Source organism: Megalops cyprinoides, chromosome 21 (genome assembly GCF_013368585.1).
Source record: "Megalops cyprinoides isolate fMegCyp1 chromosome 21, fMegCyp1.pri, whole genome shotgun sequence".
NCBI classification, from domain to species: domain Eukaryota; kingdom Metazoa; phylum Chordata; class Actinopteri; order Elopiformes; family Megalopidae; genus Megalops; species Megalops cyprinoides.
In genome coordinates, this window is record NC_050603.1 from 27,986,702 (window position 1) to 28,058,790 (window position 72,089).

General features: G+C 40.6%; 1 protein-coding gene across 1 annotated transcript; it reads left to right on the top strand.

Annotated features, from left to right (window-relative positions):
• Positions 1-9,712: 9,712 nt before the first annotated feature.
• Positions 9,713-57,758, top strand: LOC118796427 (teashirt homolog 1-like). Its single transcript, XM_036555285.1, has 3 exons — positions 9,713-9,786; positions 50,539-50,576; positions 54,475-57,758. Exons 1-3 carry the CDS (start codon positions 9,713-9,715, stop codon positions 57,756-57,758), a joined length of 3,396 nt encoding a protein of 1,131 aa, XP_036411178.1.
• The last annotated feature ends 14,331 nt before the right edge of the window (positions 57,759-72,089 follow it).

Genomic DNA, 72,089 nt, shown 5'->3' on the forward strand with positions numbered 1-72,089 from the left:
TCCTAAATATTTAAACTCCTCTACCTTTTCTACAGGCTGATCATGAATCATAACAGGTGAATCCTGGCAGGCATTGTGCAATCTCGTAATCACCAGTTCCTTGGTCTTTTTTCCATTGATGAAAAGAGCACTGTCATGACACCATTTTGTAAGCTCCCCAATACAGTGGAAATATGTGGATTGATTGACTGTATTCCCTGCCTGCATAAGGCCAACCAGCACCATATCATCAGCATATTTATATAAATGACAGGTAGAGTTCATAATTTGCATTTTTTTAGTGTATAGAGAGAACAAAACAGGTGATAACACGCAGCCTTGAGGCGCCCCTGTTTTTAGTATTACAGTATCAGAGGAGAAGCCACTGCACCTCACTCTCTGTGGGTGGTCTGTCAGGAATTCCTTACTCCACTGTACAATGTAGCTGTTAGTATTAATATCACAGAGTCTTTTAATCAGAATATGTTTCTGCATACAATTGAACGCTGAGCTAAAATCGATAAATAAGATTCTGGCATAACTCTTAGACTGTTGCAGATGTTTACTGACAGTGTTCATCAGTGTCAGTGTTGCGTCACCAGTACCCCAGCCTTCTTATACGCAAACTGGAGTGGGTCAAAATATTCACTAAGCGATGTTGAAAGATGGTTAGCTATGACCCTCTTCATACATTTGCACAGTATACTGGTCAGCGCAACAGGTCACTAAAGTCATTAAGCTCTGTAGCTTTTGGCTTCTTAGGGACAGGGATGATATTGGATATTTTCCATAGTCTTGGAACAGCATGATTATTCAGTAAGAGTTGAAATAATTTTGTAAAAACTGCTGTTAGCTCAAATCTGCATGTCTTGATCACCCTGCCCCTGAGTCCGTCCGGACCAGGTGCTTTACATGGTTTAACTCTGGCCAAGCTGACTGCTACCTCTGTCTCTGTCAATACAATTGGCGAGTGTGCTGTTGTGTTAATAAAAGCATCAAAATTGAATTCATCAATATCAGTGCATAAGGGATTATCAAATCTTGAATAAAATTGATTCAGGTCATTGACAAATGATACACCTTTGTTTTCTAAGAGCCCCTGTTTTTTTCCCTCCCTGCCCATCTTTACATTGAGTCCATTCCAGGCCTCTCTGGCGCTCCCAGAGCAGAGCTGACTCTCCACCTTCTCTTTATATTTTAGCCTATTCTTCCTTAAGATTGACCTCAGTTCCCCCTTCTTTCACTTCACAAGGTCCTGATCCCCATTAATAAAAGCAGTTCTCCTCTCCATAATACATTTTTGCATTTCTGCTGAGGCCTCCAAATTGTTATTTGGAAAGACTGTAATGGATTTCCTGATAGTAACATCCTCACAGAATTTCATACATTCAGTTATAGTCTCTATTAATTCGTCAACATCACTACAGCAGTCAAAAAACATTTGCCAGTCTGTGATTCCAAAACAGTCCTGTAGCATCTTCTGACTCCTTTCATCCCATACCTGAATCTCTTTCACCACAGGTTGCTCTCATTTAACTTTGGCTCTATATTTCGGAAGCAGGTGGATAACATTGTGATCCGACTTCCCTAGTGGCGCACGACATAGCGCTCCTCTCTAGGTGCTCCTCTCTGTCAGCCCTTATAGTTGTATATCCAGCAATGGAAACCGTTGTTTCTGGCTTTAGTCATGTCTCTGTTAGGCAGATGAGGTTGCATAGTTTAAAGTCTGTTTCAAGGCTCAATCTCGCTGTTAACTCATCAACTCAACTCATTGTTGAGAGATCGCACATTTGATAAGATGATAGTGGGGAGAGGAAACCTGGAGCCGCGTCGCCTCAATTTCGTGCATACACCTCCTCTAGATCCCCTTTTCTTGATCTTTGTTTTCCTTCTGGATGCTTTCCACCGCCCGCTGTGTCTCAGGATCTCTGTACAGTCCATCGGAATGGGATATTTAAAATTGCTGGCGTGGGCCTGGAGCATCAGCAGCTGATCTCTGCCATAGGTGAGAAGCAGCAGCACGATATAACTCACTATCCAAGCATTTAATAGTTCCATATTTTTAAAACCGCTTGTTCAGTTATCGTTACAAGGTTAGTGCATACGTTCTCGACAAAGTTCAAACAAACAAACAAACCACCGACGTGAAGCACTGGGTCAGCGGCCATACCGCGCCCCGGAATTCAAGAGCTTATTAAAATTATTTAGGCACTGTCGTTTCCAGTATAGCCATTATTCAAGAATTAGCCCTCTGCCAAGTTTGATGTGTGGCTGTATCTACCTTTTGAAGAAATAAAACAAAAATGGCCAGATGGGTTCAAGAAAGATCCCTAAAAGAATTCAAAAGAGATACAGTTGCTGGATTTAAAGTTATATCCACTGATGAATGAATGACCTGGCTCACTTAACGCTAGCTATTTCGCTAACTAACGTTAAATTGCTAGTTAGCTAGCAACAGTAGTCAAGATCAGAAGTCAATACCTTGGCTTGCAGTATGAATGTTAAAATTAACTATTTGTTCATAAGAGACATGATGAAGCTGTATTGGTTTGATAGCTAGCAAAGTGCATGAAAGCCAAATTAGCTAGCTAGCTAGCTACTTGCAAATTCAGCTGAAAAGTACAATTGCCACCTTACAAAGACAAATCTAGCTAGCTAGCTAGCTACAATACAAACAAAACAACAAACATAACTAGGTAGCTACTATCACATTCCGCTGACAAATACAAATATCACCTTGCGAACAAACATGGCTAGCTAATTTGGCTTTTATGCACTTTGTTCAGCTGTCATATTACTAAGAGCTAGCTAGCTATCAAACTAATAAAGCCTCATCACATCTCTTCTGACCAAATAGTTCATTTTACACAGACACTGCAAGAAACCTGTTCTGGCAACTTCGTACTGTTTGCTAGCTAGCTACCAAATTAACATTGTAGTTAACATTGGTATCGGCATCGGCTATCGGCCAAATTGTTATTTTAAACGTCGGTATCGGCCCAGAATTTCACAATCGGTGCATCCCTACATTATACTGTAGCTTCTATTGAACCTGAATGTAATGTGAATGTCACATTAGAAAAGGATTATGTCACAGCCACTATGGATAGGAGATATGATTACAACCACCATTAACCCTCAATATACATATTGCCTAGTGTGTGGTGCATCAAGACAGACTTAAAAAATGCAAACCTATTCAAGTGTGAAGGGAGTAATGATGAGCATACAGTTTATGACTTGTAACCTTGCTGCTGGAACTCTCCTCATAATTGGATTGTTTGTATTTGTATTTTGCAGCAGGAAGAGGAGCCAGATATCACTGACACTCCAGTTGCTCTCCTCACTACTGGTGCAGACATCTTCAGCCCCAAGAGCATCTTTGCTGTAGTTGAGGGGGATATTATTGTGAGTGATCTTCCCAGGTTGCCTGATGCATTCATGTTGTTGTTTGGCCTGATCTATGCATTCAATTTACAATATCCAAAGAAACTCATCCACACATTCACCTTTATCCAGAAAATACTGATGTGTCTGGATGATACTAAACTACTGAAACCATGCCTACTGAATTTGAAAAATGATTTGTTGAAAGACTGAACCAAGCAGCAAGCTTGAACGCACATGTGACAACATTGCCCTGATAGATACAGTTTGCAGGTGGTAGATGTTTAAAAATGCAGTTGACTGTAAACAATTACTAATTATGCTTTTTTGTTGTTTGGAGTCAAAAATTATTTGATTGTTTGGTCTGTTGTCAGGAGATGAAAAATTGTTACTGTGATTTTCTGAAACCAAAACTAGGTCTTCTGCTCGTTTCTTTGTAGTTCTTTGTTAGTGCCTTTGAAAGGGCAATGTCAGAATTGCATAAATATGTACAAATTTTAGTTTATACAGTGGATGTTTCATGTCCTGATCATGATTGTTAATGCCTTAATATAACTTAATAAATAACTTGAATTGTAACAATGGAGTTTATCCATATTTTTGAGAATTACTTGCTTAAAATTTGGTATCTTAAATTTAAAATCCATTAGTTGTAATTATATTTAGTAGGTTTCCATTAGTGTTTGAGTTTAACACACTTTGATCTTTTGAGTAGATTTTCCCAAAGGCAATAAGTTGTGTACTATTAAATTTATTGGGTTAAGGTTAAGTTGGTGGAACTTAGTTTCATTTAGCATAATTGAAGTAAATTTATTTAGTATGTAAAAATATTATAAAGTGTAAATATTGTATATAAGTTAAGAGGAATTTAAATTGATTAAAAGAGAAACAAAGAAATTGAGTTAACTGAAAATATATTTTTGAATTAAAGTGTAATTAAAAAAAAATTTGAACAGGTACTTAAATTTTCTTAGGTAATCGGTTACTTATTCGGTTTTACAGTGTACTTGCTGAAAGAACTACTGTATATGTTGCGCTCGCATCAGATGTCACTATAACCGTCTAAAATTGAGGCTGCAAATGTTAGGACTGTGATGGCGATGTGGTATTTTACTGCAGGGAAAAGCAGCGCGAGACCTGCAGTTGAATCCCGTCGGGGATGTCGTAGATACCGCTATTTTACCTGGCTATCATTCTCCATTCTGTGGTGAAACAGACCGCAGTTTTTGTGCTTTGTTAATGTATTTATTATCTGTTTAATTATTTTGTATATTTTGAAAAGACCACGAGAAAACATTGCCAGAAACTGCCATTCTCTCACACTTTTTTAGATGCACCGGATTTGTTTTAAATTAATTTAACTGTTTTCATTATGAACATCACGAGATGCGGCGCTTCATTAAAACACTTCATAACACATAGAGATTTTTTTTTCCTATATTGACCGACATTTTACTGGCACTCGCCTGGCAAGTCTGTTTGGGAATGCGCCAGTAAGCCACACACGAACTATACGAAATGTGCACTTTTTTCCTTAAAACATGACCAAACTACAGAAAATAAAATATTATCCTCCAATTCAATATGCTATACAGTGACACTAGAAGAAACTATCAGTTATCAGAAACTAACTGTTTCCGGTAAATACACACGTTGTAGTGCAGTATGAGGTTGCGCTCCTACTCTTAACAAAACGTAGTATTCTGAATTCGTACTGACAATTTTGGAAACTACACTCGGTTCTCTCACAAACGGAAATGACATTTTCAGATATTTTAACAACATCGCTACACTAACATGAACGTAGATGGATAAGAAATAATTCTATGCATCGTAATTTCTATGTGCATTAAGCAATCCCAACAACTTTTCATATAGTTCGCAAATCTTTAAGCAACATTATTGTGCTTTTTTCTGCAGCTACTGAAAAAAAATCTTACACATAACGTCAACAAGGGATCTCCCTCTTCTAGGGCACCAGTCAAAGAAAAATGAATTCATTTCTGTATGCGACACTCAACTATTTGACCGAAGCCCTTAATGCAGAGACGGTTTCAAAAGTTCTGCTTTCAAACTGCAACTCAATATAAGTGATGCATGAAAGGTTACAACACGTGAGAGAAAACCAATAAGTCTGTTGTTCTTTTTTAGCGTAATCGCACTTAAAAAAAAAAAAAAGCACACGCGTGCATGTTTAACATTTTAAGATGCGTTTAACACGGCCTGCGAGCAGTCGCGGTGGGTGAGCTGGAAACAGGGGAAGCCTGAACACTACCTTTAAATCTATCATTACTTTCAACCTATTCCCCTTTATCCTCCTTGATTAACAATAAAACAAATAATTCACAGAATAATCGACATCAGTAGTGTAATTAGAATAAATGATTATGCTCGCGGAACACCGCAGATTGTCTGAAAGTTGTGTGCTATTGCGAAAGCTACAGTATGAGATTGTTTAATCAACAAGGATGGCAATTTGAATAATTAAGTGGCAAGTAATCCCAAAACTTCCTCTTAAATGTTTCACATTGTAGCTTTCTTGTGTTACAAAATTTATGTTAAAATTAATGTTGCTAAATTTAGTTAAATCGATTTAAATTACTGAGAATAAACTTTTAGGTTCGGTTGAGTGCAATGGACAATTACGTTTAAAACAACCGTCACAAAAGCTGTGACGTGTCATGAGCATTTAAAGTAATTTAAATCGATAAATGCCATCCTTGTTAATTAAACAATCTCACGTTGTAGCAATCAAGGAGGATAAAGGGGAACAGACTGAAAGTAATGATAGATTTAAAGGTAGTATTCAGGCTTCCCCTGTTTCCAGCCCACCCGCCGCCACTGCTTTGGGGCTATTAAAATGCATCAACACCTTTATATGGAGCTTGATATATTCGTCATAGCCCGATGAGCTTCTATGCGTGTTCAAACTGAGCTGACATGTAAAGTAGTGTTAATTGTATTAAACAGACAAAAACAGCCCTTTATTTACTGAGTTTGACTTATAAAAGAAGAAGCAACGGCACCGCATGAGACTATCATTGCACTTGCAGTAATATAACGACCAAATCTATGTAAGTATTAAATGAACGGGATTCACTGTCCATACTGGAATTGTTATAGTGATTTCTAATTGATTATTTAATGCATTGAAGAACAGAGGAGTATCGTAATGGGCCCTGTTGAATAATTGCACAATTTTCAATATCACAGTAAACACGGCAACTATAAGCATAATAGCAACCATCATCATAACCAACACAATTCAGGTACTGACAACTAAATACAATATGTTATCACTTTGGAATATATGAAAACAATGGCGTTGGGTACGTCTTCTCTGGTCTCCTGATACAGACAGATAAATGACCAGACTGATCTGACAAAAAATATCTGTATCCAATTACGTGAGGATTGTTGTCTGAAATTAGCTAAATGGTTTAATATTTCCTAACTAACTGAGGCATACAAATATCTTCCGTAATAAAATGATATGGGCATAATTACATAAAAGTAAAATTATTGAATAAAATAAATGAATATTAATATATCGATCGTTGAAGTGAAACCCAGCAAAGCGAAGCTGTCAAACATTAATAATAATAATAATAATAAATAATAATAATAAAACAAAAAATAAATAAATAAAAAGAAGTACACACACACATGCAAACTGAATTCGCTTTAACAGACATGGCTGTACATTTAAGGTTACAAAGCCCGGGGTGCGCGGCTGTCCAAATGCAGTACTGAACCATTTTCTCCGGATCTTCGCGCCAGTTTCGCTTCCTCGTGAGGTTCTGATGGCAGGATAATGACGTAAGGAAACATCAGTGGAGACAGGCGGATCGAGATAGACGCGGGCATGGATAAACAGACAGATGTTAGGGCGGATCTTGGAAATACGTCCTCATTATTAGCTCCCTCAAACAGTCATTGTGCATAAATGATCGGTTTCATTGCAACAGACAGTAACTCAGGGATGCGTTACGCCGAAAGAAGTAAGGATTTATTTCAGTGCGAGTGATAGAATGGGAAACATCTTCTCAGTGTAGTCTTCGGATAAATACAGCACATGTAAACCTATTCCGTTGATTAGAAAAGGCATGAGACTCTTACATCCGCATACTTCAATTATCAGAACTCATCGATTTCAGATGAAAAAGTCCCCATCGCCAGATATCGGGACTGGAACCGTTTGGCAGGAAACAGCGTTCCTAAAATTTGGCTAAGCCTTCCCACGAACAACTTTTACATCGAGTGTACCGGTGGAGTTTTTAAATTCCGTTTAGTGGGCAGAATACGAAAAATCAGTTACGGAGCAACGTGGAGCTGAAACTAAACGCCTTCCAAGAGTGCGCGTATTATACTACTCCTCATCCCACGCCGTGCGCCACAAACATCCTCTCGCTCACGGATAAGTAGTCATGGCAACAGAAAATTTAAGTCTAAACTTAATGGGCACTGCATTGGTTGCATATAGCCATTCTGTTACCATAATGGTTTTAAACCCGCATTTTAAATTGATACGTACTGTTCAGACACAGAATCATCATAATAATTGTATCGGTGGTATAAACCTATAATTAAATATGTGGATGATTGCAGCTGATGAATAAGTAATGTCCAAGATTCAAAACGTTACCACGACCACAGTAGGATCGCATTCGGAATCCCTCCCCTTCCCGTGAGAAGTGTTCACTTCCTCGTAAGGTGTAACGAATCAATCTGTAGTTTCCAGCACTGCCTCTCATGGAATCCACATAATGCAGGGAATGACGATTTTCAGGAAATATTAAATATACCTCAAATTCCCTTTGTTAATCAAAGTACGCATCTACACAGCCAACAAAGCTTACCACAGAACAATGAACGGCTACAAGCAAAACAAACGCATATGCGATATGGGGTTCCTCGAAACCAATCGCCATGCAATTGTGAATGAACCGACTTTGGCCGCACATTTCAAAGAGTGGCGTGCCGATAAAGTAAGTGAAACACCGATAGCAGTAAGACCTTAAGAGAACTACACAGTAGTTCGCCTTCTAGCTGATTTCATTGAGTGCCTGTTTAGGAATAACAAAATGTAATTTAAATGCCTACGGACACGTACCCGGTTAAATGAAGTTAGCTCTACTCAGACTCAGCTTTTGAACTAGTGTCTTATTTTGAGGTACAATGCAAGCATCTCAAACCTCAAATCATTATATTAATTTATTGGTTTTGATCATGATAATGCGCCGACTAACGATAGCATGCTAATTACAATATTAAACAATGATAAGGCAGTGGACATAACGTAATTGCAGGTAAAATACATTAATTCAGGCCAATTAACGCCTCATAAGCCTGCTACATCCGATATGTGCCCACTTCAGTGTTATATTAACCTAAGTCTTCATTTCTCATGTCTTTCAGTTACAAGGGAAAAACAAAACAATTAAAAAGATTGACAGGTGGGTTTTAGTGTGAGAGTGACGCTTGTAGCAAGGGGTGGAGTAAAAGTATAGCAGGCAAAGGCAACTCGATGTGTCTGTCAATCAGTTGAGACGGTCTGAAATGCTTCAGCACTCTGAATGTGTGTTACATTGTTTCACCGGAGAGACGAGATCCAGCTCCATTCCGTCGAGTTCAAAACCGAGTAATTAGTTCACGTCCATCTGTGCGCCGGAGTGTATGTGTGCGTTTTGTTTGTGTCTTTCAGTTGGACGCGGATGCGGGGTGAAGCTAATGTTTGTGAGTATGGACAGAATGTGAGCGCTCGCCTAAGGGAGGACAAAAAGTATTCACTGACGCCGAGGCTGTTTGATCTGTCTGACATTAACCTCCTAACGCCTGTCTATTTTGTATGATTTTTTTTTTGCGATTTTGAACAAAAGAGAAGCACTGAGGCGGAAACACAATTGTAAAAGGTTTTCCTTTTCTTGGAAGTTTATTTATTTTTCATTACTATTCTTCATCCATTTCTTTCCCGAAAGACGTTCGCTGCAAAGTAAGAGTGATCCCTTCCGATGGAGGGAGGGGGAGTGACTGAAGTCCGCTGCTTTATTTTTCTGCCATTGAACTGATGTGGAGGGAACATCCATTCTTTGTCAACATGATATGATTTAGCTAGTGATATTCCTTATACTTTTCATGGTTTCTTTTAGCGTATTTGTTAAGGGACAGATTGAGAACTTCAGACGAGTCGACTGAAGGGCTTAAGTAACACCTTCTGTAAAGTCATCCAACGGAATCAAAATACATCGACTAAAATATATTCAAAGAAACACTGAGGCTTTTTATCTTATCGTTTTCCTGTTTTTATTGTTTTCGGTTGTTTTGATCGCTCTAACTCGATTCCTGCATGAAAAGTCCCGTGAAAAGTGATGAAGAGCAGCATGCCGAGGAGGAAGCAGACAGCGCCGAGGCGATCCGCAGGTGAGCCCAATTTAGAAAATGATGGTCCTAATGAATTAAAATACGGTGTTTTAGGATTTTCGTCTGGCAGGAAACTGGGAAGCTCTGTACTGAACAGGAAAAGTTTAGCATTAGTCGTATTTAATATTCAAAACCAGGTAGATGACATTTTATTTTATATAGCTAAAAACTAGATAAAAAAAAAAAAAAAACAAATGTCTATAATTAGCTGTAGTGATTCTCGTTTATTGCTAGCCAGTGAAGTGATGTAGGTGAGTGTATATCAGTGTTTCTCAATCCTACTCCTGGAGGCCCACTGTCCTGCATATCTTCTATCTGTATCTATATCCTTGCTCCAGACACACCTGATTAGTGTGATTAACATGCTCTTGATTAAATCAGGTGTGCTCAGCTAATCAAAAGTGCCACTGATGAGTTCAGTCGGGTAGGTAGAGCAGCGAAAGATGGAAAACGTGCAGAGCAGGGAGCCCCCAAGGAGCAGTATTGAGAATCAGTGATGTATATGAAAGGCATCTCAGGGTATTTTAAAATAAATGTCATGTAAAAACCTCATATTCATATTTAAGTCAGGTTTTAAAATAAGCCAAGACAGCAAACCATGTAGCAACATTTAGTTCTGAGAACCAAATCTGTGAGAGACAGGTGGAATGTGGAGGTGGAAACTGAAAACAAAATTGGCAAGAGCTTTTTACTAGAGAATTTCCATCCTTGAAATGATTGTTCTGTCATGTGGCAACCTTTGGTCCATTTATCATGAGTAAATCTCTCATAATGGAAATGCATAGCTTTCATGGCTTTGGCTGCACAGAGGACCACATTTCCTGCTACTGCAGAGAAAAAGACAAAGTTTGAAAGCAGGGCTCTGTTTATGGCATCATTCCCCAGGGGAAGCATCCAGGCAAGGCCTTGGGAACAGCGGCTGGTGTGGGGGCCGGAGCATTCCCCACACAAAAAAACACAGCTTTATTCAGAGTCCCCATTTACTCCCAGTGTCATTCTAGCCATCACTGCCAGTGTACATAATCTGCATCTACTTACTGATTCCAAACACTTCGTTTATTGAATTATATAAACATGAATTTGTTCACCTTTGCTAATGGGATTTTCAGTGATGCTTCCAATCAAATGTTGCATTTCACATTTACATTTGAAAGGAAGTGTAAGTAGTTAGCATTATAAAAATATTACTACTTATATAAGAAATATATCAAAATATTTCTCAGTTTAAGCCTGAATGTTCCTTGTTAACCATAACTCTTCAGATTTCACGGCAAGTTTGGATAAACATGGTTGGGATTTGGTGTGTGTTGCACTTTGATGTTGTATGTTGATGTTGATGATGTATTTTTTTCCTTTAAAAATGAAAATGACAGGGATTTCTACTTCTGTGCTAATGAGGAGGTCCCAGATAATAACCAGATTGAACAAAAGACACTCACAGAATTTTAAATAGATTTTGAAATTTGAGTTATAAGCCGATCTAACATCAGGCCAGGAAAATACGACTTTGAACTCTTTTGCAGGTTTATCATTTCAAATACTCTGGGGTGAATAGACTATGCATTTTGTCATTTACTTATGGCATTATAATAAACTATTTGCTGTAAAAAAGAGAAAATAACCAAAATGTTGGGCAGGTTAGAAGGTTATAGTACAGCAACTTTGAACATTTATACATTACTTCTTAAAGAGCAAAGTTTATATAAGTTTCCTAGTGCATGGTAATCTTACCTAGCTGCTCATGTATGAGGACCCCCTTCAATGTTGATGCAATTGCTTGATTGTATTCAGACATGTACATCACCGGCTAACATGGTCAACTAAATGTTGAAAGGCAGTTTTTCCACCATTACCTATGCACACTATTTGGCATCTTAGCAAAACTCTTACAAAATTCTTATTCTTAAGATCTAAACAATTCAATGTTGCAAAAACAGTTTTTGGTCTTAAATAAGTGGGCAGTGGTGCAGTGTAGCTGTAGGGAGCAGGGGTCGTAACTGCTGTTGTACCCTTGAGTAATACACATAAATGTCCAACTGTATAAATGGATAAAATTGTAACCTATGTAAGTTGTTCTGGCCAAGAGCGTCTGCTAATTTACAATCATATAAAATGTAATGTAAACGTGTCATGGCAAGTTTGGGTGATTAGTTTTACCTCATTTCCAGCTGGATGCGCTTTCTAATTTTGCCTGCTGGTGCAGAAGAATATAAGCAAAGCCTGTGCTGCAGTCTTTTATTTCTGCTGAGCGTGTGCACAGACTGTGACATTATAGAGCTTCTCTCTTGTCTGAGGAAGCCAGCTAGGCTTTATGAGTCTATGGTCTTACTTGCAGCAGAATACCCATGGTGAGCTGACTGGAAGATTTTTGGTAATTCAAATTAGGCTTTGCAAGTCACTGGTGAAATCAGACTTTTGTAGTTGAAGATGATTTGTAATTATCAGGGAAAAAGGTGAAGTTGTTCCACTGGCTTCATTTAAAGGCCCCTAATTATCTGAAACCTGATGAATTCATGACAGGCCTAACCGTTAACACAACAAATTCAGTAAGGTGTCATTTGCAGCTGCTTTGATGTAATAAAGTTGGTATTATCATCTGTATAGCCCATTGTACAGTATTAACTCAATCAACTGGAGCAAGTGACAAATGGACTTTGGTCACCGGAGAGAGCTGTGCTGGGAACACAGTTAGCTACATTGTCACTTACTTCCTTTTTATTTTTTTTACAGTATTATTTTTACAATAGTATGTTTCCTTTTTATCTCTCTATTAAATAATAAAGCAGCTTTTGCTCTATAGTTGTGACCCCTGTTACACCTGGTAGCTACTAACAGGATCTTGATTCTCACACTTGATTTGCTTTATAGGTTTATTTGTTTGCTTCTTTTTTAACATTGAATGCTTTCAAATTTGATGTATATTTATAGGCCTATATTTTAGGTTGCTAATTACCAATAATTACGCATATATTGATATTTGTCAATTAAGGATGTGAATATTCAGTGTTTCTTTTCTTTAGTTGCAGAAACATATTTATGATAGACTACCCTAAATGGCTGACTCGGCAGGAGGGACGATCTGATGAGGTTGAGGTTTCAGGGTAGTGCTGGTGATCATGCTGCTGAGTGATATCCAGGCTTCTCGTGTCACGCAGTCACAGAGGCCACATGAAGGCTGCTCTTCCATTTCAGTACCCCAAAACAGGACACGCAATGCCAGGGTCCTTCTGGTGCTGTGGAGATGAATGCTGAGGCTTACCAAGAGAAATGTAGATTGGCTGGGCCACTTCAGTTTATGTTCCTCAGTCTGTGTGACCTAAGCCAGTCTCTCTTTATAAAAGCAACTGCTAAATTACAATAATGTAATGGTTGTTTATGGACAGCAGTGTGGTGTGGTGGTGACTGGTCCCTAGTTCAATTCCCCACTGGGGCACTGATGTCATACCCTTGAGCAAAGTACTTAACCTACAAGACACACCTCTGGTACTACAAAGCATGAGCACTCTGTGGCGTCAAATTTATGTCAAAAGTCACGAGCGCAGAAAACATTCTCTGATCAGAAAACATCTGATCTGAGGTTACATATAGTACAGTCACTGGGACAACAAAGTGCTGCTTTACTACCTAGGCAAAAACATGATACAAATACAACGTAAGAGATAGTGCTTCAAGTATGAGCCAACAATCTTACATTTACAAGGTCAAATGGCAAAGGTGTCAGTCGAGGTAGAGTCTGAAGGGGTGTGTCTTCAGCCCACGTCTGAAATTTCAAGCAACTGAGAAATTTCAAGCAACTGAGTCCTGACAACAATTTCAGAGTTGAAGACACAGTGGATGGAACAATGGCAGCGACACCTTAAGATTTATGTTGTGATGTTGATAGATGCCTTATCTAACAACCCAGCAATTTACTTACTCTGAAATTTGGTTGGAACATGTAAATAGTTAACGTTAGCTAATTAATGTTAGCTATGCTTCCCCTATCTTTCAGCCTATTGCATGCGTTAAGTAACATTAATGTAAGTAAATTGCTGGGTTGTTAGACAAAGCCATCTATCAGTATCACGATCCCAACACTGTCTGCCTGTCATACAGTTAACAGAAGCTGTCAATCAAGGTTCAAGGAGGTTGTGTGGGTGTTATTGCGTTGAATGTGACCAATCATAAGAGGGCTAGTGCCTCCCTTGGTTTCCGCCCCCAAATTGTCAAAGCTCAGGTCGATTTGCGCGAGCAGAACTCAACTTCGAGAACAGAGTTAACCCATGCGAGTGTGTATGCCCTCCAGTGCTCGCCAAAAAGAAACACTCTTGAGCATGGTGGCTGCTTTGTGCGCGAACTTGTTTTCTACACTCGCAAGCATCTTTTCTGCACTCACGCAAATGTTTTCTGTGCTTGCAACTTTTGACATAAATCTGACACAATAGCACTCCAGTGTGTGTCACTGCTGTTCAAGCCCAAGGAGTTTGTCATTTTTGAGTCTTTGCGATACTTGCAGTACTCATCTCTGAAACTGTGTGATGTCAGACCTGTTTGCTGATGTCAGATTTCACAGTCTGTGCCTGTATTACAGCATGTTTCTGGTGTCCTTACACCGGCACACTGGCCAGAACTATAGTTAGGCTCATTGCATGAGCATTGCCACTATTTTTACCAAGTGCAAGTTTGCAAATTATCTTAATAATGAAAATTTCTGTTGATTTATAATTTATTATTTATTATTATTATTTATTTGATTTTTCTCAGTGAAAAGTCATATCAGAATTATAAAGTGCCAGTTGTCAGTATGATTGTCTCTCCGCCCCCCTCCCTCTCCCTCCCTCCCAGAGGGGTATGTGGCGTGAGGCTCTGTCTCATTAGCAGGTGACATTGACCTGTTTTGTCAATAGTCAGGTTTCTCTTAAAACATAAAACTAATAGTTTGATTTATTCATTCTTTATTTATTCAACTATTGTGCCAGTTGCCTATAGGAAATCAAAGAACAGACATGCTGTGCAACGTCTATGCATCAGAGGCTGTTGTATGAAAGACACAAATGAAGACTGATGGCTGCTGACATGGAGAGATAGGGATGTAAATAAATATGTTTGTATTAGGTTAGTTAAATTGGGGAATAAATGCAGTGTTGCAGGGGTAAAGTTGTCTGTCTGCAATGAGGCTTTGGTCTCATAGAAGTGGTACAGTTTAGATGAAGCCCAGCTCTGAGCTGTGATACTCTCTTTCAGATTTCAAAATTCAGTTTCAAAGAAGCCTTATTGGCATGACCACACACATTTACAGTATTGCCAAAGCAGTTTTAAGATCAAATTGTGAACTAAATGATTATTAACTATTAAAAATACACACAGACACAAAATGCATATTTACAAAATTTGTATGGATACATATCATGCAGCCAAAAATACAGATATGTGTGACTCCTCTACTAGAGGAATGTGTAATTCCTCTTCATATTTTGATTTTGTAAATGTTGGGAGGTGTATTTAAAAATATTTATTTATATTTTTAAGTATTTTCCTGTTTTTTGGCTGTTTGTTTTGCTGTCTTTTGATGATATGTCCTGAATTAGATCCGATCATTCTGAATTGATTGAAAGCCTACACATTTTCCTCGTTAATGTGCATAATGTGAAATTGTCATAGTATATAGGTAAAGTATTCTACTGTATTTTAGTTTTGGTGTTGGCACCATTCTGTTCCTGAAGAGTGCTCTTGTTCTCTGTGTAGGAGCAGAATTTCTATCCTTCGATGGCTTAGAATTGGTAAAAGAAGTGGAAAAGGCCATATTCAAAATGAGAAACAAAGGATCGTTTAGGGTGCTGTCAGACCAAGGCTTGCTAGTTTCAGCTTTTAAAAAGAGATTTCTTTGTAGGTTGTAAGAACAGGTAAAATGCATGTTTCTGCATCAAGTTGCAATAAGAGGCGCTATATCATCTGTAATGTAGTTGCAGTTATTATTGAAATTGAATAATCAGACGCATATGGAATATTAAACCAACAATTAGGAATCTGTTGAATTGTTTTATTTTTTCATTATTTTTTGGCAGAATATTTGTGTGTTTATGTGCAAAACAATTTCTTAAAAGAAAAAACCCTTGGTTATGAATATTCATGATTTTATTGTGACCCAGTCAGAATGATAAGATGACAAAATAACATCTAGGGAACATTGCTGGTGAGTGGCAAAATAAATACAGCATTAAGGGCTCACCATTTCATCTCATGTTTCCCCATGTTAGCCCATCTGTATGAATAGCAGATGAGGTTTTTTATTTTTATTTTCATGAAGAAAATATTCATTGTTTTTATCTGAATGTATTTACTGCACCTAAAATAACAATGTTGGGAGTTTTTTTTTCTTCAAATTCAGCTGCATATGGTCAATAGGCTGTGGGAGGTTTATAGGCCGCCAGTTCACTTTTATGTTTGTGAATAATCTGTATCCTTGGCCTCCATACCACCTGTGTCCTTGGCCTCCACACCACTTGTGTCCTCGGCCTCCATACCGCCCCGCCTGTTTCCCCTGCATTTCCCCCTCCACTTCATCAGACAGAATGAAAGTAAAAGGAAAGCATAACAAAAATAAAATTCGGAGCTCACTAAACCCATGTTTTTTTTCCAACAAAATCTCCAAAAGTGTAGGTAGATTAGCAAAGGAAGTGATGGAAGGAGCTGACAGATGAAGAGAAGGGGTGGCACATTCTCCTGCAGCAGCCATTATCTTGACAGGTGTCAATTAAGAATTACTGCCTGCCCAGCTGTTTGTGTGTGAAGGAAATAAAACTTTACCCATGTCACTTTTTTAGTTCTTAGCTACGGCCTCAAAATGAGCAGTGGCATGCTAATCGATAATCAGTGTATTAGCAATTAATTATTCACATTAATTTATGAAAGAGAATGACTCCTACTGTGGTGTTATTAGCTACTGATTAGATGTGCCTGCACCAGCCCCAGCCCCTGGTTGCTTGGTAGATATATGTTCCCTGGAAGGCCTAGGTCTGGAACAATCTTCCACCAACCTCTGGTGCTGCTCTCAACCTCCTCATCGCCACTTGCCCTTAGCAAGACAGGCACAGTTTAACCTGAGGGTGCTTCTGATAAAAGGCAGTGTTTCCCAAACTGTGTACTGTGGCACACTGGTGTGCCGTAAGAGCTGCCCAGGTATACCGCAGGAAAATATCCATATTCCATATTCAGGTTTTTTGATGTTAATAATTTAAATGGCTGAAATTGTAGGCTATATAAATCACATTTCATGTCATTATTTCTAAACTTAACTGACTATTCTCATTTTAAAAAAACTGCATATTTTCACTTTCATCCATCTTGATACCAAAGCTGGCGCCAGCGGAAAACAAATCGGGGGCCAATTGAGAGAGGGGGCGGTGACTTAGCCCAAAAAATTATGCACGCTGCGCACAGCTATTTGTTAAACGATCGTTTAACAAGTGCATCATTACCGCCCCCCCAAAAAAAAAACCCACACACACAAACAGATCAACAAACCCCAGGAAACGCGTACCATCCACACACTATCGCATGATCGCAACCCTCTGAGCTTGATTTAAAACGAGCCAACAACGTTTACCGATTTAAAGCAAGTGAGTGCTTGAAGCAACAACCACCAGGTCAAGTCACCCATACAACGCTCTGGAGAAGCCTCTGCTAATACACACATGCAACTGGAAATTGAGAATCAGTTTCTACTGAAGAACAGAATCTAACACAGGCAGTGCAAAGTAGTAGGCACATATTGTCCTGTAGGCTGGCTATTATAAAACTAACAAAACTAATTAGTGACATAAACAATAGGCTAACACAATAGGCCTCCCCAACAAATATAAGTATCCCTCGACCAACCTAGCACTAGAAAACATGAAAAGAATATTCAATCCTACCTTATTTCAGTACAGTTGAAGCCAGGGGGCGTTTCTAGCTATTGAAAAAATCAGGGGCAAAGTCTAGTTTGCCTGGGGTCTTTTTTTGAAGGGAGATTGGCATTGGTAGGTTGGGGAGGTTATATTTACCTTTATAATAAATAAATATTATCACACCTTCGGACGCTGCAAGTCAAGTTCCGCTGTTACACAGTCTGTGTTTTTCAGGGCGAAAATATTTGGGGCTAGGCTTAAAATATTCGGGGCTATTCGGACCTAACGACGCCACTGGTTGAAGCCAAGTTCCCCTGGCTGAAAGTAGCAGGCTGAGCAGAACTATCAGTGAGCGACTGCTCTCCCAAAGTCGTTTTTTCTGGCTTGCCTATGTTGTCTTGAGCGGCTGTCAGTGCTGGTTGATACGCTAGTCCCAGGGTCCTCTATCGTGTTTTTTTTTTTTTTAATCCATTTTCAGATGTCCATTTTGTTTCTTAAAAGTTAGATAAACTAAACTAGCTACCTTCTTGAAATACCGTTGGAAAGTTGCCAACTCAGAGTCCACACACAACGCAACACAACAAGCTTACGCTACATTAGGTAACTCGCACTCACCCAGACAACCAATCAAGTGGATTTGTGTGGATTTGAAAATGTAGGCTTGAACGTGACTTTGGTTTTAGCTAATTATGGTGGGCTAAATTATGTATTAGTATTTTAAAATGAAAATAAATTTTTTTAAAAATTCAAATTAGGCCTTAATCTTCACTGAGGGGGCAGGGTAGTCCATCTGAGGGGGCAACGCCCCCTTACGCCCCCCCCAGCTTGATACCGTCTTTATTGGTCAATCCTAGGATATAACACTCGCGCACAAGTAACAAGTAATCACACCTCGCACACAGCACAACAACGTAGCTGAAAAGTAGCAAATATAGCCTACAGTTGTCCACTAATAACTGACATGCTGTATAGCCGAAAGGCATAGAAAGAAAATGGACAAATACTTAAAAAAGGACGTCTGACCCTGAACCTGACCCATCCCCCTCTTGTAGCGCTGAACAGAAAAAGGAAATTAAAGCGGTGACCAACAGACAATACAATGATCAATACTTGAGCTATGGATTCACGTTCACAGGAGATTCCTCTGCTCCAATTCCATTGTGCCTTGTTTGTGGGGAAAAACTCTCGAACCAAGCTATGGTTCCCAGTAAACTTAAAAGGCATCTCATGACAAAACACACATCACTTGCCAACAAGAATGTTGAATATTTCCTTTGTTTGAGAAGTCAAACTAACAGACAAGCACATTTCATGATAAAATGAAAAAGCTTTAGAAGCTAGCTATTGGGTTGCAGATAGATATAAATCCAAGAAGCCTCACACATCTTTAATCCTGCCTGCGTGCAAAGCTATTGTGAGTACAATGTTAGGTCCAGATGCTGCAAGAGAAATATCAAAAATTCCCTTGTCAAATAATACAATTGGCAGACACATTGAAGATATGTCAGCAGACATAGAGGATGTTGTGATAGGGAAAATTAAAGAGTGGAAAATTTGTGCTGCAGCTGGATGAAAAAACGAATGCCAGCAGGCATGCACAACTACTTGCGATCGTGAGATATGTTGATGGGGAGAGCATTAAGGAGAATTAGTTTTTGTCAAATATTGCCAGAGAAAACAACAGGCGAAGAAGTGTTTCGAGTGACATCTGAGTATCTTGAGAAATGGGGACTAAATTGGAAAGATTGTGTAGGTGTGTGCACGGAGGGGGCCGCAGCCATGGTGGGCAGCACGAAAAGATTCATCAGCAGGGTCAGAGAGAAAAATCCTGATGTCCTGACAATGCATTGCTTCTTGCATCGCGAGGCCCTCATGGCCAAGACTTTACCAAAAGAGCTGTCTGCTTTGCTGGACAATCTGGTGCACATTGTCAGGTTAATCTTGAATCTTGAATCTTGAGTTTGTTGCCAACATTTAAATTCAGTGTTTTATAAAGTGTTAAAGTGTTTTTATCTTCATATTGCCTGTTATGTTCAATAAAGTATAGTTTAATTTGGTTGTAATTGATGCAGAGAAAAATTCAATTCAATTTTATTTGTATAGCGCTTTTTACAACACAAGTTGTCACAAAGCAGCTTTACATTGTACCCAGGCCTGAGACCCCCTGAGAGCAAGCCTAAGGCAACAGTGGCAAGGAAAAACTCCCTAATTTACAGGAAGAAACCTTGAGCAGAACCCGGCTCAGAGGGGGAGCCCATCTGCTTCTGGCCAGCACTGGGCAGATAGAATTACATAGAATACTTGAAATTGTACAATGTACTTTATTTGTCCTTGAGGCAGCTTCCAGACAGGTGACCCTCAGCATCACTAAACCACCTCTCTCTCTCGTTGTCCACACAACTAATCTTTGAGAAGTTAGGACTGGATGGTTCTGCTGTATGAGGAAGAAAATAAACACTTATCATAGCTATTCTGCCAGTTAGGGATAAAGCTTTTTCAGTCGTTTAGAAGGATCAGCATGAATGCATTACACGGAAAATAAATGACTCAGATTGCTGTCTTTTGACGTGAGTGAAGAAATAAAGCATTAGATATTTTTTTGGTTCTTGTTACATTTAATTGTCTGTATTGTCATTTTCATTCCTTGTGCACTGCAAGCAGGCATTTTTAGATAATCCACACTCAAATCATCTCAAATCTGTCCCATCCCCAAGTTTAAAAACCCACTCACCATCTCCTTCTGTCCATGGTATCCTTTCTCTACCCTATTTCTTTATATCTATTCCCATATTTAATGTCCAAAATGAAGGGGGGCGGGGAGAGGGGGTCAACAACCTCTGCCCCTGGCAAGGTGTGACCCTCTCCTCAGACTCTAAGTCAAATATCTGTATTCCAATGTGTCACCATCAGCAATTCACTTTATTGTATTAAAATTCATACTACTGAAAGGGCACTATGCATGGTGCTGCACTCCAGTGTCCCACTTTCAGTCTCACTTTCACATAGATTTTTATCCTCAAGATCAGTATATCCACAGTTTATTTCTGGCTGGAAATCAGAGGAGGCTTTGATGGAATGCATGTTCATGTTTTATGCATTTGCTCAAGCTTTCTGTTGTATTTTGCTTAATCCTCCTTACCTGCAGATGGAAAGATGGACTTTACACTGGCTGCTCAGTCAGGTTAGAAAGTCCATTTCCTGAATTTCTTCAGTCTGAGCACAAATTAATGCACATATATGCTCCTGTGACATTTCCCAGCATCTAACTCACAAGTTGTCATGTAAAAATATTGCAAGCACATGGTACGGTTAAATGCGTGCAGATTGGTTTTAGTGTATGAAGCTGGTTTTGGACTATGTTTGTTGTACTGGAGTAGTGTGTGCCTGTCTGACATATTTCAAACCAGCACTTGGTTAGCATGTCCTGCTTCTTATCAGTGCTATTTGTGTGTCCAATAAAAGTCAACATCAGTGAGTCTAAAACAACAATTATCTAAATCAAGATAGAAACTTAGGATTCCAGCAGTTAAATATTAACCCCGTACATCTTCCAGTAGGCAGTGCTTTACACAAAAATTATCCTAAGCCAAGTTGATCACTGACCTTTTCTATTTGGAAATACTCATTTTGTTAGTGAATATTCTTAATATTCATATTTTCTTAAACCTGTATGAGTAAAGAGTACATATGAATACAAAACAGTTGAAGTAGTGTATGTTACCATACATTAGTTGATCCTGATGTCAGTAATATTTACCGAGAGTGTATTTTGGAGTGTTACTGTTGATGAATGCCTGATTGTTGCAGGTAGAGACCACTGCCTCAGGGGGCCATTGATCGGTCTCTCCTAGCACCTCTTAAGTGGGGTCAGCGGCAGTTCATCACATCCAGGTAGGGAATGAACACTAGCCTCAGTCTCACTAGACTCGGTCTGCAGAACCCCTCTCACCAGCAATCTGCAAAGATAACCACATGCTGGGAAGGGTGGGCTGTATCAGTGATTTACATCCTCAAACATGATTATTAAAAGTATCTCTTGTGAGAAAGAAACACATGCATTCTGGAAATCTGGAAATATGGAAATCCATCCAATTTATATTTACTCCTAAACTGCTAAAATTATTCAGTCTGATAATATTGTGTCTGTCTCTTTGGTATTCCGTGTGATTGTCTGGGTGTTTTTCAGATTACTAGCTGTATAAATAGTTTTTTGAGTGGTGCTTCTGTCAGACCATGGACATTAGCATTGTTCTTGTGTTTTACTTCCTCAGTAAGTTTGGGTTTAGTTGTCAGGTCTCAGGTGTACCTACAAAATACTTAAACTGGAGTGATGGATTATTCTCATAAATTTACCATTACTTCTATTTCAGTTGGATCCACATAGCAACATGTTTTAACTCTTAATGTGAACTCACTTCAGGGATCCATGCTGTTCTAATCAGCACAAATACACTTCCTGCATTTGCCTGCATGTGGGCGCTGGAAAGAGCCCACACATCAACATTATTGAAGATGGATGTGTCTTTGAAGCAGAGATTGATTGTGGATATCGTGGTGTGAGTTTGAGTTACGGTGCCATTTAACATAGTGAATATTATTTTGAGTGCAGATTGAACACGGCAGTGGGGCTCCACATCTTGGTTGGGGAAATCTGAAGGCGGCAAAAGTATAACAGCGAAGCGGGGGGGGGGTTTTATGGAACAATTAATGCTTCCTTCTAGGCTGAGTGATGGAGTTTGCTTTTTTGTTACTGGTTGCCAGGGATTTCATTAGGGTGCTGAATCCTGAAGGGGGGTTTACCCTGAGAAAGAGTCTCTTCTGGCTGGCCGTCGCTCTGGCTGTTCCCTCTGCCTTTCTCAGTTGGGCGGAGCAGGGCCATTGCACAAGCAGTGTTTTTTATATCTGTTGTAATGAAAGGCAGTGTAGTATAGTGATAAAGAGCAGGGTTGCTGGTTTGATTCCTTGTTGGGGCACTGCTGCTGTACCTTGGGTAAGGTACTTAACCCAGAATTGCCTTGGTAGATATCCAACTGTATAAATTGGTAAAAAATGGATAACATATGTAAGTTGCTCTGGAAAATATTTAAAAGCAATGCCATTTACCCTGGCTGTTTCCGTTTCCTAGCAGCTGAAAAGCCACATTTTTATCTGCCTGAATTATTCAGAAAGGTATGCCAAATATTGTCATTCACTAGTGTGAAAACATTAAAAAGCTCTCTTGCTCTCTCCCTCTCTCTCTCTCACACACACACACACTCACACACACACACACACACACACACACACACACACACACACACACACACAGTTTTGTGTGACTCATGAAACCCAGCTCGCCTACAACATGATTGCTCTCAGTTGGGCAATTTGCTAAAGCAAAGTATGAATTTGGCTTCTGACCAAATGATGCACTTTAATGTGACAAGGGAGTGCTTCCTTCCTTCCTTCTTAAATAGTATGTTGATGTCCAAAACACAACTTCTGGATAATGTCATTATATTCTAGGTAATACTTTCCCTTATTTAAATGAAGGTGTTAATTAATTTGTTATATAGCAGTGTTGCATTAGGAACCCAATCTGTCACTGACATTTTTCCAAAGGAAGAACAGTCTGTGAGTGGGTGGTGTGGAGGGGCCATGTCTGCCTATGTTGTCCAAGCGTGTGAGTGTGGAGTGAAGTGAGGACTGATGTCTCATTGTACTGCTCTTTCTTTTATGGCTTTGCTGCTCTCTCCTCTGTGGTGTGCTGATATCTCCTCTGTGGCTGGGCTGCTCTCTCCTCTGTGGTGTGCTGATATGGTAAATACATGTAATGTAATGTAATCCTCTATGGCTGTGCTGCTCTTTCCACTATGGCTGTGCTGCACTCTCCTCCATGGCTGTGTCACTCTCTCCACTATGACTGTGCTGCTCTCTTATCTGTGATTGTTCTACTCCCTTCTCTGTGCCTGTGCTGCTCTCCCCTGTATAGCTGTGCTGCTCTCCTGTATGGTTGTGCTGGTCTCTCTCTCTGTCTGGCTGCCCCCTCTCCATCCCCCCTTGTTTTTTTTTTTTTCTTTCTTTTTGTTGTTGGTCATTTGAGAGCCAGGACTGTGGAGATCCAGGTCGAATGTTCACTTTCACAAACTTTGCACAAGTGTGCTTTTTTTTACATTTACATTTATTTATTTAGCAGATGCTTTTATCCAAAGCGACTTACAAAAGTGCATACAGCAAGTATAGCGACAGTACGGGGACAGGATGTGTACAGTTCCACAATGAGACAGTTCTCGGCTGAGAGCAAGGTCTGTTTGAGGACACAGTACTATCAGATTTGTACAATTACAGCCTATAGGGCAACTAATGCGATACACCTTTAAACGGCAAACTTCAACAACTGCAAACGGCGCAATGAGCGTCAGGGTAAAGGCGGCAACAAGAAACAATTTAAAAAGCACAGCAATTTACGACAGCACTGATTGGGGGGGCAGCAATTGTGTGCTGGGTCAGTCCAGGTAGAGTCTGAAGAGGCACGTCTTCAGGCCCCGTCTGAAGGAATGGGGTGAAGGAGCTGTCCGTAGCGAGACAGGGAGTTTGTTCCACCACTGGGGAGCGATGTAGGTGAAACGCCGATGTCTGGCAGAACGAGCACCTCCTGCCTTGACCATGCAAGGAGCGAGGCGTCCAGTTGCTGCTGAGCGCAGGGGTCGGGCTGGTGTGTAGGGCTGTATGAGTTCTTGGAGGTAGGCAGGGGCTGTCCTGTTGATAGCAGAGAAGGCGAGGATCAGGGTCTTGAATCTGATCCTGGCAGCGACAGGAAGCCAGTGGAGGGATTTAAGCAGGGGTCATTACGCTTTTGTAAATGGCCACCGATGACAGGGTCTGCTAAATGACTGAATGTAAATCTCACCTTCAATATGCTAGTAAGCTAGTGGAACTAGTAGCAGACAGCCCATGCACACCAGCAGGTCAATCACATAACCTCAGCTGCCACTGGTGTCAGAGGTGAAACTATAAGAGTTTGTGTATTGCACTATATATGTATGATTTGCCTTGTTTTTGGTTTGACCTGCCTCTGCTCTTTGATGGAAGAGTATATGTTCAGAGGAGAACCTAAATCGGTTTCAGTCAAGAGAGCATTGACTAGACCCAGCAGGATCTGACTACAACACCACACATCCCTTAGAAAGTAGAGTGCCATGCACAGGCATGTCTGCTTGCATTTCATCTTTCTGTCTCCTCCTCTCCTTCCAGTCATCTGAATGATGGTGATTTATAGTATTTATCCATCTTTAGGGTCATCCATCAGCTCCTAGTTACTAGGTAATGGAATCAGCTGCTGTTTGTGTTGATTTCAGAGCTGCACTTGGGTGATGTTTTGGGTGAATCTAAAATGACATGTATATGCTCAGTTTGCTGTTTTCACTGTGCTACCAGACATGCATAGTGCCAACATTTGGGTGCAAGTATTGTACCCAAAAATAGCGCACCCAAGATTCAGTGTTGATGTACATCCTTTATTTGTGAACAACATTCAGTTATAGATGTTTTGGTGGTTCTTAAATCCTGAGGTGAAAGATTTTAACTGGAGTACTGCTAATAGATCTTCAAGATCGAGAATTTATTTATGGCTCATATCTCCCTCTTGCTGACAATTTGTTTCAGAATCTTTACATAATCATGCTCTACTTTGTGATCAGAAACGAAATGTGAGGAGGGATAATATTTAGGGATGTCCCGATCAAGTTTTTTGCCCTCGTTCCCGATCAAGAAATCAAGAACATATGATGACGAGAACAGGCCATTCGGCCCAACTAAGTTCGCCATTTCTTAATTAAAGAGTATCCAAAACTGCATCCAGTCTAGACTTGAACACAGCAAGGGGCTCTGCCTCAACTATATGACCTGGCAACCTATTCCATGTATTGATAACTCTTTGTGTAAAATAATATTTCCTTACATCAGTGTGGAAATTACTCTTAACTAGTTTCCATTTATGTCCTTGTTTTACAGACTGAACTCACCCTAAAGAATCTATTATAGTTAACCTTATTGATTCCTTTTATAAATTTAAATACCTCAAGCCTCCTCTCGCTTAATCTAAATAGGTTAAGTAACTTGAGTCTTTCCTCATTGCATTTATATTTCATGCCAGGAGCTAATTTAGTTGCCCTTCTTTGAACCTTTTCTAAAGCTTCGGTATCTTTTTTATAGTGCGGTGCCCAGAACTGCACACAGTATTCCAGGTGCGGTCTGACTAAGGCATTGTATAATTTCAATATAACCTCTTTAGATTTATACTCAATACTTTTGGCTATATATCCCAGCATCCTGTTGGCCTTTTTTACTGCTACAGCACACTGCCTAGATCCTGTTAAGCTTGGGTCAACCATTACTCCCAAGTCCTTTTCAAATTGAGCACATTCTAGTTTTTTTCCACCCATGAAGTAGTCTTGTTTAAGGTTCTTATTTCCTACATGCAAGATTTTACATTTATCTAAATTGAAAGTCGTCTGCCAGGTATCTGCCCACTTTTGGATGCTGTTTAGGTCTTCCTGTATTACCTTAGTTGATTCTATACTGTTGGCTAGACCCCCTAGTTTTGTGTCATCTGCAAATTTTACTATTTTACTTCTAACCTCTGCATCAAGATCATTTATGTATATAAGAAATAGCAAAGGCCCCAACACCGATCCCTGCGGGACTCCACTTCGTACAGGACCCTGCTCTGATACAATTCCTCCCACAGTTACAGTCTGCTTTCTATTAGACAGCCAACTTCGAACCCACTCGGTGATGGCTCCTGTAATTCCTGCAGATGTCATTTTCAATATGAGTCTCTCGTGCGGAACTTTGTCAAATGCCTTTTGAAAGTCCAAATAGATAATATCATAAGCCTGGTTTGAGTCCAGACATGCTGTAGCTTCCTCAAAGAAGTTCAGGAGGTTTGTTAAGCACGACCTCCCTCTGCGAAAACCGTGTTGGCTATCATTTAGAACACCATTTCGTTCCAGGAATAATTGCAAACTATCCCTAATGATGGATTCCAGTATTTTGCATGCGATACAAGTTAAGCTGACAGGCCTATAATTTCCTGGTTCAGTCTGGTCTCCTTTCTTGTAGATAGGTACTACACTGCCATGTTTCCAGTCATCTGGCATTTCTCCAGTTTTAAGGGATTGCTTAAAAATAACTGTCAGAGGCTTGTAAACCACCTCTGCTAGTTCTCTGAGAACTCTTGGATATATTCCATCAGGGCCTGCTGCCTTATTTGTTTTAAGTTTTTGAAGTTTATCTAGTACTTCTGCATCATTTAAATCAATTTCCTCTATAAGTCTCTGAGAACTGACTGCACCTGAAGGCATATGTAAAAACACTTCACTAGTGAAACTCTCCACAAAGTAACTGTTTAGTGTATCAGCAATAGCTTTATCGTAAACCATAACCCCATCCTTATTTTTTATACCTCTTATTTCATCCTTAACTATCCTTTTTTGACCATAATATTGAAAAAAACGTTTAGAGTTGCTCTTTGCCCTTTTCTCACTTGTGGAATGAATTTACGCTGTACATCCAGAATAATCGTTTTAAATATGCACCACATTTCTTGGACAGTTTTACCACCTAGAAGGGGTACCCAGTTTATATTCCTTGTATAATCACGCATCTTAATAAAGTCAGCTTGCCTAAAGTTGAATACTCTAGCATTGGAGAATGCAGACTTAACTTGCCAAAAAACTTCAAATGTAATTGAACTATGGTCACTTGTACTGAGTGGTTCCCTTACCTCAATACTGCCGATTCTATCAGGATTATTACACAGAACCAGATCTAGGATTGTGTTCTCTCTCGTGGGTTGAGTAACAGGCTGTATCAAAAAACAGTCATTTACAACATCCAAAAACTCTTCCTCACATTTACCTTGACCTGACACAGCTTCCCAATTAATTGAAGGATAATTGAAGTCCCCCATTACTATTGTCTCACCCTCCTGACATGCTAGTTTAATGTTATCAAAGAGAGTACTACTGACATTGCTATCTGAGGCTGGTGGCCTATAGCTAAAAGATATTTAGCGATGGTGTGTTCTATTTCGGCAGTCTGTCTATCCCTACCCATCTGACTGTGTTAACTCCCTGCCCCCCCAGACCCTAGTTTAAATAACCCTCTGCTACCCTAAGCATACGCTGGCCCAGTGCAGCTGTATCCCTCCGCTCACCCCTGTTCCAAAAGGAGTCCCAGTGCCCCATAAACCTGTACCCCTCTTTCCTACACCAGGTTTGTAACCACGTGTTAAACCTCCATATAAAGGCTTGCTTCCCTTTGCTTGCACGTGGTACTGGTAGAATTCCAGAGAAGACTACCATGGAGGTTCTGCTCCTAATCTTCTCCGCTAGCTCAATAAATTTTTCTTGCAGAACCCCGAACCTACCCTTTCCTATGTCATTGGTTCCAACATGGACCATGACCACCGGATCCTCACCCCACTCTGGCCAGGAGCTTGTCCGTGCTCTCCAGGAGGTCTCCAACCTGGGCACCAGGCAGGCAACAGACCATGCGAGACTCCTTGTCGCGCGAACACACTATGCTATCTACCCCTCTAATGACTGAATCCCCCACTATCACCAACTCCCTTTTTTTGGAGGATGAGGCCACCTGGGTGCCCTGGGGCTCTTCAGTCCTCCCACTCTCAGGATCGTGGGTCAACTCGTCCTGCAGTGGCGCAAAACGGTTGGTCACCGCAATCTCTGGAGATACTGCCCCTCTTGGAATTTTGTGCCCCTTTCTACGTTTACGCCCTACTGTAACCCAGCTCTCTTGCCCTATCTGGTCTGTATCTTCCCCCCTACCCGGCGTGGGTGAGCACACTATCTCTCTATAGGGCGTACTAATCAGTTCCTGGAACTCTAACAATTCAGGATTACTGTGGAGTCCAGCTAGTTGGGCCTCGAGATCAAGAATCTTGTTCTCCAAGTGCTCAACAAGTCGGCAACGGTCGCAGATGAACTCATTCTGGAGGTCTCCCTCCAGAAATCCAATCATCCGGCAACTCTCGCACAGTTTTGGCCACATTTTTTCCCCTAACTGTAAACGCTTTCCCTAAATAAGGATTTACTGCTGAGACAGAATTACCAGCTAAAAAAGTGCTAAAAGCACCGAGGTGGCTCAGAACAGTCAGAAGGCAGAAATCAAGCGCAAGAAATGCCACTTAGCCTAATACAATAAAACTACGTTTACAGTTCAGCAGACGCGCTAGTACAACCAGAATCAGAATATCCTAAAATCTGACGCTGAAAAATAGTAGAAAAAGGTACAAAAAAAGTGAACTGGCTAGTTAGCTAAACTACCTGAATAGCTAGCTAAAGTGTGCTGCTTATTTATTTAGAGATTTGCTCCTGAGAGGGCGAAAAACCACAAAAAACCTCTCGTCGGCTAGAGCCGAATTAGCTGTGACGGAGGAAAAAAAGTGGAAAATTCCCTCTCTGTCCCCTAATGGCAACAAAAGATTCAACTTTAAGAGCAGATCAGACCTACCTTATGTAATAGCTAGGTAAATAGTACCAATTTTTATTTTTATCCGATTCAATGTAATAGCACAGAAACCACTCCACAAACACAACACCAACAAACACAGCAGGAACTCGTCCAAGCTAGAGCAATCAAGCAAGAGCAATCGAGCAAGAGGAGAGATCATTTAATACTGATCATTTAATACGATCTGAGTCATTTAATACTGAGTATCTGCCGATACCAAGTCCCGATCCGATACTTGTATTTTCCTAGATAATATAGTTGCACAGTGCACACTTCAAATACATTAAAGTTGTTAAAATCAATCCAATGTATATGCTTGACAATTGAATAGCTCTGCAATGCATTAAGAAAAAAATTGCCTGCATCCAAGATGTTCCTTAATGTTTTTTTTTAATTATTATTTTATTATATTATTATATTATTTTACAAAATAACAAGGTAAACAAACTAAAAATATTTTTATATGGCTATTATCACAGTTTCACTTTGTGCAGCATTGGTTTTCATTTTTCAAACAAACTAAAAGATGTAGAGTAGAACTGTGTTGACCTGTTCATTGTGTTGTTAGAAACATTGGTCAGCCAATTTTACAGTGTTGCCTGTGCACAGGTAAATTTGGTCTTTTTGTTCCATATGTTTACACAGATTTAAAAAAGGAAAAAGAAAACACATCTGAAAACATGAATTTTCTTCCGCTTTATTAGTATCTTTCAGTTAGTATTTCGGTTTTAAATATGTATATTAATGAAATTGACATGAACAGTTGGTAAAGCTGTAGTTATTCGGAAACAGTGTTCCATATTTTGCTGACCTGTGATGTTTTTTCATTTGCTGTCCTACCTTGTGAACAAAAAATAAATTTGTCATTGTTTAACACACAGTCTCATTCATGTCAGTATTCATATATAATTTGACGTGTGTATGTGTGTATCTATCGATTGATCTGTCTGTCTGTCGTATAGATAGATAATATATGATTGATCTGTCTGTCTGTCTGTCATACAGATAGATAATATATAATGCAGTATGGTTGGAAAATATATTTGTTTCATACAACATAGAATTATATTGAATTAACTTTGTTTGCACTAATTTATCAGTCTTTTCTAGCAAGTGTTACAACTAACCCTCTGTCTGTAACAATTACTTATAACAAACACTTACCGTCATTTTCGCTGGAGTTGTACATCAACAGTAGGTGCTAGAAACAAAGTTCAAGTGTTCGTTTGTAGCAGAGATGTGTATGTTGCTTGTATAAAAACATGATTATTCCAACTTAAATATTTTTAAAATTATTTTGCAAAAACCAAAATGTGTTAAGTTGTGCCCTGCTCTCCACTATTGAACGCAGCTTTGTTACTACTGCCTCGTGAAATACTAGCATTGCAGACATTACAAGTAGCTGTTGGACTGCTTTTGTTTTCCAATTTAAAATATTTCCACACTGCAGACATTTTAGCTGCGTCCTGCCACAAATTGTGCTCTCTGTGTGACAGCTGACGTAAAACAAACGATTGGGCTTAGGTTTGTGCTCAATGAAGCTGATACCAATCAGTTAAAAAATGCCTTGATTGGCCTCGATACCGATCTTTGAGATCGGATTGGGACATTAATAATATTACAGCCCTTCAAATTAATAACAATATAATTGTTATTAACTAATAACTCATTAGAATTATGTTGGTTCTTTTTATAGTAATCTATTGTAACGTCGTAGCCCAACTTAGCTAACGCTAAGGCACTGGGGTCATCCAGCTCAGCTACAGTGACGTCATGCAATACACTCCTAGAATCGCCTTCCAACGCCGAGGCCAGCTGCACAGTCCTCTCTGCAGGTGACCACTTATTGGCTGTAGCAGTGATGTCGAATTGAGCTCAATACGTCTCCCAGGGAGTGAGGCCGTCATATCTGCCAACTTTGAGGCGCCTCTCTTTCAAACCATCTTGTGGTAGTGGTTGCTGATTAGCACCAGTGATTGCTGCAGTGAGTGTGCTCACTAGCTCAGGCTGGTTTGATGCGGGGCTAGCCCCCACAGATTTCACGCTGTAGCTACTTGAGATTTGTCTGTTACTATCACCACAGCTATTTAAAGTAGGCTGGTTATTGTCATTGGCATCACTTATAGTAACTGATGTTCTTTGTGTATTGACATAGGTGGAATGAAGCTGAACATCATGTTTAAGTGTAGAAGGCCCTGTAAATGGGGCAGCAGCACCCTCCATCTCCACCACATCAATGCCGTCACGGTATCTGGTTTTGCTGTTCCAGTCAGTCATTACAGTTTCACTTCTCATCATTTTCTCAAACGTGCGCTGCATCATTAATTCCATTCTTTTTATAAACACATCTTCAGTGTTTCTTACAAGGCTATGTCCTATATCAGCGAATGGATCAGTTTTTTCGCTCACCCCATTCATTGATTTTTCTCTCCTCTGGGCGCCGCCATCTTGTTTGTTTATCTCCAGTGTCCTGCCGCCATCGATTGGTCGCATTGCAGCCTACATCAACTCAGAACTCTGTCGACTCTCATACATCCTCTTTCTAACAATGACTTCATCTTTCCTTGGCAAGATGAGGGGTATTTCACCGTATTTTAAACCGGCGGGGTGTACTCTGTGAGGATGTCCAGGCTTTCTTTGAGTTTGTCCACCATCTCGAATTCAAGTTGTTAGGAAAAGAGCTGGCTACACGCGGGAGGCTAAGCTAGCTAGCAGTAAATTCAAAATCCCACTCCTGATCACCAATGTAACGTTGTAGCCCAACTTTTATCTCTCTTTTTACTGATGGACGACGGAACACTTGATAATGCTCCGAACTCTTTATTTAATTAATAGCTGGCTTACAAATAATCCCCGGGTTGGAAGAGGTGCCTAAAAAACAAAAACAAACGACCTAAGGGGGGAAAACTCACTCGCTCTCTCTCAATCCCCTCGTCCCGCTTTCCTCTCCCCCCGTGTTCCGCCCCCCACCTAACTACCCAACCAACTAAGGCACCTCTCCCCCCCAAAACCTAAGTGAAATGTATGAGGCGAATGCATGTGTGGGTGTACGTGTGTATGTGTATGTGAGGGTCTCTACTATATATACAGTATGTTTATAATGCATCTTGTTTTTGTTTTTATTACCATCTCTTTGATTTGGTTGACTTAGTGTAGTATAGGGAGGCTCATTGGGGTGCTGTCTGTACAATAAGGTGGTATACAAAGATTTGTAGATGTATGGAGATGTGTTTCATGGCTTTAAACAGCTTTTCAGATCTTAAGTCCTCATTTATCTGGATGTGCAAAACACACTTAAAGCTGGATTCGCAGTACTTTCTGATGGAAATTTGGAGGGAGCCATACAGTAACCCTCCCCTATTTGTTCATACCCCTGACTAAATGGGAATAATCACAAAAGTAGTACATTTTGAATAGCAAGTGTTGTGCTTTAATTTCATTAGAAATTTATAGATCGTAGTCATATTTTTCACAAAAAGTAAAACATTCTAGAAAACACAGTAGTCACATTTATTCAAACCCCTGTTTGACTTGAATTGCAATTGAGTTCAATTGCAATATACACAGGATTTTAATGGCGTTACTGTAATGCACCAGGAGCTTAATGGTGTTACTCTAATGGACAGGGATTTTAATAGCATGACTGGAATATACAGGTAGTTTAATAGCATTACTGGAATGCACAGGTAGTTTAATAGTGTTACTGTAATGCACAGGGGGTTTAATTGTGATAATGTAATGCACAGGGAGTTTAGTGGCATTACTGTAATGCACAGGGAGTTTAAAGGTGTTAATGTGATGTTCAGGGAGATTAATGGTGTTACTGTCATGCAGAGGGAGCACTTCCTATACCCAGCCTCCTATACACAGAAATGTTGAGGATAAATAAGGTCACTATTTTTCAAGTCTTGCTGTTGTTTTGTGTGTTCTAACCTGACCCTTCCAGGGAAAATCTTGGGATATGACTGAAGGTATTTTCCAATAACCATAACAATAAAAGTGTGATCACTCAGACCTCTCAAATGATTGAACATGTGATTTTTGGAAGTTGTCTTCTTTTTTCCAGTATGCCTGTCAATGCACATTTTCATAAGCAAATCGAGCACTGTGCACACACAGCCAAGCAGTGCTGGCACAACATTGTTGCTCCTTGTTTTAAATTAGCTTCAGATTAATTGCATCATGTTTGAGCTTTATAAAATCTTTCAGTGCTAGGGCAGTTTTTCCTTCATAGTTATGTCACAGGTGAATATGTGAGTATGTCAGTATACTTGGCTGTATTTCATTGGGTTTTCCTAACTCCCAGAAGAGAGTGCACTCTCTCTATAGCTAATACTGATGCAGAAACTGGTTTTACCTTCCCAGCAAAGCATTGTGGGACACACTGAGGTTCACTCTTTTTCAACAAATTTTTTATTTCATTTATCTGTTTATAATTTCTTGTTTGGACCCATTTATTGATTCCAGACTCTATTGAATATGAAAGGAATACAGTGGCACGTGACAATGGAAACTGAAGCTGTGTGTGCCCATGCTTGCCACCAGGCCTGACTCTCTGGGTGCTGTCATCGTCCCTTCCCAATCTCTGCCCCCATTGTTTGAAGTTAATGTAAAATGCAGTGTCTATATGACCCATTTTAGGAGACCATTAACATAATTTGGCTGTCACATGGCCACTGAGTTAATGTAGCTGCATATGGTGGGGAGAGAGTGTTACACGACCTTAGGTTTTTTAAAAATTAAATGACAAAGTAGGCTGTATTTTGCATACAGGCCCGTCATTGGTGCTTTCAGGAAAACAGTGGACTGAAACACAGTGGCATACCTGTGCTTACCTTAGCATGGAATTGTACAGCATGATCTCTAATTCAGAAAAAAGCATTGTGTTGTGACCTGATGTCTTCTTCTGAGCATAGAATTCTGCATGCAGTGAAGACATACAGATGCTATTCAAAGGTTTTGCTGCATGCTTGTGATATAGGCTTCCTGGTGCTGTGCCAGTATACTGAGGCTCAGAGCATGTGTCTCCAATCCAATTTTTAGGTGCAGGCTTTAATGTGAGCCATAATGTATTTAGTCATTTTTAAAATAAATCTAAATATAATCAAATTTCAAAATTGTATTTGAAGGCGCTCTGAGTAGGAAATGATTCTGCAATGTACTAGTGCTAAGCATGCTTTTCAGTGCTGCCAGATGGCAGACCCACACATTGCTTTGGCATATAAAAACATTTCAGTATTTCTGCACCAGAGGTTTGTAAACCACAGAGATGAATGTGAGTGGCAAACTGGAATGCAGCAGCAGTTATTTGGAGCCAGGAGATGTTGTGCCATTTGGACAATTATTCCACATGAAAGAGAAAGGGAGGGGTGGGGGTGGAAAGGCAAGGGGGTGGAAAGGTGGGAGTGGGAAGGGGTGGTTGTCTGTTCTGGGAGGCAGCTCAGATATTCTTTTACAGAGCACTCCATAGTATCCCAGGAAACACAGAGCTGTGTCATTCTGTGATGGACGGTAAACTGGGCTTATGGAAAACACCTCTCTGGACTTTGAGGCTGTATTTGTTTACAGTTTACATCGAATTTGCATATAAAATAGAAAATAAAACAAAGAAGACTTACAACAAAGACAGATAAGAATATTGTATGAAATAAAGTGTGCTTCGGCCTTTGGCTGGGCTCATTTTGTGTAAAATGCTGGTCAAACATTCATCACAGCAAAACTCCAAAAACCCAGAACATGCATTCATTTTCCTTTTAAAGTGACATGCATCAATAACAACCAGGGCATAAATGGGTATTGTCTATCAGTATTTGACAATACTGAGTTAGTTGAAAAAAAAGTCTTCTCAGGCTGTCCTAAAGCAAATGTCTCTGAGTCACCCTGAAATGTGTAATTTTCAGCAGGGATGTGCGCAAACTCGGACTGGCAATCTGGCAAATCTGGCAAATGCCAGGTAGGCCAGCCCACCTAGTGGGCCGCAAAGCCACCAGCAATGTGGGGGAAAAAATTGTGGAAAAGACATTCTTATGGCTTTGGACACTGACGACAGGATGGCAGAGAAGCGCACACTGATGAGACGTCTTCTAACCACCTATGACATGCTATTCTATTCTTATTCATTGCTTAAATCAGGGGTTTTCAACCTGTGGGTCAACTAATAGAGAGAATTAAGGGTGCGAAGAAATTTTCATTACAATTAGATGAATCATCAGACTTCTTTTATTTGTCCTACTGCCATGAGGGAAAAATGCATGAGGATTTTTTGTTTTGCACAGGGAGGGATATTTTTGATAAACTCAATAGCAAATTGGACGAAGAGGGTCTGTGCAGGAATAATTGCGTCGCTGTGTGCATAGACGGAGCAGGTTCCATGGTGGGGAAGAATAAAGGACAGAAGGCAATGGTTTGTGATGTAGCTCCACATGTCCGTTTTACTCACTCACTACTCATGATTCATAGGGAGGCCCTTGCTACAAAAAAGCTCCCTTCAGAGTTGAGCAGTATGCTAAAGACAGCAACACAAGTTGTAAATCTCACCAAGACCCGTCCAGTGAAGTCAAGACTGTTTGCACTGTTGTGTAAAGAAATGGGATCAGAACATGAATCGTTACTCCTACATATGGAGGTGAGATGGCTTTCGATAGGAAAAGTGCTTCGGCGGATATTTTCACTGCGAGATGAACTACGCATTTTTTTACTGGATTGTGCATCTTCCTTTGCGGAATATTTTACCAACCCGAAGTGGCTCGCACATCTTGCATACCTGTCAGACACTTTTGATAGACTTAATAACCTTAATTCATCACTTCAGGGCTCGAATTCAAATATGCTAACAATGACTGACAAGATTGAGGGGTTCATGAGGAAACTGAAGTGATGGAGAGGGCAGGTTGAGGGAGGAAATGTGGACCGGTTCCCCACCTTGGAGGAGTTTATTTCAGAAAATGAATTTAGCTTGGACAATACCAAAGATGAAATCGGTCATCATCCGCAAGCCCTTTCTGAACATTTCAGGAAATATTTTCCTGAGCAGCAGAGTTGGGACCAACATGACTGGGTTTGTGACCCCTTCATCACCAATGCAGGGTATCAGCTGTCGTCAGACCAACATGATGCTCTTCTGGGCCCTCATTTATCAACAGTGCGTAGAAAGGATTCTAAATTCTATCGTAGGAGCCAAATTTAAAATGTGCGTAAGTACAAAAAAATTGGTATTTATCAAACGTGCGCAGGCTGGCCATACGCACACTAGTAAGTAACCAGCATTAATAAATCCCACACCTTATAAATCACCATGCTCGTGCACTATCAGGTTAATTTGCATTCTGAAATGCCCCCAATTAACCATATACGGTATGAACAATCCCTTTAAAACACGTGGGTTTTGTTTATTCCCTCACCGGAATAATGGCAAAGCAAACCAAAAAGAGATACTTTTCAGAAACAGAAATTGAAGTACTTGTCGGAGAAGTGGAAGCCAACCAAAAGGTGTTGTTTAGTTCACTGAGCGCAGGTATAACTAACAAGAAAAAAAATGTAGCATGGGAGAGGGCCACAGATGCAGTTAATGGTGTCGGGTCTGAGAGGAGGACACCTTCAGAAATAAAGAAATGGTTTGACCTCAAAATAATTGGAAAAAACGTGTGGGCGCATACAAGCGAGAAATTTCGACCACCGGTGGAGGAAAAGGCACAGCCGAGCTTTCGGCTTTGGACACGAGAATTGCCAGTATCATTGGCAAAGCAGCCCTTTCTGGCATCATAGAACACGGAGATAGTGACACCGTGGTACCCACAGAGCAAGCTGGATCATCAAACATCCAAAGTGATGGTAAAAAAACAAAGCCACTGTTTGCACACATTTATTTCGACATGTCGTGCAACTTGAAATGATAAACCATGAAGTAGAAGTTTACATAAAAAAAAAAAAAATTACAATGTTACAAACAATATTACTAGCAAATGTTTTCCATATTATTCAGAAAATTTGTCTGTTCCTGTGGTGGTGACGCAGGAGGAGCCACGGCCATCCGCACAGTCTTCTGTGCATCGGGAGCCAAGGGTCTTGACAGACGCAGTCCTAAAAAATCAAGAGGATACAACCAAGCCTATAAGTTAAATAAAAGAGCAACTGAACACCATTTCCTGTGTATTAATGGAAATCAATGAGTCACTGAAACAAATAGTGTCATGTGCTGGTTACATGTCTGATTGCTAATTACTAAATTAATTTGTATAATTACAATCAACTACAATACTTGACAGATGTTCACATCACACATTTGCAATGGTTTCTACTTGCAGTTTTGCTATTCTACCACTGGGTGTTGTGTGTACGCATGGTCAGAGATGTGCGTATATGTACGCACATTCCCAAGCACAAGTACAAGTTCATAAATTCCACACTTTGCGCAGGAATGATCGTATGAAACCATTACGCACAGATCTGTGCGTACGCACTGTTGATAAATGAGGGCCCTGGACCTTTCAAGTGACCGCACATTGAAGGCCATCTTTGATTCAACCCCACTGTCAGAGTTTTGGCTGTTAACCAAGGCAGAGTACCCTGAACTGTCAAGGCTCGCAGTTGATGTACTTTTGCCTTTTGCCTCGACTTGTCTCTGCAAAACATTTTTTGTCCTTACGTACATTAAAAGCAAATACTGCTCACGTTTAATGACAGTGGAGGACGATTTACGATTAGCTGTGTCTGGAATTAAGCCACAAATCAACATGTTGTGCCCTCAGAAACAGGCTCAACCATCACACTGAATAAGGTAAGTTGTGTGTCCTTGCTTAAAAGTAAATTAATGAAAGGAGCTGAAATGCATCTGTATGTATACATAACGTTAATTATATTTGAGCACGTCAAGGGTGTTATTCGCACGGGTTGTTTGTTCAGTGGGTTTTGGGTTGGGGTGGGGGTGGTGCTGCCAACTTAATATCTATTGCTTAGCCTATGTTATAAATAGCCTGTTATTGCGGTATGTATGTTGGTGAAAAATGGGACCGGTCCACATAAAAATTGCCAGGGCCGAATTTTGTTCCCAGTCTGACCCTGGGCGTGCGGTCAGGGGAGGCAGGAGAGGCAGAGCCTCACATGTCATACTAAAATGAAAATAGCTGTTATGAAAAGTAAAAAAAAAATAATAATAAAATAAATATTTTTCCACTGATCTGTGTTATAAATGTTATTTCTGTATGATTCCAATCATTTTTATAGTCAAAATCGCCAAATTTGCGGAGCTCAGCTGAAAATACAGGGAGAGACAAGAGGTGGGGCAGCGACGAGCCCAGCCTCCCCCCTGATTGCGCAACCCCTCAGAAACTGGGTGGAGCGCGGGCAATAAGCGCGTGCCTGTTATCTCTCTGTATGTCACTAATGTAATGTTTGTAGACCCCTTCATTACATGTCCTCGCCTTCCATAGTCTAGGTCAGTTATTTCACGTATGTGTATAAAGATATTTAGGCTCACTGGTCTTGTCATAAAACTGCAATGAAAAAGCGCCACGGGAGGCAGGTATCACATCTGCCGCACTGAGAGGAGCGTGTCTTCAGCCCACATAATTGTTGATGCTCGCTCTCCCTCTACATTAGGTAGCTCTAGGAAAAAAAATTACAGCGGCTGCAACTCCCTTTAGTTTTTACTCTCGTTTCATTCATCCCGAATATCTCCACACCATATGGGCCGCAAAAATGGAAAACGTTATATCTAACCTAAACAATTTCTCAAAATTGGACTTTAAATCATTTATATACCATCTTAGCTAGCTAGCTAGCTGTCTTTTTCATAGAGGAAGGTGTTTGCATGATTTGATGGAGCAGAAGATAGCGACTAGCAGCTAGCTAAAGGTCACATGGTAGCTAGATGTATCCTTTCAGCTAGTGATCGCATAGTGATGATATGTGTGAATGTACATAGCCTTATTACGATTATGACATTTGAGATTGTAATGACACAGTGTGTTAGGATCTTAACAAAATAGAATTTCATTGCGAATTTGTATGGGGCAGGGTTTTGCCTGGTAAAACTGATAAAAACCGATAAATTAAAAACTTTGTCCGGTAATAATGCAAAACATAACTATAACGAAGGCTATTTATTTATTTAGCTATAACAATTGCTTATTTATGAGTTCAGCGAGCTGTACCCCGACTGGGCTACACTGGCTAAAATTGCCTGTGCTCTGCCTGTGTCAAGTGTGCCAGTAGAGAGGGGCTTCTCTTTGCAGAATCGAATTAAGACGGCACTGCGAAGTCACTAGGAGAGAGTGACGCGGCTTATGCGCATTGCAAGCCGCAAAGACACGTTTGATTTCAAGTCGGCAGCAGAGGACTTTGCAGCAATGAAAAAAGAAGAAAATAAAATGTTGCCTGTTAGCCTATAGGTTGCATTTGATGCCATGCATGCCTAGCCTTTTTTTAAACAGGTTAAAGATGTTAAAGGTTACAGATGTTTCATAATAGCTTACATTTTAGCATTTAGTGTTGAGGTTTTGCTTGTTCGTTTTCCTTAATGTCGTCAGAGTTGAATTTGCTCAGCAACTGTGCCGTGCTTACCCAGCACCAGACCTAAACCAATCCTGGCGTCACAAAGGAACAAACACACACCAGCATCGCTCCGACTGGAATCAACATAGAACAAAAAAACTTTAGTGACACATGCACACTTATTCACACACAGGTCACATGTTAAACTCAGCACAACTCATTGGTTGTTATCATTTGTCCATCATACAGTATCTGTATTTGCTCATTAAGTTTGTCTGTGTGATAATACAAAAATAAAGATTTACTTTTACAATTGAGAGCACACTTATTTTATATATGTTAACACTTAATCGTTACTGTTCACTAAATTGTCAAACTGATTTGAGGTTGTTGTCATTCTTTTGTCAGTCTAGGTGTACATTATATTTACATTTGTAACGTAGACTGTTATTGAAACGTGACCCGTAAGTTTCAAATTTGTCCGGTAAAATAAATTCTTTCCGGACACCGGACCGGCAAGAAAAAATCCTAGCGGAGACCCTGGTATGGGAGTGTATGTCTGTGTCGCAAAGTCACTGACATCTTTGTCCAGAGGGATAGGCAAATGGATTTCATTTACAAGTATTTAGACCATGCAATATACACTACTCACAAAAAGTTAGGGATATTTGTCTTTCGGGTGAAATTTATGGAAAATGTACAAAGTTCACGCTACAGTGATATTATATCATGAAAGTAGGGCATTTAAGTAGAAGCATGCAATGGTGATTTCCTCATCTCAAACAATTTATTGAAACAAAAGCCCACAACAGTGGTGGGTATACCACAGCAAAAATTGTCAATGTCTCAATAACTTTTCATGTGCCCTTGAGCATCAATTACAGCTTGACAACGACGTCTCATGCTGTTCACAAGTCGACTTATTGTCTGCTGAGGCATGGCATCCCACTCTTCTTGAAGGGCGGCCCTCAGGTCATTGAGGTTCTGGGGTACAGAGTTACGAGCCTCTACACGGCAACTCAGCTGATCCCATAGGTTTTCTATGGGATTCAGGTCTGGAGAAAGTGCAGGCCACTCCATCTGAGGTATCCCAGTCTCCAGCAGCCGTTCCCTAATGATGCAACCTCGATGAGCTGGAGCATTGTCGTCCATGAAGATGAAATTAGGCCTGTGTTGTTCATGCAGGGGCACAATGACTGGATTAATGATGTTATTCAGGTAGTATGGGCTTGTCACTGTACCATTCACAAAGTGTAGGGCAGTTCTGTATTGACTAGACACACCTGCCCACACTGTAACACCACCACCACCAAAGGCTCCTCTGGTGACAACAGTGGCTGATGCATAGCGCTCTCCTTGACGTCTCCAACATCGTTGGCGGCCATCATTTCTGCTCAACATGAATCGACTTTCATCAGAGAACAGCACTGAGGCCCACTGGTCCCTCGTCCAGCGTAAATGCTCCCTGGCCCATGCAAGACGATGACGCCTGTGCCTGGTGGTGTGGTCAGGTACCCTTGCAGGTCGTCTAGCACGCAGACCACGCTAATATAAACGGTTTCGAATGGTCTGACGTGACACTTGGGTGCCTCTCACCTCTCTTAAATGTGCCTGGAGTTGAATGGCATTCATCATCCGGTTCCGCAGGGCACTGTTCACAATGAAGCGGTCATCAGTGTGGGATGTGGCCAAAGGACATCCTTTCTGTAACTCTTCCAGTCTCTCTGTATCTCTGTTGCAACCTGCCGATGACACTCTGTGACACTCTTAGTGCTTAGTGGCCACTTCCCTCTGAGAACATCCTGTTTGAAGCCTCGCAATGGCACGGTACTGTTGATCAATCGTTAGGTGTCGTCTTGGTCTCCTGATGTCAAAATGTGAACAGCATGATGTAGAGGACTGTTTAAATACCAATTCTAATTGAACCAGGAAATTTATTGGTCGATTCATGGATCAAACACCTGTTGTGAATTTTGCCGTTCAGCTCCTTGTTAGAGAACAGCAAGTTGTGCAGAAAGTACTGAAACATTGAACAGTTGGACATGTGCATTCAAAAGTTTAGAGAAGATCCTGAAATTTCACCCGAAAGCCAAATATCCCTAACTTTTTGTGAGTAGTGTATATTTTCATTTACGTTGAATAAGTATGAATAGTGGAACTGCATTGGCAAATAAAATGTGAATCGAATACGTAACTGTATGCGTGTGTTGTAAAGAATGCCGATATGAAACATACGGCCGCCTAACTAAATAGTCATTGTACAACCTGCCAATTGAATGGTGAATGTAAGCTACCTCTATCGGGTTCATATGTGTGTAAATCTGGCTCTGATACTATCCAGTGCCTCCCCAGCCATTGACCTCACTGCACGTCACTGATTTTCAGTATGTATTTTCTCTGCTCAGGTGCATGTTTGCTGTGTCCTTCCTGTCGCCCAGCCCATGGCTACAGTGCCAGCCTGCTCTCTGCAGCATTTGGATGCTCAGGATAGGACGTTAGTGACATAGCAGAAAGGCTTGCTGTATTTCCACTGACGTGGTGCATTATCATAATTGGTTTTTCTACGACATAGGACAGAGGGAATAATAATGTAATTTTATTTACAGCCTGAGTGTCCCTGCATGAGCCTCCTCCAGGTTTCTACCATGCTGTGTAGGTCAAATTACATCTTCTGATCAACCCTGTCCAAAGATATCAAAGCTGAGTGGCATTCAATGGAGTGACAAACTAAATCTAGAAAAGAAATAAGGCTGCCAGTTTTCCATTAAAATGGCCGCTAAAGCGCTCCTCTTTCCCTGCCATCTCCCAAACCCCTCTGACCACCTAAATCAGTAACAGCAGGCTGAATTGAGCATTAGCACCATAAATGACTGCTTTGATGCCCTATTCCAAAATCAAATAAATAAATAAAGCAGGTTACTGCTGGGCCTGTCCTTTTCTATTGCATTTCCAATTCATCTCTTGCTGTTCATCTCTTTCTGATGTTGTTTTAGTTTTGATATCGGCCAAATGGTGCAGCATTGTGTGTCTGACAGATATTTTTATTGACTTAACAACTTGCAGACCTTCATAAAAAGAGAGAAGAGCCAAAGCAGAGAAATGCATATAATGTGCAGGCAGGTATTGTAGAAAGTCACTGTTTTGACAGTTTCATTCAGACCAGCAGTATATTTTGCTGATATAGTCCATTAGGTTTTGACTCATATCATAAAAAGTGTAAGTATAATTTGTTGGTGAAATGCACAGCACATGTACCATTATCAAAACAGGAAGTTTGAAGTGGAGAACCATTGCAAATATCTCATGTAAATGCTAAGGGTCAAGCTCAGAGCCGGCCCGTAGCATAGGCGGTATAGGCGAATGCTAGGGGCGCCGTCTATCCATAGGGGCACCCCAAATGAGAGAAGAAAAAAAAGTTCAAAATTTTACTAATACCATTATTTCGAAGTATTACAAAAAAGCCCACAATAACATAACTACATAGCCTATTTTCTGGGTTGCCCGCAGCATCACCCCCCCCCCCCCATATATATTATGTCATATATATCATATGTGGTTCCCAGGGAAGACCAGAAGAGGAGGAAAAACAGTAAGCAGACAGAGGTAATGTGATGAATGAATAGTTTATCTATTGCATAGTAGTTATCGTTGGAGCAGAGTGTTACTAGCTTACTTTGGACATTACTTTTGGATAGTAACGTTACTTTTGGATAGTAACTTTTGCTAAATTAATATATAGCTAGAGTTAACGTCAGTTACTCCCACCTTAAATTCATTAGGGAAAGTTGGAAAGACTATTTGGGTGTTTGGGGAATAACCTACAACATAATTTTGAGAAATACACTTTTTCTTTTAAGTGTCCTGCACGAACCACCCACTGTCTGCCTCAAGAAATCAGGCATGCATTTTTATTGACATCTCAGTCTAATTAGCCAACATTAGCCCTGCTTGTAATAGTTAATTAAAATGCTTTTTCTTTTCCATCTCCTTTTGTAATTAATAGCTGTAACATATGGCTGTGTGGTAAAACGATAACAATAATTATTGTGATATAATTTTCCTTGATAGAAATATAACAAATGTTTGATATAATTAATTTCCATGCTTAGATAGCATGCACAGAAATTAATCACGAACTGCCAATCATGTCACAGGAATAGATGTATGCATTGTGCAATTTAGGTTGCACGTGAGAGGTGAAAATTCAGGCCAGCACATGGTATTGTTTACAGACACAGCGACTGGCAGGCTTGTAGTTGGAGCGGAATAAGCAAAATAAGCGAAATGAGCGACACTGAAGAAAAAGCAGTGCCCATGACCAGCTCGAAGGACGAAGACATCATCGACAAGAAAGGTCACTCAACTTCAGTAGTTTGGAGATATTTTGGCTATTTACAATCTGACAAAAACAGAGCAGTGTGCACTGCAAACTGTGCCATCAAAGACAGGCAACACCACAAACCTGTTTCATCATTTGAAACAATATCACCCATTAGAACACGCAGAATGTAAGAAATTACAGTCCCAAATGAGTGTTGTTAGTGGACCCTCAACAAGCACCAGGCCAGTATCCAGTGCGACTACCCAGCAGCAAACGATCGTATCGGCATTTTCCAGCACCATTGCCCAGTGCCTTACGACAAAAAAAAAAAAGATACAAAGACATCACAAATGCAATTGCATATTGCATTGTAAAAGACATGCTTCCCATTAGCACTGTCAAAAATGAAGGATTCAAGAAGCTTATCTGCTGTCACAGAGCAGCTTTAAAACCTGAGACTGTAGACAGACTTGCCGTTCTTGCCCGTAAGTTGTAGGGTAATGGCTTCGCTGGTTGTACAGAAGATACTGACCACAGTTGTCCATTTACTTTGTTTACATTGTCAGCTAAAACACTTACAAAAAGCTTCAAACCGTCTGTACAAAGGGTTTGGCATGCTGACCAGAATTAAGATTTCTTTGTCTATTTATTGTTTTATTTATTGACATTATCCTTTAAAACACCTTTAAACTTTGCAGTCTGAGCCATCTTACATGTGTGCTGTTTCACACTGCAGCACTTAATTTTTCTATTAAGATATTTATTTCTTTGAGGAAAAAGGACTGAAAAAGGATTTTACTTAATTTTACTCATGCATATTTTGATGTTGAAAAAAGATTTTATCATTATAATTGTTTTAAATGTTCTACCTCAGATTTGTGAACGCTGTTTGGCAAGTGTTTGCCATGTTCTGACCATAAAGAATAGTTTAAAACCACAATTAACCGTGGTGGTGGAATTGGCTGCGATGCAAATCTTGCCTAGGGCACCAAATTGGTCAGGGCCGGCTCTGCTCAAGCTTATCAAACTACAAATACAGTCCTGTGCAAAAGTCTTAGGCATTTTTCACAAAACATTTGTCTTAAAACAGTACTTTTCTATCTTCTCCATTAGTGTGTCAATAACAAATATAATATTTTAAATTTCTGAACATTTCTTTTGAAAATAGTGAAATGTGACACTAAGACTAAACAAAGAAAGTGGAAAACTAACACAAAACCTTCCAGACCCTACAAACCTTTTTTTGTAGGCATATACTCCAATGCATGATAAAACAACTAAACAAAACCATTAGCAACATACACAAGTTTAACCACAATTATTAACTGAAACAGAAACACCTGTGTAGAGGGAATAAAACTGGGTGAGGATCAGCCATACTGAAAAGGTGAGGTTGCAGAACAGATTGCTAATCTTAAACCATGACAAGGGTGAGCATAGAGACACGACACAAGGTGGTCATCCTGCATCAGCAAGGTTGATCACAGGCAGAAATTTCGTGGCAGACAGGTGTTTCCAGATGTGCTATCCAAGCTCTTCTCAAGAAGCACAAAGAAATGGGCAAGGTTGAGGACCAGAAATGCAGTGGTCGGCAAAGGAAACTTAGTTCAGCAGATGAAAGACGCATCAAGTTGATGTTCCTCCGCAAGCTCGGAAGCTGTCAAGCAGTGCCATCAGCTCAGAGCTGGCAGCAACCACAGGGGCCCTGGTACATCCATCTACAGTCCAGAGAGGTCTGGTCAGAAGTGGTCTCAAGGGAAGACTTGCAGCCAAAAAGCCATTCCTCAGACGTGGAAACAAAGCCAAATGACTCATCTATGCATGAAAACACAAGACCTGGGATGCAGCACAATGGCAGAAGGTGCTCTGGACTGATGAGTCCAAATTTGAAATATTTGGCTCTCGTCGAAGAGCTGGAGAACACTACAAGGATGAGTGTCTGCAGGCAACAGTAAAGGATGGTGGAGGTTCCTTGCAGGTTTAGGGCTGCATTGCTGCAACTGGAGTTTGGGATTTGGTCAGAATTAGTGGCCTTCTCAATGCTGAGAAGTACAAGCAGATTCTTATCCATCATGCAATACCATCAGGGAGGCATCTGATTGGTCCTAAATTCATTCTGCAGCATGACAATGACCCCAAACATACAGCTAGAGTGATAAAAAACTTCTTCACTGAAAAGAGGAACAAGGAGTCCTGCAACAGATGGTGTGGCCCCCACAAAGCCCTGATCTCAACATCGTTGAGTCAGTCTGGGATTACATGAAGAAATAGAAAGAACTAAAACAGCCAAAACCCATAGAAGAACTGTGGCAAGTTCTCCAAGATTCTTGGAAAAACCTACCTGCCAAGTACCTTATAAAACTGTGCACAAGTATACCTAAGCGAATCGGTGATGTTTTGAAAGCCAAGGGTAGTTATGCCAAATATTGATTTAACTATTGATTTTTTCTGTTTTGTGCACTTTGTATGTTGTTAATACATACATTAAAAACTATTCATTTCATTATTTTGAAAGCATTCTGAATTTACATCATACATTCAAGTGCCTAAACTTAGGTACTGTATAATTTAAGTTTAACTTGTTTTCTGGTGTAGATAGAATTTTTACAAATTCATTTGCCACACAGTACAGAACATTGTGCATTTTCCAGAGGGAAGTGAAAAACAAGAAGAATCCAGCTAAATAGTTAAACTAAAAAATTGCCAGACCCTGTGAAAAGGCAGTTGAGAGGCTCGTAATGCTAAAATAACAAAAGTAATTCATTTTTGAAGATCACTGCAAATTACTGGCACTGTTCAAAGTACAATGCTGCCCAGTCAATGTCCTTAACTAACCTGAAACATAAAGTCATAGTTTGACTCATACTAGGTATATTTTGGTATCTCCATGATAATTGACACTGTGATACCATACTTCTTTAGTTTTATTAATGTGATGCCTCCTTAGTTCTTTGTGGAATTTTAGACTGTGGAATGCCCAGTTTCTCAGCTGCATTTCTTTCATTGGTGTTAAGATTATCGAGAGACTCAAGAAGGGAGCATCTTTCTCATTTCTGCCTTGTTAATGGGCAAATTCCAGGCTAAATTAACAGATTTTTTTTCTCAAAATATTTTCTATGCAAAATATTTATATGTTCTGGTAATTAGCATGAGATGAAAGAGAGAAACTGTATTTAAGTTCTAATGACTTCGTCATTGATCATGCACCATTACACTCCATACTGTTTTGCACATTGTGAGTCTAAATATGAATGATGAAAAATGTGGCGGAATTTTCAAACAGCAAGTATATAATTCTCTTCTAGTGTTTTTGCACATGGTGTGCAGTTGATTTTTAAATCATTGTTTCTTGTCAGAATGCACTGTATTTATTGTTTCCAGCTGTGATTGATTTGTTGATATGATTTTGAATTTTTCAGCAAACACAAAATACAAGATATGTGTACATGGTAATATTTTTATTCCTTCAAATTCACCTTTGCAGCAGTATGGAGTGTATTCAGGAGCACACTGTACTAAAAGCCATGGTAGTATTTATGACATAATAAGGCAGGGTGCAAAATACGGGGGGTCTCAAGGGGTCTGAGACTTGAGACCCCCTGAAAGCCTCAACAGCAAAATTTTGGGAGGTCTCTGGAAAAATCTTTAAAAAAATTTATTGTCATTGTCATTGTCACTTGCAATTGTCACTTGCAATTGTCACTAAAAATGTCTTTTAACCCTTAAAGCCCAACAGATGCAGCCCGCGTCCAAATTCACATTCCTTCTTCTCGGTTGAATTGCTCACAAAGTATTCATCGCTAATGATGCTAGTTGCTTGTCTATGCGAGGAAGTGTTGGCAAGAAAAATAATTTTGAATTTACATCAAATTTAATCATAGTTACAATCTGCATACAGCTCTGCATCCATCTCTACACCCATTACTCTTGTTTGAATTACTCATGAACTCATGACTGCATAGATATGGCACACATATCACAAGAAAGAACGGAACCAGAGCTTTGTAATGATGCTAGTCACATATTTGTACATACCAAATTAATCACGTTATGAAGATAGATCAAACTTCTGCAAAGTTATATCTTTACTAATTTCTTAACCCATTCTCACACTCCTGCCTCTCGGTTGAAAAAGTCACGAAGTCCCTATCGCTTCACAGCGTACCGCATAACAAAATAAACAGCAGAGCTTAGCCATGAAATCTCAGCGTACTGAGTCTGTGTAAGACTTCAGCATAACACTGGAGCACGAGGTAGGGGCATACCTGCCAGCACTCCTGTTTTTCCCGGGTTTCTACCGTATTTCTCCCATCTCACAGCGCCCTCCCGTTTTGTTGTTTCTCCCTGGAAACTGCCGTAATTTGTTTGGCAAACTTTATTATGAATAATCATCATACAAGGATCCATAAGTTTTGTATGTTTATCGGACGTTACCCAAGTTGCCAGATCGTGTAGGAAACACAATCTACACAATCCACTACATATACATACACTACATATAATTATGTATATATTTACATATTTACTTATTTATTTACTATCCACACCCCCCCGGCTGAAAAACCTCCTGTATTTTGAAACTTATATGTTGGCAGGTATGGGTAGGGGGGACCCCCTGATTGCCACCAGGTATTTCACACACTGTAATAAGGTTTCACTCTGGACTTGCCTTCATTGTTCAATGATGCACAGATTGTGAGCAGATTTACTGATATTTAGAGCCTGTGGATTGACTGATATACTGTAGTAGGGCAAGTGACTAAGATGAGCTCTCCAGATCCAATAGATTAATGAAACTGTAAATATGAATGAAACTGGGGAATCTCACTGTAAAGATAAGTGAAACTGGGGGGGGATCATTATAAAGTTGAGTGAAACTCTGGGGACCTCACTGTACAGATGAGTGAAACTGGGGAGGGAGGGGGGTCTCACTGTAAAGATTAGTTAAACTGGGGGGGAACCTCACTGCCCTCCCTTTTAAAAAGAAAACAAGCTCAGAATATATATAGATTGGAATTCAAATTTGAAAATAGAAGATAGACTTTTCCTGCACACAGTACATTACAGGATATGCAGAAATCGCTTAATGTATGTATAATACAAAATTGGTATTAATGGGAATTTATTAATTATTTATTCTAATTGTGAAGGACATTGTGGATTCAAAGTTAAGATTTTCAGTTTAATTGAAGATTTAAAAGCTTTATGTGCAAGGTGTCTGTGTGGCTGTTACTATGATCTGTGCTGATCACATGTGACAGTGAAACGGGTCCTGTTCTGTCACAGTGTCATCTGTCTGGTGGAACTTCAGCCACCAAAGTGACAGCCACTTTCCACTCTGTCCCTCGCTGTGTGTTACAGAACACATGACTCTATCCCTCACCTTGCTTTACAGAACACCAGACTGTACCCTTCACCCTGCATTACAGACCATCTGATTCTACCCCTGGCCCTGTGTTACAGAGCACAAGACTACCTGTCACTAGTAGCTTTCACACATGCACTGGACGCCGGAACGTATCCGGCCCTTATCCGGAGGAGCTGTATGTGAGAACGCAAATGCCCGAATCAGTCAGACTGGACATGTGACGGACTTCGTTCTGCCAGCTCCCTAGTACAAAGTCTGCCTCATTTCGGAGTGAGCCCATGTGTGAATAGAGCAGGCAACGTTCTGGAGAATCCACTGCAAGCGAGTGGGCATGTTGATGACGTTTCTATTATGTGACTGGCACGAAACCGGAAGAATACAAACATCTGCATTGTACTCTCGTACTGCCCGCGTGCCTGTGCAAAGTTTTCCACTGTTTCGTTGACATTGCGGATATGTCCAAATACATGCTATTTTGAGACCAATGATCATTAAAGAGATAGTTAGCTATAGCTACACTGCCAAAACTTGTCTCTTATGATGATTAAATAACGTTGGTTAGTAGTTTATTATCTGGTTAGTGGCTAGCTAAGCTGTAGCTAAGTAATAGTGATAGGTATAGTGAGATAGGTGAACTGGTGACCTAACATTACATAGCGAACAACAAAAACTTACCTTATTGTTATAATAAATGTATAATTAATAATAAATTATGTGTACCGGTAGCACCATTTGGATGGCTATGTGTGATTTTTTTTATAGGCTACCCAAAAGTACAATAGCTATGTTTGCCTTCTCCTCCTCCGTGCCACATTATGTACCCATACCACCGAAAGGTAAGACATTGAAAAGAAAAAAACTGAAAATACTTCAACTCGTGAATATTTTAGGTGATCTCGTCAAGACTTTTCACTCGTGAGAATGCAAGTGGCGTCTAACTGGAAAATACCACGAGGAAATCTGGACGTTTCTAAACTCGCAATGATTTCAAGTGACAGTGTAACATACTACAAATGTAATTATTAATGGTCGCATACTGGGTACTACACTGAAAAATAGCATGCAGTATACAGTATATACTTGTGTAGTACGCAGTATCCAGTATGCAGTAGGTGGTTTTGAATACAGCCTCTGCGATTTCTGCATCATAGTTTTTGTGTCATGTCCTGCCTCCTGCACGCTCTCCTCAGGCGCAGCCCCTCACCTAACCCAAACTGGAGTATTGCCTGTAGGTGAGAACGCGTCTGTCACAGACAATCTCCTTTTGCATGCTACATGTGTGAAAGGCCAATTCCGGCCAAGTTGCGGACCTCATTTTCCGCACTTTGTCCGGAGTTCATATGTGAAAACGGCTACTGTGTGTTACAGAACACCTGACTCCAGCCCTTGCCCTGTGTTACAGAGCACAAGACTCACTGAGTGTTACAGAACCTATTACATACTGTTATATTTATACACCTTCAGTCTCAATGTGGGTTTCATTTCTTGAAATAGTATTTATTTTGTTCAATCGCAGTTTGCCATGGATTACTGCGCCATTATTCTCTCTATGGCCCATTTCTCCTGTGTTCTGGAGGCAGTAGGGCCTGATGCACGGCAGCTCCCAAATCCCTTTTCCCTGTCATTGTCCTGATTGATGGTTTAAAGCACTCACTCAGTAAGGGGTGTCAGCAGTCGTGTTTGCCGTTATTATTGCAAGCTATGAATGCTGTGTGTTGGTGGTGCGGGTGTTTGACGCAGATGCCAAAATTGCCACATTCTGTTTTAACACTTGACGTGGACAGTGACAGTGATACAAGTGGCTGTCAGCTTTTAGATCAAAGAGAGGTTGTGATAACTCGCAGGTTTTGGTGTCAGTTTCTCTCTCTCCATAAAGCCCTTTCTAACCCATGTATAATTGCAGCCAACCTTAAAACTATTTTTAAATGCAATTGCCTGTCGTGAGTACTGTCATGACTTAAGCGAATTGTCAAGGTTTCAACCACTGAGCCAGCTGATTGAAGATTTTTTCCTAAAATTATATGAAAATAATGAATGCACCTTAACATTCCATCTTATATTGTGATTTATATAAATGTTCAGGTTTTACATTCCCAATTTGTTCTGTGTTCCCTTTGCCAGGCTGTCCATTTCAGGAGAGCACATGTGTGATGACACATACACACACACACACACACACACACACACACACACACGCACACACACACAGACACACAGACACATACACACAAACACACACGTTTTGGGGTGCACTGAGCCGCTGCATCTGTGCGTGCCACCATCTTGGTTGAGATGGTGTTCCAGCCTCGCTCAGACATCAGTCAATGTAGGCATCTACATTCTGGGTATTATGTCCACTAAGATTATAATATGGCAAGCTTGCATGCTGTTTGAAGTTAACAGCTCATCTGTTTCATCAGGAGAGGTCAATGCTGGATAAGCATCTCACAGCAGATTGCCACTGTGAGAACACTGTCATGCAGTTTTCAGTAATGGCCACATGCTCTCAGGATGCAATGCTACAAGTCACACCAACACCAAACTCCCTGTGTTTCTCCTAGTAGTATTGGAATCCTGCTTGGTCATTTTGGGTATTACCCTGAAATTAGACAGTGGTCAAACTCGAGTGAGCAGATGTTTAACAGAATGAAAAACACAACAAGAGATAAGATGCACACAAAACAAAATAAGCACCTTCTTTAAGCTAAACTGCTGCTTCACTCCCTGTGCAGTGGATCACTGGGCACCCTGAGGCTTTCTACAGCAAGGACCATGAATGCATGACATGCCATTTCCAGCCACATTGCAGTGCAATGTCTGTTGCATTTGCCGGCTCAAGTGCTGCATAGAGCCTTGTTGGCTTTAGGTGAAATTGATGCACTTGCAGGCTAACTAATAAAGTGTTACACAAAGAACTTCAGTCTGGACCGTGGTTGAAGGAGAGGTAGAAACAGGTTTATTGATGGTCTTCAATACAGCAAGGCTTCACATGTGATGGTCGGCTTCAGATATTACACACACAAGTCTCACTTAGAGTCTCACGCCTTACACACTCATCAACCTCTCACGATCCAGTCTGTCTCTGCTGCAGGTGGGTGACTCTCACACTCGCACACACACTCGCACTCGCACACAGACACGCACTGAAACTCTGCTGCACAAAGAACATCTTATACCATCCCTAAGCTGTCCAGAATATTTAATTATAACTGACCTTGCATCGCCTAGAGTCTGGCGCCTAATTGGAAAAACATTGCTTCAAAAGGTATCCTTGGATTGATAAAGGAGTACACACTGACCCAACTCCTCTTTGTCACAAACATTGACAAGGGAGGCAGAGTGGGAGAAAGTTCAGCCGGGTAGAGAACCCCTATATCACATAAGAACAAAACCTTTACTATAAGAAGCTTCAAAGAACTGAGGTATTTTGGTTGTGATATATGCATCGATATATCTGATCATCCCAAATGGTTAAATATGAAGTAACTGACCTAGTACTGAACTACAGCTATATGAGGCCTCGAAATCATAGGCCTTTCCGTTGGGACGGCCTTGTGCCACGTACACACTTTCAGTATGCCTGTGTGCATGATTATTTCAACATAGCAGCATCTCTTGGAATGTAGGCCACAGGTCACAACTCTGTGATCAGCCTAAAAACTACACAGACACAGTCACATTATACACTGTGCATACTAATTCTACCAAACTAATCAGTCTATTAATATAATGATCACTAAATAATCACCACTATTCTTCAGCCTCCATTCAGAGGTAGCAGTGTGGATGACGTGAGAGAGAGAATGGATTAGCCCTGCACCAGTGCAGTGTCCTGTGACTACAGGGGAAAAGAGGTTATACTAGCAATGAGATGCTCAAATGTCTTTTAAATAGACATGCCTACCTGATTTCCTAATCACCTCCACCTGCCTGCCTGCCCACCTGCATCCCATCTCCTCATCGGCCCAGCCCTTTATATACCCTGCTTGTCTCTGTCTTGTTGCCAATTCGTCTCAGTTTTCCTCTGTTGCGTACCCGCCTGATTACTCGTGTCGTTGATCCCGTGCTGACTTCTGCCTGACTTCTGACCTCGTCTCTGCCTGCCGCCCTGCCTTGGTTGCCTGATCTGCCTGTCTGCCCGGTTTGACCCAGCCTGTTCCTGTTTTTGACCCCTGCTCCTTGTTTTTTCTGCCTTGGACTGCCTTCCTGGTTTTTGACCCTGCCTGTTTTGCCATTACACACTTGCCCTGCGATTTCCCATTCTAATAAAACCACTTGGAATCTAAGTACGCCTGGTCTGCGTTTGAGTCCGTGCCTGTGACAACTATGTAAAACTTACACAAAACTAAAGTCTGAAAGAGAAAAACAAGAAAAGATAGAAGATAGGAAAAGGACAGTTTACTCAGTAATACTTAATTTAAATGTAATTGGAGGGTCAAAGTAGATGTTACTTGTGAATGTATTGTACAGTATGTGGTATATATGTATTTTTATACAATTTTATATATTATATAAATAAATTATATAGATACATTTTTTTCTCCTTCATATCTTTTAATTTGAGGGCGTATGCCTATGAATTAAGTATTTGACCATGTAATGGTGTTCTTATCGTTTGATACGTATATTAAGAATAACAGCAGTGAGAGGTGGCAGTAAAGGTGCAGGTCAATGGGTTGGCAGAACACTTAACATAAATATTATATCATTTATGAGGGGTAAAGGCACCTCCGCCGGTGTCTGCCCCTTTACCCTTGCTGAGTTGGAATTTGAGAGTTCTGTTATTCTGGCCAGTGAAGGTGACTATTTATCATAGTAAAGATATGGATATTTGGTGCTTTATGTCTGCAAACCTGTGTCCCCTGCTAGGAATATTGACAACTCAAGAAACTGTCTAGAATCATTACACACACACACACACACCTGCAAACATGTACAGGTGTGAAAACAGACACACATACACATGCACTCACATGCAGGAAAACGTGCATGCACACACACACTTGCTTCTTCTCATAAAGTAAAAGTCATCATTCCCACATCTTCATAAGCACTATTCCTCTTCCCTGTGTCAGCAGGTGTTGCCTGTCCCTTTCCTCATTTGTGCCCCTCTGTGTGTTTTCCAGCTTACCTTCCTGAGGATCAGCTCAAAGCTGCCCGGGTGAATGATGACCACTTGCAGGATGATAGCCTGTCCTTGGACGGCCAGGATGCAGAGTTCCTGTGCAAGGAGGAAGAGGACGATGGGAAGAACCAGCTCAGCGGCCCCAACTCCCCCCTCAGCACATGTACCAACCCAGACGCTGGGTATGGGTCCCCATGCAGCAATGCCAGTGACCAACAGGCTGAGAGTAAGACTTCCTCTAAGCAGGACCAAGCCCACAAGCAGGTCAGCACAGCACATCTCAGCCTGGCCCTGAAGGACAGCCTGGCTTACAGGAAAGCCATCTATGCAAACCTGACTTCAGACACTTCTTGGTCAAGCATTGCCATGGACATCATGAAAACCAAGCAGGTCAGAGCCAATGGCGGCAGCAGCAGCAGCACCAACACTAACCACCATATCAACAACAGCAGTTCTAATGCTAGCAGCATCACTATGACAAATGGCAATAGCAACAGCAGTACTAAAGATACCACCACTACTACCACAAATTCTAACACTAACACCAACAGCAGTACTAGTAGTGGTGGAGGTATTGCCTATGACTGGCACCAAGCTGCACTGGCAAAAACTCTCCAGCATAACCCTTACCACTTCCTGCCAGAGCCCAGCCTCTTCAGCAAAGTGCAGCTGTACAGGCAGAATAACAAGCTCTATGGCCCTGTGTTCACTGGAGCAAGCAAGTTCCGCTGCAAAGACTGCAGCGCCGCCTATGACACACTGGTGGGTCTGACCGTCCACATGAATGAGACGGGCCACTACAGAGATGATAACAAGGACAAGGAAGACAAAAAGGGTAAGAAGTGGTCCAAGCCCAGGAAGCGTTCCCTGATGGAGATGGAAGGGAAGGAAGATGCGCAGAAAGTGCTGAAGTGCATGTTCTGTGGACACTCCTTTGAATCCTTGCAAGATCTGAGTGTTCACATGTTCAAAACAAAACATTACCAGAAAGTGCCTCTCAAAGACCCAATGCTAGCCCTGTCCTCAAAACTGGTTCCCTCTACCAAAAAGCAAGCATTTCATGACTTGGAGTACCCCTGTTCCCCAGAGCCCCTTAGCAGCATGCCCAGCATGGACCTAGGGGAGATTGCCAAAGACCAGAAAGTGGCTAACCCCTATGTTACGGCCAATAATCGTTATGGCTATCAGAATGGAGCTAGCTACACCTGGCAGTTTGAGGCACGCAAATCCCAGATATTGAAATGCATGGAATGTGGAAGCTCCCATAATACCTTGCAGCAGCTGACAGCCCACATGATGGTCACAGGACATTTTCTCAAAGTCACAAACTCTGCCTCCAAAAAGGGAAAGCAGGTGGTGTTTGACCCTGTGGTAGAAGAAAAGATACAATCCATCCCTCTACCACCTACCACAAACAGGCTGCCCATCTCCAGCATCCAGTCCCTCCCCAGCTCTCCTGCTAACTCCCATGGCTGTGAGGAAAAGAGAGAGATGGAGGAGGAGATAACAGAGGGAAGTGAACCTGAGAAAAAGATCAAAGAGGAAAAAGAGGAGCCTTGTACAAAGTCTACAACGAACACGTCTTTTAAATACCTCAGAGAGGAGGACTTGGAAGAGATTCACAAAGGCGAGATTGATATCCTGAAATCCCTGGAGAACACGGTGTCTAGTGCAATCAGCAAAGCCCAGATGGACACACCCTCCTGGGGAGGATATCCCAGCATTCATGCTGCCTATCAGCTGCAGGGCTTAGGGAAATCTGCCCAGCCTTCCATACAGAGCATCCCTGTGCAGCCAAGCTTCAGCAGCAGCATGAAAACATTTGCATCTGAACCAAGTTCAGCTATTCACTCACCTGGTAGCCTCCTCCCTCCTCCCCAGCATAAAAGCAATATCTCAGCCATGGAGGAGCTGGTGAAAAAGGTCACCAGGAACATATCTGTGAGGAAGGAGGAGAGGACTTCAGACAAATGCAATCCACCCTTACCTGTATCCCACGAGAAAAGAGACTTGCACAAGCCTGATGACCTAAATGGCAAGCTGGCAAAGAACAACAGTACCAGCATGGAAACGGACACTGTCAGCAAAAGAGCACCCAAAGACAGCCAAGAGAATGGCACTGAGGCTCTCCAACCAGCACGCAGCAGATGCAACAATCTGCACATCATAACAGACTGTTCACCAGAAGAGCTTTTCATCAGCCCCCTCAGTACATTGCAATCCATAATGAACACTCACTTAGGCAAGGCCTCCAAGCCTGTTAGGCCCCTTTTAGACCCACTGGCAATGTTGTACAAGATCAGCAACAGCATGATGGAGAAGCCCCTATGCAGCCCAACTCAGGTTAATCCAACAAACTCCATCAACAGATATTATTATGGAAATGGTGACCAGCCCATGGACTTGACAAAGTCCAAAAATGTTCGATCCAAAAGCAGCTCCTCCACTTCTGTCAACAACAGCAGCAGCAATAGCAATAGAGGAAATGCTGCCAGACCCTTTATCTCCAGTTTGTTGGATCCTCTTTCTGCACACTTGCGAGAGAATGCATTGTTGGACATTTCAGACATGGTGAAGAACCTAACTGGTCGACTGACACTAAAGTCCTCTACACCATCGTCCATCTCTGAGAATACTGACGCAGATGGCAGCACCTTTGAGGATGCCCTGGAAGAGTTCTCTCCCATGCACAAGAGGAAGGGTAGGCAATCCAGCTGGAACCCCCACCACCTGCTCATCCTGCAGGCCCAGTTTGCTTCCAGCCTGCATGAGACCTCTGAGGGAAAGTTCATTATGACTGACCTTGGCCCCCAGGAGCGTGTGCACATGTGCAAGTTCACTGGTCTTTCCATGACCACCATCTCTCATTGGTTGGCTAACGTCATGTACCAGTTGAGGAGAACAGGCGGGACAAAGTTCCTGAAGAATATAGATTCTGGTCAGCCAGTGTTTTTGTGCAGTGACTGTGCCTCTCAGTTCAGGACTCCCTCAGCTTACATTAACCATTTGGAGTCACACTTGGGCTTTAGCTTAAAGGACCTCTCCAAGCTGTCCATAGACCTTATAGAGGAACGGAAGGCTATTTCCAAAGTTATAATGGGCAAGTCGTTCAACCTGCTGGGACTGAGCGAGGCAGATGCAGGCTCCATCTTCCAGTGCAAGCTATGTAATCGGACCTTCATCAGCAAGCATGCCGTCAAACTGCACCTTAGCAAAACGCACAGCAAGTCACCAGAGGACCATCTAATCTACATCTCAGAGCTAGAAAAACTAGAGAGAGTGTGAAGGCCATGGTGAAGCTGCTGTGTTGAACTGATAGAACCATTGCACTAAATCACAGCACTGCACAGGGCTTGAACTGAGCCTTTAAAATCAGTATTACTTTTGTTGTGAAACTGCCTAACAGGACCATGTTTTTCTTTTGCTTAGTTTTGATTTCTTTTGGTTTATATCTCATTTTATAAAGTATTTATATGGTATATGTCTGATTTGTGCATGTCATTTTCTGAATCAAGATTTAACACACATTATCATTTTGTTGCTCTTATAAATGTTTTAATGAAACTTTATGTAGTGGTCAAAACAAAAGGGAGAATTATATAAAATGACTGATTCTGAAGACTGAAATGACTGATATACAGAAACAGTCAAGCTGTTTTGTTGAAGACTGAAGTAACTTTTCTGCACTTTACAGAAGTGTAACACTGTATTTTGTTAAAAAAAAAAAGTATTTTCTTGACATTATAAAAATTCAGGATTTTCATGTATTGATTGGCCTCTTCAGTCCTGAGGTTTGTAAAATAATAATGTAAACCTAAAACGATTTAATTAATTTCTGTTATTGGCTAAATAAAATGGTTAAAAGAAGGAAAAGTATGCCAGTTATTTATGGTGTACAATATGGATTTTCTTTTCATTGTTAAGTATGACTTTATAGTCATTTGCAAATATATGCTTTGGTACAAGTTTATCTTTCTGTAGTGTACTACTTCAATGTCAACATATAAAACACAGTGGCGGCAGGTGAGCTGGAAACAGGGGAAGCCCAAACACTACCTTTAAATCTATCATTACTTTCAGCCTGTTCCCCTTTATCCTCCTTGATTAACAATAAAATAAATAATTCACAGAATAATCGACACCAATTGCGTAATTAGAATAAATGATTATGCTGGCGAAACACCACAGATTGTCTGTAGTTTGTGTGCTTGCGAAAGCTGCGTGAGATTGTTTAATTAACAAGGATGGCATTTATCGATTTAAATTACATTAAATGCTTATGACAAATCACAGCTTTTGTGAGGTCTGTGTTGTAAACGTTTTGAAAGCTACAATGTGAAACGTTTAAGAGGAAGCTTTGAGATTACTTGTCACTTAATTATTCAAGTTGCCATCCTTGTTGATTAAACAATCTCATGCTGTAGCTTTTGCAATAGCACACAATTTTCAGACAATCTGCGGTATTCCGCGAGCATAATCATTTATTCTAATTACACGATTGGTGTTGATTATTCTGTGAATTATTAGGGGTCCAAGCACCAAAGGTGCTGGAACCCTCTTGTTTTTACTTGGATTATTATTATTATTAGGGGTCCAAGCACCGAAGGTGCTGGAACCCTCTTGTTTTTACTTGGATTATTATTATTATTACTGTTATTAGGGGTCCAAGCACCGAAGGTGCTGGAACCTTATTGTTTTTACTTGAATTATTATTATTAGGGGTCCAAGCACCGAAGGTGCTGTAACCCTCTTGTTTTTACTTGCGTTATTAGGGGTCCAAGCACCGAAGGTGCTGGAACCCTATTGTTTTTACTTGGATTATTATTATTATTATTATTATTTTTATTATTATTAGGGGTCCAAGCACCAAAGGTGCTTGCCTCATTTGCCTCATTTCCTAATTAATATGCAAATTAGCCAATATCATTCAACGTTGCATCAATCATTCTGAAATTTCTTGTGCACAATGACAAGGCCTCACTGATAGGACATTCCAAATTTGAAAGCGATCCGTCAAAAAACACATATTCCACAAGCACTTGAACACGCCCATTTTTAACCCAATTTTTAATATGTAAAAAATATACTTAAAAATCTTCTCATGAACCGTAACTTCAATTTATACAAAATATCACTTGTAGGGTCTGTGATGTATGCTCTGTCTAAATTGCGAAGGAATAGTCGCTACGTCAAGTAACATCAGAGCTATGTGTCAATTAATTTGCAACAGTGACATAATGAGTTTTTTGACATTTAATACTCATGTGCTTCTTACCGACTAGCTTGATCAATACAAAACTTGGTATGTAAAATCCTTACAATGACCTCTGTCTAATGTATGAAGGAAAAGTTGCTATATCAAAAAACATGGCCACCACAAGCCAATCAAGTTGCTTAATTTACTAATTAATATGCAAATGAGCCAATATCATTCACCGTTGCATCAGTCATTCTGAAATTTCTTGTGCACAATGACAAGGCCTCACTGATAGGACATTCCAAATTTGAAAGCGATCTGTCAAAAAACACATACTCCACAAGCACTTGAACACGCCCATTTTTAACCCAATTTTTAATATGTGAAAAATATGCTTAAAAATCTTTTTCTCATGGACCGTAACTTCAATTGATTCAAAATTTCACTTGTAGGGTCTGTGATGTATGCTCTGTCTAAATTGCGAAGGAATAGTCGCTACGTCAAGTAACATCAGAGCTATGTGTCAATCAATTTGCAATGGTGACATAATGAGTTTTTTGACAGTTAATACTCATGTGCTTCTGAACCACTGTGCTGATTGGTACAAAACTTGGTATGTAAAACCCTTACACTGACATCTGTGTAATTTATGAAGGAAAAGTTACTATATCAAAAAACATAGCCGCTACAAGCCAATCATTTGCTTCATTTACTAATTGATATGCAAATGAGCATCAAATTCTTCTTAACACTGGCCTGTGAAAATCTTCATCACAGACTTTTACTTCATGAAATTCAAGACCCCCAGGCAATTAGCTTATTTGTGCTTGGACCCCGGAATTGCTGCTTGCAGCTATATTTTGTTTTATTGTTAATCAAGGAGGATAAAGGGGAACAGGTTTAAAGTAATGATAGATTTAAAGGTAGTGTTCAGGCTTCCCCTGTTTCCAGCTCACCCGCCGCTACTGGTAAAACATAAAATTGAAAAACATACATATGATCAACAACATAGAAACTACATTGGACACATAATGCCATTTCCAACAACTCAACATTTTTTGTACTGTGTGCATTCTTTACCTTTTATGTCATCATATATATATATCAATAATAAAGCAAAACTGAAGCAGATGTTTTATATATACATACTGTGGAGCCACACAATATTTCCTTTTTCAGTTTGTTTTCAGTGATGAATATGTTTTTCTATAGAAATTACAATTTTTATGCAGCTGGTTTGATGCATCATGTGTATAAAGTAATGAGCAATGCACAAGAATTATACATTCAAATGTTTTATTAGTGCTGTAAAATTATTGGCTTGCTCATTTAAATATTTTTTCCCTAAATGTGAAATAAACCCTTAAGCAGCTCATGATTAACACTCATTATTTTCTTGACAATGCTGGCATGTTAAAGGTTAAATTCATTATTTGCATGAACATGTCACTTGTGGTTGGGTGATTACACATTGACGTACCTCTAAATTAATCCTTTGGGGTTTTTGAATTATTTATTTTGTACACATGTCAATATTTAGTTAGATTTGTTGTTTTCAAGCAAGGTACAGGACAGACTTGCAATGTAAGTGGCAGCAGATGTTAAAGCTAGGGTAAGTGTGATGATTAGCTTGTGACTGCTCTTGGTGAACTGTGTTGTGTTGAATGTGCAAGTTGGTGCAGTTCAGTGAAGGGACTTCTGTGTAACTATATCCAGTGGAGCAATGACAATGCCTGTGCCATTGGATCCACATTCCAAACTGCTGGTTGTGATTAAAGATAAATATAAGTTGAAATGGGAAAACGGGAAATTTTAATACATTTGAGATATAACCTCCTTTTAAAAGTTTAACTCTCAGAAGAAATGCCTTGTTTTCATGGATTCAGTAGTAATACAACCTCCCAGACCATGCAGCAGAAAGGTGAGATCTCTCTCTCTGTCACAGAGTAGGAGCACAAATACCAGGATGGGTCAGACTTGAACACTGTGTCCTAGTGCATCTCCAAGTTTCCCATGATGGCTATTACGGGAGCCTCTCTCTATGAATGTCTAAATAAGGGTTCCTGTGTGTTTGTACCATGATGCATGTGAAAAGAAAACCCTGCTGTACCACTACTTATCTGCGAAGAAACAATCCAGTCAGCCCACACTACACAAGCTCCTGGGATTCATTTCAGCATCTACCATTTCAACCATATCAATGAACTCCATTCAGAAAGGTTTACTCACATGATCAATAGAAAATCATCATTTTTTTTTTATCTTTTCTGGTTTTCTTTTTAGACATATCCACTTTGTGTTCTTTCTACTAATGCCTTTGCCCTCATCCGGACTTTTCAAGGATGTAGCCATCACCTGATTAAGGGATTAAGAGGATTTCTAACTCACCCGCATTAGAGACACACATACTGGTATGTTCCACACTTTGTCCACATTCACTGCACGCTGGCTGCTTCACTCTCCATGTGTTTGTAGTTTTTCTGTCAGTGTGTGGCAAATTTGAAAACAGAGGAAACCACTTGAGGGAGCCAAAAATGTTGCAGGTAACAAAGCAGCACCCCAAAGAGATGCACAGTAGGAAAACATAAGAAAGAACATTGTGGAGTTAATACCTTGTAGTTTCACCTATGTATCTGTCTGGGAGATAGCAGCGGTAGAGATGCTACAGTACTTCTTTGTAATGGATCTGAGCACAATGACAACAAATATTCTATATCAATGACTGTAGTAAGGAAAAATGCCACAATGCTGGTACCTGCAGTGCATGCAGAAATGTGGGGAGATAGATGCCGTTTAAGCAGATTTGCATAGCTTTTGTTGCATACACAAGTATGTTTTTTGGATTGAGATTTTTCTGTTTTTCTTATTTGAAAATACCTATTTCCTACTGTAGATCAAACTGCTCACCATGTCAGCTCAGTTACTGGGAAAGCGCACTGTGGACCCCATGTGCACAGAGGGCTGGAGTCACTGTGATGCCTAAGCAGAACAGTCTTCTGTTGATCTATTTGATAGTTCAGCACAACAGTTAAGCAGTTAAAACATGCAATGTTAGGTATCTTTCAGAATATTTATTCATTCAACATAATAAAATGGAGCTACAATAGCTCCATTTTATTTAATCACACTACACTACTTTATTTGTGGCAATGTCCCAAAGTTTGCATTATGCTAATTATTCCATGCATATTCATTCAGCAGATGGCATGAGAGCCAGCCATACCTATGTGAATTATGTATACAGACAAATGCACACTGATCTTCACCATACCCAAATACAGCTATATACAATTTAGAAAACAGGACCATAAACACTTTGTGGAATCCCAGTGCATACAGGTTTGGTGCACAGCCAGTATTTTAATATATACAGGTAGGGTGCATAGCTTGGCTTGCCTCCACCTGTACAAGTATAAGTTTTTGGTTTCACAGGCTGATCCAGGCATTGTGTAATATTACAGGTTCCATAAGCTTACCCAGGCATTACATTACATTTCATTATATTCATTTAACAGACGCTCTTATCTGGAGTGACTAGCATGAGAGAATAGAAGTGTATCCATCCAAGTTAAATAAGAGACCGTGTCAGACCAGGCTAATAACACTCCTAGACCAGTGAATGTGAGCACAGAACCATTCAGGCACTATCACAAGTTAACTTGAAGAGGTTGTAGACAGCTGTCATACAACTGCATTCTGTATTAGCTGCAATTGGCTTGATGGCGCAGGCAGGAAGACAAGAAAGAAGGGAGTTACAGTAGTCCTGATGTATGAGGACCAGGACCTAATGTAGGAACTGTGTAGAACACACAGTGAGGTAGTGGCAGACTGTTCAGATTATGTACAAAAAGAATCTGCATGCTTGAATCACTGCTGCAACCAGTGAAGAGCTGGACAGTTAGTTGTGAAGGACTACCCCAAGGCTTCTAACAGTAGAAGTGCTATTGGTGAAATACCTTGTACTGTCCAGGCTGACGAAGAAATCTTGAAACACAGAGGACCTGGAGGGGGTGTAAAGTGTTTCAGTGTCAGCCAGTTTGAGTTTTAGCTGGTGGTCCACTATCCAGCATGAAATGTCCTTCAGGCAAGCTGAGATGCGTGCAGACCCATGTGTCAGATAGAGAAAAAGACAGGAAAAGCTGAGTGTCATCAGCATAGAAGTGGAATGAGAAGCCATAGGTGGCGATAACAGAGCTAAGAGATTGCATGTGTAACGGGGGTGTGTCTGCTAGCTGCTAGCTGCACCTCCGTTAGCTTCTGTACTCACTATTGTGTTCGTGTGTCTGCTTCGCTTGGAGGAACGATGACCACACTGATGGTTCTGGTTGCTCTTTGTTTTATTCAGGGGTAGTGGAGCGATACCGCCTGTACAAGTTAACATAAAATGGAAAAGTCTGTGACATGCAGGTTTCATTCACACTGGACATCAGTAGCCTCTTCTCAATTCAGCAACTGCAGACTGAATTTTACACTTAACCTGCACGTGGCCTAGCACATGCTAATTCTAAGCGAAATTACATAAATGAAATTTATTGCAACTTAAGATGCAACCAGAATAAACAGTACATAATGGTGCACAAACACTGAGCACAACATACCTGTACAAGTTAACATAAAACAGAAAAGTCTGTGACATGCAGCCTTCATACACACTGTTCCAGAACACCCTTAAAGAACATCAAGAGAGGTAGGATTGAACCCAAAGAAGAACTCTGTCAGAGATCCCCAATGTAGCTGGTGTAGACTGTATCAAAGGCTGCAGAAAGGTCCAGAAGAATCAACACTTGAGGAGTGGGAGGAGGCTCTGGCTGATTGAAGAGTTTCAGTGAGGTAGAAGACAGCAGTCTCAGTTGGTGCAATGCCAAGCTGAGAAGCCAGACTGGAAGGGGTCAAGAAGCTTGTTCTGTGAGAGAAAAGAAAATAGTTAACCACTGCATGTTCTGGTGATTTAGAAAGAGAGAGAAATAGAGACACAGGTTGATAATTCTGGACAGCAGGTGGGTCCTTTTCTTCAGTAGGGGTGTGATTTGAGCCTCCTTGAAGGCTGGTGGCACACACCCTGTGGAGAGTGACAAATTAATCAGAGACAGAATGAATGGGAGAAGGCTGGGAATGATGGAGAAGGAGAAGGGAGGGAATTGCATCCAGGGCACAGGTAGTAGATCAGTGTCAGGAGTCAAGTGATATCTACATCTGAAAGTGGAGAGAACTTAGAATGGGTGGGAGGAGAGTGGGAGGGAGGAAATAGCAGAAAAGGAGAGAAATGAGGGCTACGGTGACAGGAGGGAGTTTCAGGTGTCTGTAATCAACTGGTCGAAGTGATCTGCAAAGTCATCTCCAGAGTGATCAGAGGAGGGACAGAGAGAATTGAGGAGGGAAGTGAAGGTAAAACCTTGAATCTTGGATTCATAGAAGGAAGCCATATCAGATGTAACGATTGATGAAAATGAAGAGAGGTGTTTGATAGTTGAGTAGATCAGCAGAGGAGCTAGATTTTGTCCACTTCCATTCGGTGGCATGAAGCTTGGTCCTGTTCTTGCTGAGTGAGTCTGTTAGCCATGGACAAGGCAGAGTGGGTCATGCAGGCCTGGAAGTAAGAACACAGGGAGAATCAAGGGCAGATGCAGGGACGTGCACAGGGGGGTTGCTCAGGTTGCCCGGGCAACTGCCCATATGACCTCCTCGACTGACGTTGCCCTTCCGAGGGAAAAAAAAATAATAATATTAATAAATCGTTCAATGGATACAGAATTTCATGTAGGCCTAGGCCTAGATTTGAAAATGAAAACAAAAATAATCCCCACTCAAAACATTTTTCATAAAATAAAAGTAGCCTCATTCACTTCCATTCGGGCACCGAGAGTGAAAGTCAGAAGGGGGAGGGGGCTCTGTTTACATAGCTGCAGCGCTGCACGCGTCCGGCACCTGAGCCTGCATGTCCAAAGAGATTGTCGCGGTTGTCTTGTTAGACGACTGCCTTGACGTTGTCGGAAAAAAAGGTGAGATTGAGATGTATAACAAATGATCACCATCAAGTTTTATGAATTGAATAAAAATGTTCATAAATCCAGGTTCAGTTTGCCACGTTTAGCCTAAATAATCAGACAGCTAGCTAGCTTGCAGACAAGCAGCCCATTATTTACATAGGCTGCTAATTTTGTGGTAGGCAAACTAAGCTACATGTCTGCTGATAGTTAGTTTCTAACATTTCGTTTTAGCAAGTAGAATGAATGATGGAAGTAATGCATAAAATGAATTCTTTCATTCAAAATGGTTAAATGACTAAATCTTATCACTATTTTGGGTAATGTGTGTTATGTTAAGTGAAGCCGAAATACCCACTGAAAAGAGGCGGATTCAGGAGAGAGAGAGACAACTCAAGGAGGCAGCAAAGGGGAGCACATCACTGCAGGGTTGGCTACGAAAAAGCCAACCAGCAGGTGAGACAGAGACTTTGCATTGTGATAAAGATGACACTGTGTAAGCTAATTGATTAATTAATCAGCCTCATATTTTAGCCTACTAATGGCAATTTTTCATAATTACATTACATTTAAGACGAGAAGCAGCCACAAGCCTCCAGACATGAGGAAAATGTGGACCAGGAGGAGGCACTTAGGGCAGGTAGGCCTAAGTGCTGATCACCAAATATGAGATGAAAGTACAGGGTTAAAGACCAGCAAGCTTAATAATTGTAATATATATATATATATATATATAAGAAAAAAACATAGGCTATTTTAGAGATCCTTTCAAAGACCTTGGCTGAGCAGAATATAAATACCACTGCTTCTAGAGGGCATTAAAATAATAATGACAATGGTAATAACAATAATATGTAATTGGACAGATGATGAGCCCAGTGCATCAGCTGCATTCAGAGAGCCAGAGCAAGAGCCAATCCCAGATGAGATCAGGACAGACTGGCAAAACAGAGAAAGGAGAGATGAGCAAGAGGATGAGATGAGGGAGAGGAGAGCATCAGCAAGGGAGGATGTTGAGATGATGAGTTTGGCAGAATCCACAGATTTAGATTTTTTGCTGAGGTTGGCTAATCCCACAGATCCAGCTCATGTACAGAGCAGCAATCTTAAATTTGATCAGACCTTCATCACATTTTGCAATTCAGTCGGGCCTTGCCGTCCTATGGTAAAGTTCCCTAAAAATTCAGATGGGCGCTCTTTTCAAGCTCAATGGTATAACGATGACCCCTGGCTGGAATATTCTCCGCTGAATGATGCCATGCATTGCTTTAGCTGCAGGAATTTTATGAATGAGGAAAAGTTTCAGAGCAGGACAGGATGGAAGTCTGTAGGGATAAACTTGTGGAGGCAGGCCAAAGTGAAGATCAAGGAGCACCGCAGCAGTGAATCACATATGCTAAGCATGATTAGGTGGAATGCCTTTAAAAAAGATACACTGCAGAGGGCTTTTGCAGTAGCTGATTCTCAGATGGAAGCAGCCAAAGAAAGAGAGAGGCAGAAAAACAGAGAGATTATCTTCCGTTTAATGGACATCACATTATATCTGGCAAAACAAGCTTTGGCCTTTAGGGGTAATGAAGAAGGCTTGTCAAGTTCAAACAAAGGAAATTTCCTGAACCTGGTGGATTTGCTCGGCCAATATGACAGCGTACTCGGGCTTCATCTTGACGTAGTCAAGGAAAAACAAGCATCAAACAAAAGGTGCCAGGTGTCTCTCCTATCCAATAGGACTCAGAATGACCTCATAAAAGCACTTAGTGTTTATGTCAAACGAGTCATACAGAAGGAAGTGATAGAAGCATCACAATTTTCTATTTTGCTGGATGAGACCACTGATGTGTCACATATTGAGCAGGTGTCCTTTGTTGTGCAATATGTCCACAACATGACTATGAAGGAACGCTTTGTCCAATTATGTGATGTGGCATCAACAACTGCAGAGGCACTGGAGAATGTAGTGATGAAGTTACTTGAGGAAAACAACTTCAACATTCAAGATGTCTGTGGACAGGGATATGATGGAGCAGCCAATATGAGTGGACGCTACAATGGGCTGCAGTCCCGGATTCAGAGACTAAATGAGAGAGCGTTGTATGTGCACTGCCATGCACATTGTTTAAATCTGGTTTTAGTTGAGAGTGCAAAATCCAACAAGCACTTTGTGGATTTCTTTACAGTTGTTAAGAGGCTGTACACATTCATTGCCAACTCTACAAAGCGCCATGCTGCATTTGTGGATACTCAAAAAGCCATGAATCCAGACCAACGTGTCCTTGAACTACAGAGGCTTTCAGACACCCGGTGGAGCTGCAGGGAAGATGCTTTAAAGACAATTAGGAAGGTCCTCCCTGCTATCCTACAGTACTTGAGAGGTCTGAGAGAGTGTGACCCCCCGATCTGGCTGCAGGAGAGGCTAAAATGCTGTTGAGCAGCATAGATTTTGAATTTTTGCTCTGTCTTGAAATAGCAATGCCAGTGTTCATGGAGACATCAGTTGCTTCAAAAGTACTCCAGCAGGATGACCTGGACTTGGCTGCTGCTTACTCTGTGCTGGATGGTGTCCTGAAGCGAGTAGTGGAACTGAGGAGAGACAGCCAATTCTCACAAATATACAACACTGCCACAACAATTGCAGAGGAAAATGACATAAACATTCCGACAAACATTCCAGGTAGAGGAAGAAAAGTCCCTGCAAAGCTAAAATACACTTCCAAATCAGCAAGAGAAGATGATGAAGTCCAGACCTTGGAGGAATACTACAGGGGAAGGACATACTATACCTTTCTGGACAGACTGAGACAGGAACTTGAGAGAAGATTTTACGGAGACATTGGGAGGGACATTGTGATGTCACTGCAGAGACTCACTGACCCAGAGCAGTGGAAGGATAGCACTAGCAGCCAAGGTCTTGATACAGCACATACACTTTGTGAATTTTATGGACTTCAGGGGGAAGACACCAACCTTCAAACAGAGTTGAGAGTCTTCCATGCGTCATACAAGTGTCCCAAGAAGACAGTCAAGGCTATGCTTGAAATATTCAAGGAAAACAATGCTCACATCATATTCCCCACACTGTTCAAACTCATTAAAATATATGCCACTCTACCCGTCTCCACTGCAACAGTAGAACGTTCTTTCTCAAAGCTGAAGCTGGTAAAAACAAGGCTCCGAAATCAGTGTGGTCAAGAGCGGCTGTCTGACCTCCTCCTGCTGGCCATAGAGAAGGACATAGCAATCGACAAAAACGAGGTTCTGAAGATTTTTGTTGAAATGACCCCTAATAGGCGGCTTCTCCTTTGAAGCTTTGCATTCTCAATATGTAAATTTGGAGAAACTTATCAGTGACTTGATAGGATATTGTTTTCAATTATGTTTCAATTAGTAGTAGTTGAGTGCTGAGTGCTGTATGTCAGCGGTTTTCTTATTTTTTATCAATATATTAATAAAGACCCTGTGCTTCATATAGCCTGTGAGGTTGTTTTTTTTTTGAAGTGCCCTTTCTTCAGGTCAGAGCAACTGCCCCTCAAAATTCCTGTGCACGTCCCTGGGCAGATGACAGATAGAAGAGAAATGTGGACACAATGGAATCAGTAGGAAGTTTGGTTGAAGGAATCAAGGGTCAGGAGAGAAGTGAAAACTGTGGAGGAGAAAGCTGAAATTGAGTATGTTACGACAAAGAGTGACAGGTAGGCACAGAGGAGGGTTGTGGGGTAGGAGAAAGATAAAAAGAGACAATGTAGTGGTCAGAGAGGTGGGGGGGGGGGGGGGGGGGGGGGGTAGATTTTACATCTGAGGTGCAGCATTCCCTCAGGAAGACCAGGTCCAGCTGTTTGCCTGCCTTCTGTGTTGGAGGTGACTGCAAAGGAGTGGAGCAGGGGAGGAATTCAGAAATTTGAGGGGTCTCTAGGTGAATGATGAAGTCCCAAAGCAGGATTGGGGGGAAGGATCTGGGGAAATCATCCAGTTCATCATGGACATAATGACTATAATCAACAACAATGCACATTATAGAGGGGTTAGTGATAGTAACAGCATGAAATTCAAAAGAAGAGATAGAGGGATTGGTAAGAGGGAGAACAGAGAATTCAGGAGGGTCAGGATGTGTGTGAGAAGGAGTATGCAAGCAGAGAGTGCTGCCAGGGTTGCAGTGTTGTCCGAGGTGATCCATATAGTGTGTGCAATTACAGGGTGAATGTAAGAATACAGGCTCCAATGATCCAGGCAGCGTGTAACATTACAGGTGTCACAGGGTGATCCAGGCAGTGTGTAAAATTACAGTCCCCTTGAGTGGCTATGTATAGTGCTCCAGTAAGGCATGTTTCAGTGTGGCTGTCATTTCTGAATATAGTAATATATTGCATTATTATTATATACATTTCCTACCCATCGTGCTGCATCGCTTCCTATTTTAACCACTCTGCTATGTGTACAATTGAACATTTGTCTTTAAAAATGCAACATATTTTTTGTGGCTTCAAAATCTTTTAAAGCTTGTATGTCAGACATGCCTTATGAGCAAAATCAACTGCTGCACCCTTTTAGTTGGACATTATTTGATGGAAGTAGTTCTTTGAGTGCAGATTGGAGAGAAAGAGAAATACAGTTGTCTCAACAGCATTCAAAGTGACTTTTCACACAAAAGATAAAAAAAAAAATATTAAAATCAAGTCCTGAGAGACTTAGCATTTCAAATGTATTATAAAATTAAGCCTTCTCTTCATTTCAGACTACTGGAGACTTGACACACCTGAGATGAAGGTGCATATCAGGTTCGTAAGTTATTTAGTTACAAAGTGACTCCCTACCTCCTAGGTTTACTTTTCCTTTGTTAGAGGCCGCATGGAAAGAGACAATAACATCCTACTTCATCTCCCAGCATGCATTCTGCTCTTTAAAGCCTTAGTGCAATCCCAATGGAAATAAATTTAAATTGTAAAGACAATACAGAACTAAACTAGCAATAACATCTTGAGAAACAGCTGAACTTGAAGAACACTAGTAAATCTATTTTGCTTATGACATGAGAACTGCAGGTTTGTCAAAGGTACGTATTAGTATTGAAGCTTATATTGTATAAAAGAGGTCACTGCTCCTTTTACCACCACATGTAAATGACACAGTTCACACTGCACACTGATCCCAGTGATGAAGGTTCAGACAGCACGCTGATCTCAGTGACGAGGATACAGACAGCACTCTGATCCTAGCGACCAGGGTTCAGAGTGTACGCTGATCCCAGTGATTAGGGTTAGTGGATGTCATCTACTGTGCTGGATGTTATGGTGACTAAGCTTTCCATCAGATCAAATTAAGAGAACCGAACTGTCTTTTCAGTTTCCTCCTAAAGTGTGTTTAGATGAAGGTTGTGTGTGTCCTTTCATTCACTCAGTAATTTCAAAGACATTGTGATACATATACTAAATGCACATTTCCAGTAAATATGACACAGATATCAGAGCTTTGTAATTTATTCTGTTAAATTGTGCTGGTCACTGGGAAGTGTTCTGGGGATATGACTTTTAAGAATTTGTCATATTACACCAATTTTCCTTAGACACTAACTAGTACCCTGTGTCATAGCTAAATTCACCTATTTTAAAATGGTGAATTTTAGACGTTTCAGAAAATCGAGTGATCTGAATACTGAAAATAAATACAAGCTAGCTTGTCAGTTACCTAGCTAATGAGCAATCTAGGCAGCCAGCAAGGAGTTAGTTAAACTACAATGTTAGCTTGAGCGAGCTAACTGGCTGAAAATAAAATAATCAACCTACTTGACCAGGTTCAGACCTTTTAAATACAGAATTGACCTGACTTACATCTGGCTATAATCAACAGATTTGGCTATTGGCTGAAGATGAAGAGAGAGATATGGTGAGAAGTGTTCCTAGGGGCACCAGAAAATTTGCAAAGATATAGTCTCACAGGAAATTTAAGACAGGAAAGCAGAAAAAAGGAAGTCACTGCAAATAGTGCAATTTTGAAATGGGTGCCAAATGTAAAGTACTACATTATAAAATTTATGTTTTTTATTCACACATTTAAGAAAGCAGAAATGTAAATATTTAGTAAATATTTTATCACCTTTATATTGTAAAGGAGTTTCTAAAATAATTATTTTGCTGTAAATAATTAAACTATATTTCAGATTTAGATTTTTTTTCTTAAATCTGATCTTAAATGCTAATATGCATATGACATACACCAAATGTCTTAACCAGTCCTTGCCTGACAACATTGAGGTGGACAGAGTTGGACAGACAGAGGGTAGGGACAGGGCACTGCTGGAATGTAGTTGAGGACTTTTATAGTAATATGCCCTAGTAATATGTCTTATATTCAAAATTTAAACTAGACCATTTATTTTTAAATATATTTTATCTCAGATTTAAGACTTAAGTCTCAGATTTAAGTCTCAATCCCAGATTTAAG

Coding starts and splice junctions, on each gene's coding strand:
- LOC118796427 (XM_036555285.1), top strand. CDS start 9,713: ATGAAAAGTCCCGTGAAAAGTGATGAAGAGCAGCATGCCGAGGAGGAA. Junction 9,787..50,538: donor AGCGCCGAGGCGATCCGCAG/GTGAGCCCAATT, acceptor CGCTCTCCTCAG/GCGCAGCCCCTCACCTAACC. Junction 50,577..54,474: donor CCCAAACTGGAGTATTGCCT/GTAGGTGAGAAC, acceptor TGTGTTTTCCAG/CTTACCTTCCTGAGGATCAG.